Below are 68,159 nucleotides of genomic sequence, written 5' to 3' on the forward strand. Positions count from 1 at the left end.
TAGTACATAACTTAGTTAAGACATCATATATCTTTTAAGTTTGAAGCCTTGACATCTATGGAATAAGATAGTCCTTCATCGAGTCCACAATAATGTTGCTCGTGGTGATGTCATCATTTTTGTACTTCATCTTTCTAGCTTCATCTGCAAGTTCAGTCATTTTTCCTTGAAATTTTTCCAAAAGATCTTCTTTTGAAATAATTAGGTCAATTCTTATCTTCCAAGACCTAAAATCAGTAGCCCCCTCTAACTTATTCTCTAATTTCACAGTAGAGGTGATGAATGCAACTTGAATATGGATCTAGGGTTTCCTCAAAGTAATATCAAGATAGGTTTTTTCAAGGAGTGATTTCTATGCTCTTTCCTTTACTAAAACTCTAATACGATGTTGACTTTTAAATCCAATTGATACGTTGAGTATTTTATTTTTGAAATATGGTAAATACTTGTTAATATATATTATAGTTATTTTATCTTCATCAAGCAATCACTTCAGAAATTCAACTAATAACCATAAAAATAAGGTAGATATCACAATGTGTGTGAGAGAGAGAGGCAGGTGAGAGAGATAATAGACACTAGGCCAATTGATTTAATGATTGAGCCTTAAAATATTTTCCAATACTGAAGTGTTGTTTATTAAACACATAACATCATTTTGTAACTTATGACTCATTTTCAAAATAAGCATATTTATTAACAATATAATTAACATAAATTAGAACACTAGAACATTCTATCTTATGTTTATATTTTTTTTGAAATAAGGAATTTTAATATTAGCTTATATTTTGAAAGCAATCATACATAAACGACTTCTTATAGAAAGTTCCTCCAGATTTACTAAAAGACATTAAAAGATATGCATAAAATTATCCATCACTTATTCCTCTATCGTATAATGACTTACTCCAGCAACATATTATTATATGTCCTACTTCATTGCTTTTCCTTTTAAATGCCATGGAAGATTACCTATTCCAATAATTTAATTGTTCAATAAGTTAATTTAGTGAAAGCCTAAATTCCTATGGTCACTACGACTTTGGATATCGACAAAACAAAGTGTGATTGTTTGTGTGATGCAGCTTTCTTGGGAAAAAATTAAGGTCGGAAAATTGCCATTTATATCTATACCTATATAAATTAATTATATCATTTATATCTATACCTATATAAATTAATTATCTATATATATATATATAAATTGAATAAAGTGGTGAAATAGGATTAGAAATTAAAATTTTTTAATATGAAAGTTTTATTTCTGTATTTAAGCTTTTGTGATCCGTAATGAATTAAACAAAGTGTTTCGGTACAAATCACATGAGAGAATTTTTTTGGTCGACACGTTTCAAACCAATATGTTGGAAATGCTTTGGCCAAAAAAATTCTCTCTTATGATTTCTATGGAAAAACTTAGTTTAAATAAATGTTTTATTTAACAACTAAATTATAATAATAAAAAAATTACAACTATTTCTCATTGAAACATGTATTTTTCAGTTGTTAAAAAAAAATAAACAATGGAAATTGAAGGACAAATTAAATGAGTACAAATTCCCCATTTCGCAACACCTCAGAGGAGTACAAATTCCCGATTCCCCCACACATCAGACCATTAGCAAGACACATCAAGCATTTAAAAACAACTGGACATTTAATGAAGAGTTGGTGAAATAAGTATACTAAAACATTTATTCCCCCACTAAAATATGTACTCAACAACATAGAAAAGCATTATCTATAAAAACGCCCATTATGTGCCTTAATGTTTTGTTCTGTCATAAATTAATTTGTTGAAATATTTGTTTGAATATAGATGTGAAGAAGTTTTCTATAAAATCATCCATCATGTATCTTAATGTTTTGATCTGCATGAATTAATGTGTTGAAATGTATGTTTGAATATACATGTGAACAACTTTTTAGTTTAGTCGAAAGAAGAGAAAATCATGGAGCACGTGAAAAACTCCTCTCTTTTTGTCCAAATCTTCATATCATAACAAAATTTAGTAGAAATTTTTGAAAATACGTTATAATTGTAAAAGTTCAAAATCTTGAATATTATTGGTAACACTGAATCTATTTCTACTGTAAAAACAATTCAAACACTCCAACATTCTGATTTTTTAAAATTTTGTGACCTTGGTACACAACGGAAAGAAAATGAATCTTCACTCCAACATTCTGATTTTTTAAAATTTTGTGACCTTGGTACAAAACGGAAAGAAAATGAATCTTCACAACCATTTTGGTTTTAGCTTTTGAGGCACTGATTCTTTGGGTGATCGCTTTTGCGGCATCGGTTCTTTGGGTGATGGCTTTTGAGACACCGGTTCTTTCGGCGAGCGCTTTTGAGGTACAGTTTCTTTGGGCGATTGCTTTTGAGACACCGGTTATATGGGTGTTCGCTTCTCCACTTCCGCCTTTGCTGTGTTGCCTGTTGTTGTGCTGGGTGCTCTGTTTTCTATCCCAGCCTTTGGTTTTGGCTTTTCGGGCACACCATTTCCATTCTGTGGAAAGAGGGGACGCCTTGTTTTCAAATCGCGGGGCTCAACATCTTTGGATACACCATTCTTTGCGGCAGGATGCAAATTAGTCCCCAACTCCCTTATTTTTACTTGAAACCGCTCATTTTCCTCTTGTAAAGCTATTGTACATTTGTTTACATCGTTCAGTAATGACTTATTTTTATCCTCCAGCAGCTTTTTGGTCTCTGTAATCTCTGAAAGCTTATATTCTAGATCAACAATTTTTCGATCTCTCTCCATTGTTGTCGCTGTAGAGGAGTCTAGATCCTTCTGAAGAAAACCCAAGGCTGTTTCCAACTCGCCTACGTTTTTCTTGAGGATTACCACTTTTTCTTCTGAAACCAATGCTCTTCTATCCATTTCAGTCTGCAGAAAGTTGTTTTCTTCCCCAAGAAACTTTTTCGCAGCTGCAAGCGATGAAAGTTGATCTTCCAATTGAGCGACTGCAACATTACTCTCATTAAACTGAGCATTCAACGACTTTACTTCAGTTCTTAGCTCTATGTTTTCATGATGTAGCAATCCCCTTTCAGCAGCCATTGACTCAAGACTTGTTTGCAACATTGCACCATTGCTTTCCAAAGTTGCCTTTTCAGAATCCCATTGATGTTTCTCTTTTACAAATTTGTCAAGCAATTCTTGACACCTTGCCTTGGAATCATTCAACCCACATTCCAACTCAGCTTTTTCTTCTCTATATTGAACTAAAGCCCTCTCGTTTTGAATACATATCTCGTCACATTCCTTTCTTGCTGCTACAATCAGTGATAAAAGTTCGTTCTTTTCTAACTCCCAAGCTTTACTTGCTGCCTGAAATTCTGTGGATATCGCCTTAATTTCTTCATTCAATTTCGAAACTTCTGCTTGTAAACAGTTTTTATCATAAGCCAACGCTCTGCACTGCTTTTCTTTCACAGAAATCTCTTTTCTTAATGCTTCCTCAGCTTCATGTAAAGAACCTTCTCCATGTTTGCAAGCGGTGGGCTGGTACTCCCCATCTTTCTGCGCAAGTTTTTCTGCATCTTTCTCAATTGTTTCATTAAAATCGTCTTTAACTACCGCACGTAGTTCAACATCCCCCTGTACATTATCCAAGCTAGACTGGCCATGGGAAGTTGTTGTGGACTTGGAAGGAGACGATATTAATTTTTCATCTTCTTTGCTCTCACGGAAAATTCTTTTGCCGGAAATGACTTTCTTCCTGCCTCTTCCCATCTTACTATATATACTAAAAAGAGAGGAACTCGCTTAGGGTTTTGCGTTGCCTCGCTCACGGTTCTCCGTCTGAGGTGAGTATGGTTGGAGACTTTCTGTGATGTGAATAAATAATGAGTGGGGTGACGAAAGAATAGAATGCGTTCATCTTGAGCACCGCCGACTCTTAAAAAATCTAAATTCAATACTCAATTCTCTAAACTTTTGTGTCTTGCTCTAAACTTTTGTGTGTGTTTTGATGATTTTATATATCTTATTTTTGTATGATTAATGTTAAGAGTTTGTTTGTACACATTGTCACAGTACTTTACTCATATTTTAAAATAACAACATATATTAAGTTTTTGGAACTCCAGAGATAAATGCAATTTTATGGTTTTAATTATTTAAAGTTAAAAGCTAAGCTGAATCTATAAGTAGAGTGAAGCCATTAATGTAACTGGAAAGGTGGCAGAGCAATCAATATGGAATGGATTAATGAAGAGAATATATGCCATGATTTTTAAAATTAATTATTAAAATGTTAGTAAATTTAAATATAAATAATATATAAAAAAATATTTATTTTATTCAAAATAAGAATGGAAATTTTTATTGATGAGTGAAAAGAGTGGTCTGGTTTTTGATTTAAATATCATTTATTTTTAGCCATATGAATAAGAATTTATTGTTGGTTTAAATTTTGATAAATATTATTTATAAATATTTAAATAAAAATTATATATTATTAAGAAATAGTTTTTTAATGTTGAAGTTATATATATATATATGATATAAATTTAAATGTTTTAAATATTGCTATATTATATTTTAAATATATTTGTATTATAAAATAGAAATTAACATTAACAACAAGATTTGTTAACATGATTGTTATTAATTAAAGTTAGATACTTAGAGTTTGTTGTACAAGCACAAACTCAATAACATAGGAGACCATAGACATCCTAAGCTAGCTTTAAATTCCAGCCAAAATCACCTAAGGCTCAAACGAGGTTGGTATAAAGACACGAGGGCCAGGTTAAACCATTAGGAGATCTACGAGAATGTTGCATTGCAAAACATTAATAACATTAAAAATATTGTTACTTCTAAGTTCAAAGAAAAAATGTGGTGTGAGAAAGATTTAACAGCTAAAAGAAAATTAAGATATTATAAGGAAGTCATCAACCCCACCCTAGAAGATCAAAAGTATTTCTCTGTTTTAACTAGCTCAAAAAAAGAAAATTAATATAGCCAAAATTAAAATGAACTCTCATGAGCTCCATAATGAAATGGGTCATTGGGTCACTCTTTTGTGTGTGTTTTGATAATTTTATATATCTTGTTTTTTTATATATATTAATTTTTTTGTGTGTGTGGTTTGATCATTTTGATTGTTTTAATTATTTAAAGTAAACAAGCTAAGTTGAATCTCTAAATAAAGTGGAGCAATTAATGTAACTAGAAAGGTGGAAGAGGGAGTGGAATAATGAAGAAAATATTTGCAATGATTTTTTATATTAATTATCAAAATGCTAGTAAATATAATTAAAAATAATATATAAAATTATTTATTTTATCAAAAATAAAAATGGAGATTTTATTGATGAGTGAAAAGAGTGATTCGTTTTTTCATTTAAATATCATTTATTTTTACTCATATAAATAGGAATTTATTGTGGATTTAAATGTTGATAAATATTTTTTATAAATATTTAAATAAAAATTATATATTATTAAAAGTAGTCTTTTAATCTTTAATCTTGAAATAAGTTATAAAATCACATGTTAAAGATAAAAAAATGAGTATATATATATATATATATATATATATATATAATCTAAAAAATAAATATATATTAATGCTATAAATTTAATTGTTTTAAATATTGTTATATTATATTTCAAATATACTGGTTTTATAAAATAGAAACCAACATTAATAACAATATTTGTTACCATGAATGTTATATATATATAATTGGCTTGTCCAAAATATTGTGATGTCTATGGTATTTGAAATAAATTGGATTTATAGAAATACATATTAATATTAATGTTTATCTTTCTTTCTCAAGAATGAAGATTTTCAATGTACAACATTTTATAGATAAAGAATCATAGTAATTTATCAATACTTAAAAAACACATAATTTTATTGTTGTTTTTACATTGATAGAGATTTTTTATACTAAGATCATAGAATGTGATTAAATTTTAGTAAGAAAAAAAACATAGAAACTTATTGTAGAAATAAAATATAATATGATTGACCATATTCATATAATATGATTGACCATATTCAGTAATAATTGGAACAATTCTAAATATAAAGATTTCAATCGTTGATCTTCTTTCTTCTTAATAGTATTATATTTAGTTGTTCCTATTTGCACATCTTTCAAATATGAATGCTGGAAATATCCTTAAACCATCTATTAATTTCACTTTTGAAATAATTATGAATGCTAAGCCTTCTCTCTCAACAATACCAATATCAATTATTGTTCTCTCTATTCTCAAACCCCATAATTTGTTTATGGTGAGAGTCTAAGCCATGTCCAATAACATTTCTTTGCTTCTTTAGTGGTGGGTGTTATTGGTAGATCTTCCACAAACTGTTAACCCTCTTACTACCAAGACTGTAATTGACGTCGTCTCTATCATCCACAACATTAATGAGAAATCCCCTGATGTATTACATGTGAGCACCGCCCCTGTTGATATTTCCACAATGCATGTACTGCATACCTTGCCTCGGATGCCAGGCCCAAAAGTGGCATCAACTTAGCTCCTCTAACTCAGCCAAAATCTTGACAACTCTCAAAAAGCCCTAGGGACTATTACACTGACTTCTATCCTTATTCCCTCATTTTCGTTGCATATTGTTGAAGAAGGTCGAATCAAAATCCACACTAAGTAGGACCAATCATAAGAGACCTCCTCGCAGGGTCATTCTGAAAAATCTATCACTAGTGGTCAACCTCTGCAAACACATATTCTTTTACCGGGTGTCATGTCATCTAGTGATCTCCACAGTTGGTCGTCATCCCAATTGTTCAATTTTATATAGGTTTCTGCTTGACATGCAGAAGCCCCGCACAATAAGTTAATCCACGATAATGAACAACAACAACAACAAATTATTTCCCTTACAACTGAGTGAGATCAAATTCTGCATGAGAAGGAAGAATTATAGCACTAGGTCGAGGATATTAGTGCCAAGTTCTAGAAGTTATGGTCAACTATTGTTGAAGGGGTATCGAATGCACCAAAATATTTTTTTTCTTGTACTCTTTCTAAATGTTGCAATCACATCAGATCAGTGTGTATTGAACTTGCTTATGTAAAAAAACAGCTGAAGCACACCATTGTCACCACCCAGACAACGCTTCCAAACCCAGCCACCCAGTATGCCACATAAATTGAGCAGAAAATCCTTCAATCAAGCTTTACTCATGGCCAATCTCAACCAATAACATGATTTGTTTTCTCACACTGATTCGTTGGAGAAACATATCACCCAGATTGAAGAAAACTCTTCTGCCACCAAATTTGTCTTACACGACCTCAAACCACTTGCCTTGCAACACTTGAGGAGGTTAAGGCATCTCACCACCAATGTCAAGAACCAATGGCATGTTGTCTTAGGGGCATGACCGGAACACCCCAATGCTGAACTCACCACCCAATTTCTCAGTCAGGCTGCAGGTTTGACAGATTCCTAGAGGTCTGTGATAAATGAATACTATTAGTTCAGATTCGGTGTTATATAGTCAGTGCCTGAGTTGGGTCATTCATTTGAAGGTGCACCTGTGGCATAGGGAGAAGCAGCATAGGAAAGCACACAACAAGAACTAGTAACAGAAGTGCCAAAGAGGGATTGACTTGGGGATGATTCAATAGAATGTGGTTAGGACTTGTTGGGTCCTTCATTATTGGGGATCCTAATTTTGGCAAGTTTTGACCTAGTCTAATCGAAAAGCGGTTGCAGAGAAGACCGCTGAAGAAAACGAAAAGAGTAATTCAAGAACAAACAGATTCCAAAAGAAATGTGTAAGAAAGATGAAGAAAAGCATTGTCAAGCTAGAGTTCCGAGAGACTGACAATAAATATAAGTATGCAGAATGAGCAGTTGAAGTTAAGACTACATAAGTCATCGTAGAGAGTGGACATGATATTCGAGGTGAGAACAAGTATATCAAGCGAGCAAGATTATGGAAGGAAATATATAATAGGACAAAGGAAAGGTACCATAAGAAGATAGAAGGATCCATGTTGACATGTTGCCGTTGTGTTGAACGAAACCCCTTTGTTATTAAATGTTCTTTCTATGAGCTCTACTTTGTAATGTGATCTAAGGGGATTGTTGTACCAATGGTGATCTTTGTAATGTTGTATTGTTATGATGCTTTTATCTGTTAGTAAAAGGGGAAGTTGTGGGATTATTCTGTGTCTATATAATTTGATTGAATGAATGGCCCTTTTAAAAAAAAAATCCTTTTAGTAAAAGTTCGAATGCTCTTATCTCTTCTTACTCATTTTGTAAGTCTATAATTTATGTATGATGCATGTCTCTTAATGTGGACCTTTGTTACAGATGCCTTAATTGCATTGTCTATTGTGCCAATTCTTGATGCCTCTCCATGATCCATTTTCTTTCTGAGTCTCAGAATGCTTGGGGTGAGATTCCTTCCTTGTGAAGTGAGGTGAATATGTCGGTGTGGTGCTAGACTACAATGAACCTCTTTGTTTGCGCCCTGTGTCCGAACTTGGGGTCTTACTCTGTTCAGATTTCGAGCTAGTAGTTGGTTCCATCCCTAGGTAAATATGTGTACTATGTCTCATTTGAAAATGACTTCTCAAGGAATGCAATGATATATTTCCTCCAAAAGAAATATGATTTTTTTGACATATTTAAAGAATTTAAGGCTTTGGTGGCAAATCATATTGAGAAAAAAATTAAGGTATTGAGGATGAATAATGGTGGAGAGTTATTTGGGAAGAAATTTGAAGAGCTCTTTAAAAGGTGTGGTATAACATAGCATAATACTAATGCATACACACCTCAATAGAATGGAGTTGTGAAAAGGATGAATAGGATATTGATCGAAAAAGAAAGTAGCGTGTTGAGTGGTGCTAGGTTAAGACAATAATTCTGGGCAAAGGTAGTAGATATTTTGTGCTGCTTGGTAAATATATCATCCTCATTGATGTTAGTTGATAAGACTCCACATGAGGTATGGATTAGTACGAAAACATTTCTCACAAATCTCATGTTATTTAGTCATGATGCATATGTATATGTTCCAAAGGAAAAGATAACTAACTTGGATAGAAAATCACAAAGGTGTATCTTTATTGTTTACAAAGATAGTTTGAAAAGTTACAAGCTTTAGAACTCAAAAGAAAATAAGGTTTTGTACATTTGACATGTGGTATTGAGAGAAGTAGAAGATATTATCAAACAATAAGCCCTACCAATGGAGAAAGAACCAAAGAAAATAGAGTTTGAATTGAAAGGTGATGATCTAGACTCTATAGAAGAACAAGAATAAGAAGAAGAAACACATACTTTGATTTTGAGGAGATCATTTTGAGAAAGAAGGGAGACAGAAAGGTATACTACACTTGACTTCCATTCAAATTTTTCTTTGTTTATTGATGATGATGATATAACTATCATGGAGTTAGTGAATTTATAAGATGTAAAACTCTAGAAAAAGGTCGTGGTTGAAGAAATACCGGCCTTGGACATGAATGATTCTTGATATATAATGGTGTTTGTAACCGTAAGAAAACCCATTGGGAAAAAATGCGTGTTTAAGAAGAAGTTGAATGCAAAAGCCAATGTGGAGAAATATAAATCTTGGTTATTAGTAAATGGTTATTCCTAGGTGTAAGGAATTTATTTCGGTGATATTTTTTTCTCCTGTTGAAAATTTAGCTTCTTTTAGATTTATTTAATATGTTGCCATTGCTTTTGATTTTGAGGTAGAATAGATGGTTGTGAAGATGACATTTCTACACACAAATATGGAATACGAAATCTATATGAAGCAACCATAAGGATTTATTGTGAAGCGTAAGAAAGAGTTGGTATGCAGGATGAAAATGTCCTTCTATGGGTTAAAATAATCACCAACGATGTGGTATCAATATATATATATATATATATATATATATATATATATATATATATATATATATATATATATATATAGATATATATAGATAGATAGATAGATGGATAGATAGAGAGAGAGAGAGAGAGAGAGAGAGAGAGAGAGAGAGAGAGAGAGAGAGAGAGAGAGCTATAAGCCCCAAGGGTTAGCTCAGTTGGTCAAAATTAGTGCCTCACCATCGGGAGGTCACAGGCTCCATTCTCCCCGAAGCCCTTGGGGTCAAGTCTTGTAGTAGGCCAAGGGGCGTTAGTCCAGATTTTTCTATGGACATAGCACCATCCATTGACCAAGGTTTCCATGAACCACTGTATAAAATATATATATATATGTGTGTGTGTGTGTGTGTGTGTGTGTGTGTGTGTGTGTGTGTATGTGTGTACATACATACATACATATAGGGACTTGGCTTCACAAGGATAAAAGTGGACCATTATATGTAGTTTAAATTAGTTGATAATAGACTTGTTTATTTGGTCTTGAAAGAATATGATATGTTGTTGATTGGAAATGATAGACAAATCATACAGGAAGTGAAAACCTAGTTTTTTTCTAAATTTGACTTGAAGGATCTCAATGCTACAAAGTTTATCATGGACATGTAAATTAAAAGAGATTGAGAAAAGAGGAAACCCTATTAAATAAGAGAAATTAAGTGAGATAATATTGTAGATTTTTAATATGCAAGAAAGTTAACAAGTGAAGGGCTCCATTCCTATAGGTGTAAAGTTATTTGAAAATTATTGTCCCAAGACATAGGGAGAGGAAGAGGAAATGTCTTTTGTCCCATATGGAAATGTAGTTGGAAGTTTGATGTACATAATGGTCTATATAAACCATATATTTGACATGTAGTGGGAATATTAAGCAGGTATATCTCAAGACCAATGAAGGAGCATTGGCTAAAAATAAAGAGTATTTTTTAGGTATCTACGTGCTAGTATTGATTATGGATTGTGATACCATAAAGAATATAATGACTAGACATAGTGTTGGACATACATGGATTTGTTGACACAAACTAGGCTAGTGATCTAGATTGTAGAAGATATTCAAGTGTGTATGTGTTTAGCCTATTTAGAGGAGATATTGGTTGCATGAGCAAGAGACAATTTGTAGTGGCACTTTCAACCACAAAAGTTGAATGCATGGTGACCACATATGTATGAAAGGAATTTGTTTATGTTTAAGTAAGCGGTTAGTAAAACAATCCGTAAAGATAGATTGTGACATCTAAAGTGCAATTTTCTTGGTGAAGAACCCTTCTTATCATTTGAAGATAAATCATATCGGTGTTCAATATAACTTTTGTGAGGGATATGATCGAAGACATGAAGGTGTTTATCAAAATTGTGGACACTTTGGAGAATGTTGTAAATGTGCTCACAAAATATGTGAGTGTTAAAAATTTCTCTTGGTGTAGAGAAACATTGGCCATTATTGTGCTGAACTATTGACTGTGTACTCTTGTGGCCTCTTGTATGAAAAGAAAATAAAAATTGGGAGAATGTTGGGTATGTCTTATATTATTTTCAAGAATTATATACACCACAAAGAAAAGGGGGTTCGAGGGGGGTTTGTTCATCAAAAGGAACTGACACCTTGGGTATCCTTTTTCTTCTTATCCCCAAATTCCCATCCTTGATTCCTCTTCCTCTGCCCCTATTCTTGTTGCACTAGTTGGTTATGATTTGTTGCTTTCACTAACCAAGTAAGGTAGCCTCGATCCAAGCCATAAGTATAAAGGAAACATACCAATTGCATAGTCTTAGTCTCTTAATAATTTTGATGTACTATCCTTCAATTCATGAGAACTGACAGCTCATTTTCATGCAATGTGTAGTCATAATTATGACTGGAGAAAAAGAAATAGGGAAGGATGAAATCTTTATAGTTCTTACAGGTTTTTCTTCATTTTATCACTCATGTTATGCTTATTTACATAGTTATGTTAGTGTTGTGTGTATTTAAAATTACAGTGTGAAGAATTAAGTTGAGAAATTAAATTTGTTAAATTTAATCACTTAAAATAAATCTAAATGATATACTTATCTTTTTATCCTTTTATTATTTTTTAATCTATTTATATAAAATAATATGATAATATTAATTCATAACAAAATTATAAAACTATTGTTTCATAATATTTATGCATTATGATATTGTTTATATTAATAATCAATTATGTATGAAAATTGATATTTTTTATTAATTTAATATAAAATTGTAAATATTAATAAATATTCAAATTTAATATATCAATTAAATTTAAATGAAATAATAATAATAATTTTTGAAATCATTAAAATAAATTTAATTTTTTAATTTTAATTTATTTATATATTCATCATATATTGAAAATTATAAATTATTTATTTTCATATATAATAACATATTTAATAATTAATTGGATTTAAAAGTAATTTTTTGTTTTTATTAAAATTCAATTACTCATATTAATCATTCATAAATATATCACTTCAACTATTAATAACACTAGTACAACCACATTTACTAATGTGGTTGATATAAGCTAGATGTATATCAAACATATATAGAATCACATTTTCCAATGTGGTTGATAAATGCCGATAGACTTATATCAATCACATTATTAATTATTATGGGTATTTTTTAAACACCAACTATTTCTCATTATTAATAACTATATAAATAATAACAACCATATTATTTGTACAGATTATTATATGATTATTATATTATTATAATAATAATATAATACCTATTATATTTATAATAATAATAATAATAATAATAATAATTATTATTATTATTATTATTATTATTATTGTTATAACAATAATATAAAATAATAATAATAATAATAATAATCACAATTATATTGAATTATTATTATAATAATAATATTAACTCATAATAACAACCATCATCCAATAATAATTAGAATTGTGATAAACGAATTATTATGGGTAATTTTTTAAAGACCAACTATTTATGATTATTAGTAACTATATAAATAATAACAACGATATTCTTATATATTTATATATTTGTGATTATTATATTAATATTATTATAATAATAATAATAATAATAATAGTAATAATACTAATAATAATAATAATAATAATTATTATTATTATTATTAGGCTTTATTAATGCAACCATGTTTATTTTAATATTTTTAATATTTATCTTAGGGTTTGTATACATTGGGTTTATAATATTAGTCCCTTTTGTTTAATATATTCCCTCGGGTTCATAATCCCTTGGGATTTTAGTATTAATCCTGAGGTTAATAATAATAATAATAATAATAATATATTATTATTATTATTATTATTATAATAATATAATATATTTATTATATTATTATAATAATAATAATAGTATATTATTACCCTCGGGATTATGAACTCGAGGGAATAATATTAAGCAAAAGGGACTAATATTATAAACCCAAGGAATTAGTGAACTCAAGGGATAAATATTAAAACCGTAAGGGATCAAGAAGCACAAGGGATTATTACAAACACAACATATTAATAAAGCTCACCATGATTGACATTATAAACCCAAGTTAACAATAAACCCAAAGGATTAATACTAAAACCCCAAAGGGATTATGAACCCAAGGAAATAATATTAAACCCAAGGGACTAATATTATAAACCCAACATTGGTACACCCTAATATAAATATTAGAAAGACTAAGATAAATATTGTTTATTTTCATGGTTAGACAATCCTTGTCACAATGTGACATTCAACTATGGCTAATCATGGCTGGCTATGATTTTCAATGGTTGACCATGATCAATATTATAAACCTAAGGGGTTGGTATTATAAACCCAAATGAATAATAAACAGAATGGATTGATATTATAAACCCAAGGGATTAATACTAAAACCCCAAGGGATTCTAAAACCAAGGGAATAATATTAAACCAAAGGGACTAATATTATAAACCCAACATTCGTAAACCCAAATATAAATATTACAAGGACTAAAATAAACATGATTCATTTTCATGGTGAGACAATCCTTGTCATAATGTGACATTCAACCATGGTTGACCATGATTGATATTAAAAACCTAAGGGAATAATAAACCCAAGGGATTGGTATTATAAACCCAAATGAATAATAAACCCAAGGGATTAATACTAAAACCCCAAGGGACTATGAACCCAAGGGAATAATATTAAACCCAATGGACTAATATTATAAACCCAACATTTGTAAACCCAAATATAAATATTATAAAAAGTAAAATAAACATGATTTATTTTCATGGTTGACCATGATCGATATTATAAATCTAAGGGAATAATAAACCGAAGGGATTAATATTATAAACCCAAAGCAATAATAAAACTAAGCGATTAATACTAAAACCCCAAGGGATGATGAACCCAATGGAATAATATTAAACCCATGGGACTAATATTATAAACCCAACATTGGTAAACCCAAATATAAATACTAGAAACGCTAAAATAAACATGGTTTATTTTGATGGTGAGACAATCCTTGTCACAATGCGACATTCAAACATGGTTTACCATGGTTGGCTATGATTGACAATGGTTGACCATGATTGATATTATAAACCTAAAGGAATAATAAACCGAAGGGATTGATATTATAAACCCAAATGAATAATAAACCCAATGGATTAATACTAAAATCCCAAGGGATTATGAGCCCAAGGGAGTAATATTAAACCCAAGGGACTAATATTATAAACCCAAATATAAATATTATAAAGACTAAAATAAACATGATTTATTTTCTTGGTGAGACAATCCTTGTCACAATGTGACATTCAACCATGGTTGACCATGATTGACATTATAAACCTAAGGGATTGATATTATAAACCCAAATGAAGAATAAACCCAAGGGATTGATACTAAAACCCCAAGGGATTATGAACCCAAGGGAATAATATTACACCCAAGGGAGTAATATTATGAACCCAACATTCGTAAACCCAAATATAAATATTACAAAGACTAAAATAAACATGATTTATTTTCATGGTGAGACAATCCTTGTCACAATGTCACATTCAACCATGGTTGACCATGGTTGGCTATGATTGACAATGGTTGACCATGATCGATATTATAAACCTAAGGGAATAATAAACCAAAGGGATTGATATTATAAACCCAAAGGAATAATAAAACTAAGGGATTAATACTAAAACCCCAAGGGATTATGAACCCAAGGGAATAATATTAAACCCATGGGACTAATATTATAAACCCAACACCGGTAAACCCAAATATAAATACTAAAAACACTAAAATAATCATGGTTTATTTTGATGGTGAGGCAATCCTTGTCACAATGTGACATTCAAACATGGTTGACCATGGTTGGCTATGATTGAGAATGGTTGGATTTAAAAGTAATTTTTGTTTTTTATTAAAATTCAATTACTCATATTAACCATTCATAAATATATCACTTCAACTATTAATAACAAAATACAATAAAAAATAGTATACTAAATACAAAGTCATAAGTATATCATTCAATTTTCATAAATACAAAGATATTGAAAATTATGGGTGGCCAATACCGTTGCCACCGAGAATTTAATGCTTTTACAATCCAATCTTAATTGCTTTAAAATCTTACTTTCTTTCGAGCACACACCACTGCTGAGTAATAGTTTGGATATTTAGATATGACTTCGAATGACTAACTATTCAAATACATGAATTTAATGCTTTTACAATCCAATTATAATTGCTTTAAAATCTTACTTTCTATCAACCACATGCCACCACTGAGTAATAGTTTGGATATTTGGATATGACCACCCATAACTATTCAAATATGTGAATTAATTTATTATGCACAATTTAGCAGTCAACAATAATTTGAAAATCGGGTTCAATTACCAATAAAAAATAAGGTAATTTTTTTACAAGAGTTAAGACAATTCAAACTAGCAATTGCACCTAGAGGTGTAAAATAGGGCAATAGGAGTGGGGAATATGGAAGGAAATAGTTTACACATTATTATTTCTAATATTTCTAACTTGCAGAAGGATCATATGCCACTTTATCATTTCAATATAACCATTCAAAACCTGTGAGAAAATATTATGCATACTACTTTGTACCATCAAACTGACCATTCGATCAAAATGACAAGTGCATCGATATAACATAGTAGCATGATTCAATCGTATTTCCTTAACTATGCATAAATTTGATAGCAATATGAAACTCGGTGAATTTTCCATACAGTGTGTAAATGATATGGTCAACCTACTTTCCACTGCAACCCAAACACCTCAAAATTATTTTTAAAAACCACTAAAAAACATATAAACCCTCCCAACGGCATGTTCTAGTTTTGGGAGTCATGCTCTCTGTCAACACTTCAATTCTAGCAACCCCAAAATCCACAATCTTGATAGACTTGTCTGTAGCTATGAGCAGATTATCAAACTTCAGATCCCTGTGAATAAACCCAATATTCTGCAGATACTCCATGCCCCTTGCCACATCCAATGCCTGCTTCACTGCTAATTTTAAAGGCACTGGGCGGTTTTGTCTCTTTGCCAGAGACTGCCTCACAGAACCCCCCTTGGCATACTCCAATACACCAAACCATAGGTTTCTTACAACCCCCTATGAATCTCACCACATTCTCATGCCTCAGAGTGGCCATCATCCTAGACTTTTTGTGTGAATTGTTGCTCCAAGATTTGGGCTTTCTCTGTATTATCCTCCGATCTCTCAAGGATCTTCACTGCAACATCCTCACAATTGTACATACCTTTATAAATTTTACCAAATGTTCTGTGTGCAAAAAGAAGATTGGTGTTGAGTTTTCTTAAGCTAATGATCGACTCATCATATTCCTCAAGGCCATCATCATCCATAAGTGCCTGTGCAAGGTCATCTTCTCTAGGGATCTGAGCGGTTATGTTGTTATGGGCCACACTGTGGGCTATGGATCCTTAATCTAAAAAATAGATAGAATTATTACAACATTTAAAATGAAAATGGGCATGCCCTGGTGCAGTTCGGGTTTGAATCCATGAAGCTTAACTAATTCTTTAAAATAACTTGAAGTAGGCCCTATCAATAATTTAAAATATGGTATGAACACCTACATTTAAGAGAGAGCGAGAAATTTTGAGCAGTTTAGTTCTTCTACATAATATCAGTATGCATGTATCCAAACCCTCGTGGAGGCATACCTACACCAAGGAAACAATACAGGATTAGTTTCATTATAAACCCCCATAAGAACTAGAGTGAGGAATGGAAAATATGCCATAAGGAAGTTTCTTTTAGCGTAAAGGAGGACACCATACTTACGGGTGAAATCCAACCATTAACCCACAATTAGAATCCTTAAGGAAAGTGGCAAGTGCTAAATATAAAAAAAGGTGATCAGAACACTACTGTTGAGTTAGAAGATCGAAGACTAGGCCTAGTGAAGCGATATGTCTCCACGTCTACCCTGGATAATGAAATTGCCATGAAATAAAATGTGTTTGATGATGAGCTAAGCGTTGAAATTTTTTTTTCCAACAAGCAGGTAAAACAAGAAAAGAGTACAATTCTTTTCTTCTACAAAATTTTTGGCCATGGTTTACAGTGATCAGAATGGTATAGTTGAGTTGGAAGATGTAAGTCCAGGCCTAGTGAAGCGAAATGTCTCCAACTCTAGCCTGGATAATGAAATTGTCGTGAAAGAAAATTCACTTGGTGATGAGGTGATCACTAAACAAATTTTTTTCGACAAGAAGGTAAAACAAGAAAAGAGTACAATTTTTTTCTTCAACAAAATCTATGGCCATGGCTTACAATGATCAGAACAGTACTATTGAGTTGGAAGATGGAAGACCAGGCTTGGTGAAGTGAAATCTCTTGAAGTCTAGCCTGGATAATGAAATTGTTGTGCAAGAAAATGTGCTTGGTGATGAGCTGGTGTGCTTAGTGAAATTGTCGTCCAAGTTAATAATTGTTCTAAAGGGTTAATTGTAGTAAGGTTTTGAAAAATTACCCTACTAGGAGTCACGATGGCCATATTTTGAATGATTGAAAATATAACTTTTCTTTCTATGCAATCTAGAGAAAGATTAAAGTTGTAATGGTAAAACTCTTCAGGGAAAATTTACAATACCTGCAAGCCAAATGACAAGGCTTATAAATTTTTGTGTAAATGACCTTAGAACAAAAAGTAAAACCCTCACAAGGCACAAGTTGAATAACACAAAATCTTAGTGAATCTTACAAAAAAAGTGCACAGGTATATTGTCTTTTGAACGTGGAAGGAAATCCTTGGATGTCAAAGGTTATATTACACAGAGCTCTCAAGAAGTGTAGCAAGAAACTACAATGATCCAAAAGACGATGACCAACCGAAACCACCCCTCCTCCTGATGTTGCTCTGACATTGTGGAATGTCATCGGCTTGAGGTCTTCAAAGGGCAGAGAGAAGATTTTATGCAAGAGGGAGTTGGGAGGTTGTGGGGGGAGAGGCGTCAGGAAGAGGCGACGATGCTACAAAGGCACCAGACAAAGGCCATGACTAAATGGGAGGCATGTACGCAAAGCGGCCTCAAATCAACCTATGACACGTGTCATATTTTCATTTTCCAGAAGGACAAAAATGAAATATTTTAATTGATTAGGGTGAATAGTGTTTTCCCACCCCAATCCGGCAAAAAAAATTCCGATCGGAGTAAAAGTACTTTCAATTATATTCTTTTTTTATGTATTAAACATTAAACACTATGTAAAAAGCCAAGTATTGTTTTACTGTTTTACATTTTATTTATTTCATAAAAATAAACTAATCATTGTTTTACTATTTTACATTTTGTTCATTTAATGAGAATAAGCTAATATAGATAAAATGAAAATGCAGAGAATATCTAATAGATAAAATGAAAACCCAACAAACCAATCAATGATTTTATATATTATGTCTATTATTTACTGATGCAAGATCATATAACCTAGGGTATCATGTTTACTAAATGAGTTAGTTCCCTAAGTTAGGATTTAATTATTTAATGTATTTTTCCTATAGTTTTAAAAGAAAATGAGAATAATTGTAATTAGGAGAAAGTTCAAGAGTAGTTTGGAAGAGTAGAGAGATTTGAGAATTAGTTAGATCTCATCTAGAGATAAGGGATTAGGTGAGTTTTATGGATCATGGGAGGATCTAAAGAGACAATGTAGGAGTTTGTTTAGGATCTAGAACCTACTTTCCGTTTAGATCCATTTGTATAAATCAAAGAGTCATGTAAAGGGGTGTGTGTGAAAGAGAAGAGGAATGAGAGGACAATTATCATGCCAATAGTTCTTTTGTGAATATCTTATTTCTTTAATGAATTATTTCTGATATTTTGTATTCATTGATTGTGTGTTCATTTTAGTTTATGTGTGTGCGGGTTTTTAGTTGTAGTCTCTATGGTCTGTGCCATCATTTTTGTCTGAGAGAAGAGTTCATATATTGATTTTCATGCTTTCTGGAAGAAAAGGAGTTGCATAGTGTGTCAGTCGTTAGAGTTGTGTTAATTGTCTACAAGAGTTTTGCAACACTGGTTGATTTTTTATTACATTGAGAGTCATGTGGTATGCTCACTTGGGAGCTATGTGAATTGATGTTTAGGTTGTACAAAGGTCAAAATTATTGTTGTTGGATCGTAGCACCCACAAAAACTAAATAGTCTCTCCCATGAATGAAAGCTTGTTGATTGTGCTAGAAATCCATCAACCAAGGAGATCTCCCCAATATAATGTCTCAAACATACCTCACACTGTTTCATGTAGGAGTACCATCCAATATAAAAGCATGGTTGCCAAATCCTTAAAGATTTTCCTTAGCTCTAGCTGTCAGCATAGGAGAGTGATGCAATGGTGTCTTTGAAAAGCAAGGGAGGTGTTCTTGGTGAGTGTCCAGTTGCAACCAATTGCAAAGGGGGGAGAAAAGTGAGTCTCTAAGTGAGAAGCAATAGTACCACCCAGGAAGAGACACACATGAACCAGAAGCCTTCATCTAACATCCAACTGAATAGTCCACAACAGATGCGACAGTCGTTACAACCAACAAACAAGGAAATATTTGTCTAGTATCCCAGGGAATAGTCCACAAGGATGGGACAAGAATAACAACCATTACAAAACATTCTCAATAATATAAGCACTAAAATAACCAATTTAGTTCAACTATCTTATTACATGTGAAAGAAAACATGAAATACAAACAGTCTTACAAACATTCATAGTCCATGCATGAAGAACATGCTAGCCTTAAAAGGATTATGTTATTAAGCAAAAGTTTGAAGACGCATGTTTACAATGTAAATCACTAGCCCCAATAGTGGGACATTGGAGCCACTCCTTTCTCCCTAAAGAACTAGTTGATCTCTCTAATGCCTTACAGGAGGAGCCAAGGTCAAAATTCCAATGCTCATACATTGATGGGGTATATATAACCAAGGGGTAATGCTTCCCCTTTGTGACTCTATGACTACCCTCATGATTGTTCAACTTCCCATGACTTTTCAAATTATGTGACTTTCCATATTACATATGTGTCCTTTGGACTTCTACTTTATAATGAATACAATATACATGGATCACAATGATGATGTGGTATATGAAAACTCATGATGAGAGATCACATGGCACTACTGATATGAACTGCTTGGATGTTGTGGTAGTGTCAGGCCACTTTTATTGCTATGATTGATGTCCTCCTGAGAATGATTTTGTCTTCTACCCCCCCATGGCTTGGTAATATGAATAGTCAATGATATCAAGTCTTGAGTGGTGGTCACGAATTGGTGTCCCTTTGTCCCGCCTTGGAAGATCAACTTGCTTTCTCGATTGAAAGAGTTTCTTTTACATGTCTTCCTCCTTCATCTCTTTCCTCATCATGACATCGCGACAAAGTACCTATATCTGGAATTTACTCATGATGAGACGACATCAGCCTGAAAACTTCCTAGCCTAATATGGTGCACCCAACTTGAAAGACTAAGGTGGAATTCAATTGCAGGTAAGAGAGAGAGGCTCAGTGACTACGCTATGCAATCCTAGCAACCAGGGCTAAGGCTTGAGGCCTGGAACTGTGCAATGTGCAGTTCAAACTGGGCTCAGAGGTTGTATTTTGCATAGTTTTGGAGGTGATGGATTCCAAGTGGAGGGGCCACTGTGGAATATTTATGCATAGTTTTAGGAGACAGTGGGTCCGGATGAGGGGAGGACAACTGAAGATAGCTTCTGCGCAGTTTTGGAGGGGAAGGCTGACTAATTTCTACGCAGTTTTGGGAGATAGTGGATGAGGTTGAGAGAGTCACCACTATAAGAAGCCTTTGCGTAGTTATAATACTGAAGGGAGACTAGTCCCCTATAGGATTGCATAGCTCAGATACACAAGGAGGCATCTTGTTTCTTGTGCTTGCACAATGTGCATTTTGGTTCAGGCTGATTGAAAATATTTCACAATTATGGAAGGGAAGGTTGGGTCTTGGGCTCAAGAATTGTGCAATGTAGCAGTCTTGGGGGACAGTAACTGCACATTGCATAGATTCAGGGTTAATGTCACAACCTGTTGACCAGAACTACGCAATGCGCATTTGAGGCAAGCTGGGTGAAGCCAAGTTGAAGGGTCGTGGGGCTTCTTCAGAAAAGGCTAAGTGGCTGACCAGTGAGATTAACAAGTGAAGTGATCAAGATTTTTCTATGTCCTAACACTTAGAATACTTAATGAATCAACAACATTGTTTAACCATGACACATGAACAATGCTTCCACTTGTGTGTGCACGCTTCATGACGAGTTACAACAAGTGTGACACCTAAGATATACTTTATGACAATTGTGATGACACTTGTGTGAAAACACTCAAAACTTTTTGAATGAGTGCAACAAATGTTTATATGGTTAGGAAAACTCATAAACACAAAGATTTTACCTTGAAACCACCAAAATGAGCTTATGCATATAGTGTGATAGCCAACATGCAGAAAGACAACATTTGTCCTATCTTGCGAAAGGGAGAAAAACGCTTAGAGAAAACACATGGAATGACATTTAGTGTTTGTGACCATACATGTCATTGAATACAAAATGATATGACAATGATAATTTGTTCTTCAAACTACACTAAGAGGTGCATTTCAAATTCATGAAAGATGTGCTTTGTTCTTAGTACCTACCCTCCAAAGCGATGCGAATTAGGTGGAGTATTCATGCATTCCTAATCTCGTATATTCTATCATACCCCAGGGATAATTGGTCTTCTTATCTGATGATTATATTTTATCCTTAGATCATCCAGTGTCATCTAGCATAACATCATTATTCATATCCTTCTTTATCATATTTCCATAGCATAGTATACTTCCTGTATCTGTAATCCTCTCATGACAATACGACATCAATCTGATAAACCCCTAGTCTAAGATTATGTGTGGTAATCCATTGATTGAGCCAGAACCAGTAATAGGTAAAGGGGGAAGGATTAGTGACTGGGCTGGATTGACGGATAAGATTACACAATGCTCACTGAGGGAAAAAATTCCATAGTTCAAGCAGGTAGTGGAAGCTACGGGATGGGGCCCTCGAAGCAAAAACTCCATAGTTTCAAGAGGTAGTGAGGTTTGGCTGAGGGAAAAGACATTGTGAGAAGCATTTGCACATTTTTGGTTACCAAGGGAGGTTTGACTTTTGTGAATTGTGCAATTCCACTAGCCAAGGGAAAAGCTTTGGGGTTGAATATTTGAAGTGCATAGTTTAGGAGGGTTTGATGAGGCTAGGTTGCTAGGAATCCTCCAGAATTTCGCTAAGTGTGGGTTCAGTGGAACCAATGTGAATAGTGACAAAACTTGATTGTGACCTCACACATGGACACTTTGTGACACAACGTAGATCTTCCAGAACATATGAAAACATACGTCCCTTGGTGCAACAATCTTTGTGGCAACTTACAACAAGTACAACACCGAAGATAGACTTTGTGATGATAATGTTGACACTTGTGTAATAGTGCATGAAAATTTGGAAGTGAGTGAGAAACATGTCTATATGATGAGAACAACTCATTTTAACCAAGATTCCCCCTTGAAGAAAACCAAAACTCCCTTTTGCATGATAAACGATAATTCTCGTGCCCGAAGATGACACTTGCTATATAAAGTTAAAAGTGTCAACAACACTTGAGATCAAGGAAGGGATCTTGAAATCATGAGTTGACCAATAAATGACTCAGGAACGACCAATAACAAGATCCATAGTAGGCTCCAAAATTTTAGTGTAGGCCAAAATTTGGAGGGTGTTGCAGCTGCTACAACACTTGGAGACACACTGATAAAATCTAGCTTCTCTGTTTTGGTTAACTCTTTCATGCGGGGCCTTGGTTCTTCGGGGAGCATTGATTCATTGTGTAGATAAATTTGGCCTTTTCCACTAACCCCATGACTAGACATGGTATCCTTTGTACTTTATTGGTTGAACAGAACATGTAGTTTGGAAATATCATAGTGTTTCATCTCTGGTGTTTCTCCTCTTCCAGCAAGCCTATACAGTACCCTAGCGGAGTCATGCAGGAACAAAAACATGTCTCCGCTACCATAGAGCTTGGATAGTACCCCAACGGAGTTGCTTGCTTCACCTCTCTATGCAGGAAGCCTTTCTCTTCTTTCACCTTTATTTATTTATTTTTAAAAGAGGAATGTGCATTGGCATTTATTCATTCTGTGAAAAAGAGGGATCCTGACTTATTGAGAGTAGAAGAGGTTGTTCCTTCAGAGAAGTGTATAAAGACCTCTCATTTAGTTTTTCTCATTTAGATTTTCCCTTTCTCCTTCTATACTAGTTGGATAAGCATGAAGAACATATATAAGAATTGACTATAGGTATAAGGTTTCATAGATAGACACAGGTTCATGGTTGGACCAAAACTCTCCTTACAAACGAATCACATTTTCTGTCAGAACTTCATCGACCAAAAGACAAAGCCAACACAAAGAAGTATGGTTGGAGGTTTAACCAAATGTTCCAATGTCAGAAGACTCTTTATAATTCGGCCACACAGATACAAAGAAGCCAAAATAGGTCCAAGAACAACACTTATTTGCATGATGAAAAAGAAAGGATAAACTCAACAAAAAAAAAACAAGGTGAGAAAAATAAAATGCACAAAAAAGGGAACAAAAATAGGAGAAAATAAAACAAAATGGATCAAGAAAAAAAAAAAGGAAAAACTACAAGGAATGAGTGCAAGAAAGGGAAAATCGGGATGCAGCTAATCCTACTCCTAACCTAATAGCTAGAAGGTCGAGGTCACATGTATTGAAATTTCAAGTGAAGACAACATAATTGTTCCTGACTTGCATCCACAAATATATGAACAATTGGAACAGATACAAAGTAATTTGCCACAAAAAATATGAGATCTGGAATAACTTGCTCAAAATTTCGAAGTTCTTTCTTATGGGCAAAAAGATGTGTCACAACCACAACTTTCATCCAATTCACATTCTTATGTTTCCAATGAATATTGTCTTTCAAAAAACCTTGGAAGCTTATTTTTTATGTGTCCCCATCTACACTAAAATATTTAGTAAGCGCGAGGGAAGATCAAAACTTTTTGTTCATGACAGAATCTGCCAAGCAAGATTGCTCTAACCATTCAGCAATTGGATCATACAATTTGTGGCAACCCTCTTCAAATCTTTAAAAAGATGCATTTTCAATTAGAAGCATGGGATTTTGATGAGAATCTTGTAGGGGAAAAGATATCTTATCATTTTTAACAGTCACGTCGAGATAGTGAGGACTCGACATAACTATCAATGAAGGTTGAAGTGTTTCAACTATTTGACACAAATTTGAACAGTGAGATATTAAACGATTAAGGTCAAGAGATGTAAAACCACTCTCCTTAGATGTTCTTATGGGAGAATGATAAGTTGAATGACAGTCATCAAGGATAGAGGAGTGATCAGATGATCTCATTGAAGCATCAGATTCCTATTTTGCCATCAACAAAGATAAATCAATTTGAACAGTTTTGTGAATGTTTCGAAAGATAGAATCATCTTCTTTTTGTGATGAATATGGCAGTGCATTTGTTCATAACTGGTAGCACATTGCAATAGCATTGTAATCATCGAGAGAAGTGGGAAGGGATGTTAGTACAACAGGCACATGAAACTAGTTAGGATGGAATGAACATAAAGGAGATTGATTTGCACAATAACTCGTGCATACATTCACACTCAAGAGGGTTTCACATGCAATGAAGGATAAGATTCGAGATATGATATTCACATGGAAAGCTAGGATATTCTCATCACAAAATACATATGATAGATATGATCCCTTCAATCAGGAATGATCAACTTCCATGAGAGTTACACATTCCAAACCCGATTTTGCTGCAAGATACTTTCATGAAGATTAATGAACTATATAATATTCTTGAGTCCGATCAGAAGTAAAATCTCGATATTTTGAAATATTACATCTGAAATACCAAACATATTCGAGAAACATATTTTCACTAAATGAAACCATGTAAAAAGAAGGATTGTGTGAGAGAAATTAGATTTGACATAGTTCAGGGGGTTTACCAGAGTCGTGAGATCCTGACATAACCATCGATAGAAGTTGAAGTGCCTCGATTCCCTAGTGCATCCCAGAACTTCCAAAGATTGTAGAATCACATTTTAAAGCTTGAATAAGTTCATGCATGGTTTGAGGATAGTTGATGTTACTTGTTTCAATAAAGCCATTTCTCATCAGGTAAAAGCCATCTCTGTTAGTAATTTTACCATATTTTTCAACTTCAACAACCAAATTTTCTCAAGTCGTAAGATTATTCTGAATGAAAATTCAGAGATAAATGAATCAGTGATATCTCATGAGAAAGATGATTCATGCAGGAGAAGAGATGGTGAGGGCTGGGAAGGGTACTCTATGATTTGACTATTTTCAATTTCATCATGGACAACCTGACTACCTTGTGTCAACCGAGGGGATAACTCATCAGATGAATAAATTGAATAGCATGGAGTATCTCTGCCATAAGTAGATGCATTGTAAGAGACAGGGCACATAAGATAGTGAGGCAAAGAGGAAGCTTCGATATGAACATCTTCTTTGACCAAACTAGATTAAAATCTTCATGAGAAACCGAAATATCATATGATGTGCTTGGGCATTCACCACGATATATGGCAATAGAATCATCATCATTGGAATGATTGTTTCCAAAGTCTTGGGGTTGATTGAAAGAATTGATTGCATTTGATTTACTACCGAGATTGGCAGATTGATAATCATCCAACAATGGAAGTGCATCATCTTGACATTGAGAATCTTGAAAAATGTAAGAAAGATTCAAAGCAACTTCACCTTCCTGCACCTCTAACTGTGTAGAGTGACTTCCTTTTACTTGATCACAGTTTGAACTAGTAACACAAAAATCAAGAGGGTGTGAAAGAATAGATGGTGGAACATATTTCCCAAGTGGATCATGGTACAAAGAGTCATGACCTATAGATGGAAGAGGATAGAAGAAATAAATATCACATTCGAGATTATAGTTACGAATAGTGACATCATCTTACAGAACATAGGAGTTAATATTCGACATAGGCCTCACAGCCATTTGGGAATTTCCTCCATTGAGTCTAGGTCATGAGAAATGGAAGAAGAATGAGAATATGGATTGCGAATTTGATTTTCATATTTATCATAGGGAGGAACCGCTATCAAAACTAGAAAAGGAGGAGGAAAAAGAACAAAAGGGGCAGTAAGCTCCTCCTCTGAAATTTGAGGCGTCTCATGATTTGCTAGAGTTGGGGGAATAAAAAAATTAGGGGCTTCGGGTTCACCGTGTAACGAGATAAGAACCAAACACTCAAACTCTTGTAGTAGGAAATCCTAATTCATATGTTTTTTCAGGAATTTCATAAAAAAGGTGAATGAATCGATCGCAAACATTTCAATAGTCATACTTATCGAAGGCTTTATGAAACTCCTTGGCAAGCTGGTCGAATGGATGGATAGAAGAAATGGGTAGTGTATGAAACCATTTATTAACACAACCTTTGAATGTGAGGGTGAGTAATTTAGCCATGACATGCTTGAAATGTATTCTGTTGGAAATGCAAAGAGGGACAACTTGAAACATATGTATAATAAAAGTTGGTTCACCCTCACCATCAAACTTAAATTCAGACAAGTTATGAATAACTTTCGCAGGGATGGTACAATTAAGCTCTTTATCAAAACATCTCGGGATTATGATTTTGGGAAGAGCTATTTTAAATAAGAGATTCAAACTAGACCCAATTGGAAAAACCTATTGTTTAGCCCTCCTCCTCGGGCCATTTTGTGGATGGTGCTGGAAATTTTTCAACTAAGGGGATCTCCCCAATATGAAGTCCCAATTAGACCTCACAAAATTTGGTGTTGGTGTCCCATTTGGTATAAAGGTGCAATTTTCAAATCCTTAAATATTTCCCTTGGCTCTAGTTGTCATCACGGGAGAGTGATGCAATGGTGCCTTTGAAAAGAAAGGGAGGTGTGCCTAGTGATTGTGAATTTGCAACTGTGTCAAGGTTCTTCTATTGCAAAGGGGGAAGAAAAGTGTGCCTCTAAGTGGGAGGTAATAGTACCATCCAAGAAGAGACACACATAAACCAAAAGGATCCGTCTAACATCTAGTAGAATAGAGCATAATGGGTGAGATGGTCATTACAAGCAAAAAATAAGGAAAGATTTGTCTAGTATCCCGTAGAATAGACCACAAGGATAGGACAACAATAAAAACCATTGTACCACATTCTCAATAAGTTAAGCACTACAATAATCGAAATAGTTCAACTATCTTAGTACATGTGAAACCAAACATGAAATACAAATTTCCACATAATAGTCTTACAAACATTCATAGTCCATGCATGAAGAATGTGTTGGCCTTAAAAGAATTATTTTATTATGAAAAAGTTCCAAGACACATTCTTACAATGTACATCGCTAGCCCCAATAGTGGGACATTGGAGCCACTCCTTGCTCCTCAAAGAACTAGTTGATCTCTCTAATGCCTTGCAGCAGGAGCCAAGGTCAAAAGTCCATTTCTTATACAATGAGGGGGTATATATAACCAAGGGGTAATTATTTCCCTTTGTGACTCTTTGACTACCCTAATTACTATTCAACTTCCCATGAATTTTCAGCTTACATGACTCTCCATATTACATATGTGTCCTTTGGACTTCCATTTTACAATGAGTACAATATACATGGTCCACAATGATGATGTGGCATATGAAAACTCATGAATAGATATGACATGGAACTGTTAATATGAATTGCTTGGATGATGTGGCCATGTCAGGCCACTACTGTTGTTGTGAGTGATGTCTTCTTGAGAGTGCTTTTGTCTTCCAGCCCCCATCGCTTGGTAACATGAATCCCCAATGATCTCAAGCCTTCAGTGGTGGTCACAATTTGGTGTCCCTTTGTCTTGCCTTGGAAGATCATCTTGCTTGCTCGCATGAAAAAGTGTCTTTTGCATGTTTTCCTCCTTCATCTCCTTCCCCATCACCCCATCGTGACAAAATACATGTATCTGCAATTTACTCATGATGAGTTGAAGGTAAAAAATCAATGCAAAATTAGATATGTTATCACAAAAAATAGATCATAGATATGATCCCTTCAATAAGGAATGATCAACGTCCATGAGAGGTACACATGCCAAACCTAATTTTGCTACAAGAGACTTGCATGAAGATGAATGAACTGTAAAATATTCTTGAGTCTGATCAGAAGTAAAATCTCTAGAGTTTGAAATATTACATCTAAAATACTAAACATATTCGAGAAACATATTTTCACTGAATGAAACCATGTGTAAAAAGAAGGATTGTGTGAGAGAAATCATGTTTGACTTAGTTCGGGGGGTTTACCAGAGTCACACTATCCTGACATAACCATTGATAGAAGTTGAAGTGCCTTGACTCCCTAGTGGGTCTCGAAACTTCCAAAGATTGTAGAATCACATTTTGAAGCTTGAATAAGTTCATGCATGGTTTGAGGATAGTTGATGTTACTGGTTTCAATAAAGCCATTTCTCATTAGGTAACAACCATCTCTGTTAGTAATTTTACTATATTTTTCAACTTCAACAACCAAATTTTCTCAAGTCGTAATATTATTATGATCGCAAATTTAGAGATAAATGAATCACTAAGATCTCATGAGAAATATGATTTGAAATGTTTTCTTCATGCAGAAGAAGAGATGGTGAGGCTGGGAAGGGTACTCTATGATTTGAATATTTTCAATTTCATCATGGACAACCTGACTACCTTGTGTCAGCCGAGGGGATAACTCACTAGATGAATAAACTGAATAGCATGGAGTATCTATGCCACAAGTAGATGCGTTATAAGAGATGGGGCACATGAGATAGTGAGGCAAAGAGGAAGCTTCAATATGAACATCTTCTTTGATGGAACCAGATTCTAGATCTGAATTAAAATCTTCGTGAGAAACCGAAAGATCATATGATGTGCTTAGGCATTCACCACGACATATGGCAATAGAGTCATCATCATTGGAATGATTGTTTCCCAAGGCTTGGGGTTGATTGAAAGAATTGATTGCATTTGATTTACTACCGAGATTGGTAGATTGATAATCATCTAATAATGGAAGTGCATCATCTTGACATTGAGTATCTTGAAAAATGTAAGAAAGATTCAAAGCACCTTCACCTTCCTGCACCTCTACCTGTGTACAGTGACTTCCTTATACTTGATCACAATTTGAACTAGTAACACGAAAATCAGTAGGGTGTGAAAGAATAGATGGTGGAACATATTTCCCAAGTGGATCATGGTACAAAGACTCATGACCTATAGATGGTAGAGGATAGCAGAAATCCATATCACATTCGAGATTGCAATTACAAACAGTGACATCATCTTACAGAACATAGGAGTTAATATTCGACATAGGCCTCACAAGCCATTTCGGAATTTCCTCCATTGAATCTGGGTCATGAGAAATGGAATAAGAATGAGAATATGGATTGGGACTTTGATTTTCATATTTATCACAGAGAGGAACCCCTATCAAAACTGGAAAGGGAGGAGGAAAAAGATCAAAAGGGGTAGTAAGCTCCTCCTCTGAAATTGGAGGTGTCTCATGATTCGCAAGAGTTGGGGGAATAAAAAATTCAGGTGGTTCGGGTTCACCGTGTAACGAGATAAGAATTAAACACTCAAACTCTTGTAGTAGGAAATCCTAATTCATACATTTTTTCAGGAATTTCATAACAAAGGTGAATGAATCAATCTCAAACATTTCAATAGTCATACTTATCGAAGGCTTTATGAAACTCCTTGGCAAGCTGGTCGAATGAATGGATAGAAGAAATGGGTAGTGTATGAAACCATTTATTAACACAACCTTTGAATGTGATGGTGAGTAATCTAGCCATGACATGTTTGCAATGTATTCTATTGGAAATGCAAAGAGGGACAACTTGAAATAGATGTTTAAGAAAAGTTGGTTCACCCTCACCATCAAACTTAAATTTAGACAAGCTCTGAATAACTTTCGCAAGGATGGTACAATTAAGCTCTTTATAAAAACATCTCGGGATTATGATTTGGGGAAGAGCCATTTTAAATAAGAGATTCAAACCAGACTCAATGGGAACAACGTGTCGTTTAGCCCTCCTCCTAGCACCATTTTGTGGATGGTGCTGGAAATTTTTCAACCAAGGGGATCTCCCCAATATGAAGTCCCAATCAGACCTCACACCATTTAGTGTTGGTGTCCCATTTGGTATAAAGGCATATTTTTCAAATCCTTAAATATTTCCCTTGGCTCTAGTTGTCAACATGAGAGAGTTATGCAATGGTGTCTTTGAAAAGAAAGGGAGGTGTGCCTGGTGATTGTGAATTTGCAACTGTGTCAAGGTTCTTCTACTGCAAAGTGGGGAGAAAAGTGAGCCTCTATGTGAGAGGTAATAGTACCACCGAGGAAGAGACACACATAAACCAAAAGGATCTGTCTAACATATAACAGAATAGAGCACAATGGATGTGACGGTCATTAAAACCAAAAAATAAGGAAAGATTTGTCTAATATCTCGTAGAATAGACCACAAGGATAGGACAACAATAAAAACCATTGTACCACATTCTCAATAAGATAAGAACTAAAATAATCGAAACTGTCTTAGTACATGTGAAACCAAACATCAAATACAAATGTCCACATAATACTCTTACAAACATTCATAGTCCATGCATGAAGAATGTGTTGGCCTTAAAAAACTTATTTTATTAAGAAAAAATTCCAGGACACATGTTTACAATGTACATCACTAGCCCCAATAGTGGGACATTAGAGCCACTCCTTGCTCCTCAAAGAACTAGTTGATCTCTCTAATGCCTTGCGGCAAGAGCCAAGGTCAAAAGTCCATTTCTTATACAATGAGGGGGTATATATAACCAAGGGGTAATGCTTCCCCTTTGTGACTCTTTGAGCACCCTCATGACTATTCAACTTCCCATGACTTTTTAGCTTACATGACTCTCCATATTACATATGTGTCCTTTGGACTTCCATTTTACAATGAATACAATATACATGGTCCACAATGATGATGTGGCATATGAAAACTCATGAATAGATATGACATGGAACTGTTGATATGAACTGCTTGGATGACGTGGCCATCTCAGGCCACTATTGTTGTTGCGAGTGATGTCTTCTTGAGAGTGATTTTGTTTTCCAGCCCCCATGGCTTGGTAACATGAATCCCTAATGATCTCAAGTCTTTAGTGGTGGTCATAAATTGGTGTCCCTTTGTCTTGCCTTGGAAGAGCATCTTGCTTGGTCGTGTGAAAAAGTGTCTTTTGCATGTTTTCCTCATACATCTCCTTCCCCATCACCCCATCATGACCAAGTACATGTATCTACAATTTACTCATGATGAGTTGAAGGTAAAAAATAATGCAAAATTAGATATGCTATCACAAAATACATATGATAGATATGATCCCTTCAATCAGGAATGATCAAATTCCATGAGAGGTACACATTCCAAACTCGATTTTGCTGCAAGAGACTTTCATGAAGATGAATGAACTGTAAAATATTCTTGAGTCCGATCAGAAGTAAAATCTCGAGAGTTTGAAAGATTTCATCTGAAATACCAAAAATATTTGAGAAACATATTTTCACTTAATGAAACCATGTAAAAATAAGGATTGTGTGAGAGAAATCAGATTTGACTTAGTTTGGGGGGTTTACCAAAGTCACGAGATCCTGACATAACCATCAATAGAAGTTGAAGTGCCTCGACTCCCTAGTGGGTCCCGGAACTTCCAAAGATTGTAGAATCATATTTTGAAGCTTGAATAAGATCATGCATGGTTTGAGGATAGTTGATGTTACTGGTTTCAATAAAGCCATTTCTCATCAGGTAACAACCACCTCTGTTAGTAATTTTTCCTTATTTTTCAAGTTCAACAACCAAATTTGCTCAAGTGGTAAGATTATTCTGATCACAAATATTCAGAGATAAATTAATTAGTGAGGTCTCATGAGAAAGATGATTTGAAGTGTTTTCTTCATGCAGGAGAAGAGATGGTGAGGGTTGGGAAGGGTACTCTATGATTTGACTATTTTCAATTTCATCGTGGAAAACCTCACTACCTTGTGTCACCCGAGGGGATAACTCATCAGATGAATAAATTGAATAGCATGGAGTATCTCTGCCACAAGTAGATGCATTGTAAGAGATAGAGCACATGAGATAGTGAGGCAAAGAGGAAGCTTCGATATGAACATCTTCTTTGACCGAACCAGATTCTAGATCTGAATTAAAATATTCATGAGAAACCAAAAGATCATATGATGTGCTTGGGCATTCACCACGACATTTGGCAATAGAGTCATCGTCATTGGAATGATTGTTTCCAAAGTCTTGGGGTTGATTGAAAGAATTGAGCATTTGATTTACTACTGAGATTGGTAGATTGATAATCATCTAAGAATGGAAGTGCATCATCTTGACATTGAGGATCTTGAAAAATGTAAGAAAGATTCAAAGCAACTTCACCTTCCTGCACCTCTACCTGTGTAGAGTGACTTCCTTGTACTTGATCACAATTTGAACTAGTAACACAAAAATCAATAGGGTGTGAAAGAATAGATGGTGGAACATATTTGCAAAGTGGATCATGGTACAAAGAGTCATGACCCATATATGGTAGAGGATAGAATAAATCCATATCACATTCGAGATTGCAATTACGAACAGTGACATCATCTTATAGAACATAGGAATTAATATTCGACATAGGCCTCACAAGCGATTTGGGAATTTCCTCCATTGAATCTCGGTCATGATAAATGGAAGAAGAATGAGAATATGGATTGGGAATTTGATTTTCATGTTTATCGCAGAGAGGAACCCCTATCAAAACTGGAAAAGGAGGAGTAAAAAGTACAAAAGAGGCGATAAGCTCCTCCTTTGAAATTTGAGGTGTCTCATGATTCACAAGAGTTGGGGGAATAAAAAAATTAGGGGGTTCGGGTTCACCGTGTAACGAGATAAGAACCAAACACTCAAAGTCTTGTAGTAAGCGATCTTAATTCATACATTTTTTCAGGAATTTCATAACAAAGTTGAATGAATCTCACAAACATTTCAATAGTCATACTTATCAAAGGCTTTATGAAACTCCTTGGCAAGTTGGTCAAATGGATGGATAGAAGAAATTGGTAGTGTATGAAACCATTTATTAACACAACCTTTGAATGTGAGGGTGAGTAATCTAGCCATGACATGTTTGCAATGTACTCTATTGGAAATGCAAAGAGGGACAACTTGAAACAGATGTTTAAGAAAAGTTGGTTCACCCTCACCATCAAACTTAAATTCAGACAAGTTATTCAACTTTCGAAAGGATGGTACAATTAAGCTCTTTATAAAAACATCTCAGGATTATGATTTGGGGAACAACCATTTTAAATAAGAGATTCATATCAAACTCAATGGGAACAACCTGTTGTTTAGCCCTCCTCCTAGCGCCATTTTGTGGATGGTGCTGGAAATTTTTCAAGCAAGGGGATCTCCCCAATATGAAGTCCCAATCAGACCTCACACCGTTTGGTGTTGGTGTCCCATTTCGTATAAAGGCGCAATTTTCAAATCCTTAAATATTTCCCTTGGCTCTAGTTGTAGGCACGGGAGAGTGATGCAATGTTGTCTTTGAAAAGAAAGGGAGGTGTTCTTGGTGATTGTGAATTTTCAACTGTGTCAAGGTTCTTCTACTGCAAAGGGAGGAGAAAAGTGAGCCTCTAAGTGAGAGGTAATAGTACCACCCAGGAAGAGACACACATAAACCAAAAGGATCCATCTAACTTCTAGCAGAATAGAGCACAATGGATGCGACGATCATTACAACCAAAAAATAAGGACGATTTGTCTAGTATCCCGTAGAATAAACCACAAGGATAGGAAAACAATAAAAACCATTGTAGCACATTCTCAATAAGATAAGCACTAAAATAATCGAAATAGTTCAACTATCTTAGTACATGTGAAACCAAACATGAAATACAATTGCCCACATAATAGTCTTACAAACATTCATAGTCCATGCATGAAGAATGTGTTGGCCTTAAAAGAATTATTTTATTAAGAAAAAGTTCCAAGACACATATTTACAATGTACATCGCTAGCCCCAATAGTGGGACATTGGAGCCACTCCTTGCTCCTTAAAGAACTAGTTAATCTCTCTAATGCCTTGTGGCAGGAGCCAAGGTCAAAAGTCCATTTCTTATACAATGAGGGGGTATATATAACCAAGGGGTAATGCTTCCCCTTTGTGACTCTTTGACTACCCTCATGACTATTCAACTTCCCATGACTTTTTAGCTTACATGACTCTCCATATTACATATGTGTCCTTTGGACTTCCATTTTACAATGAATACAATATACATGGTCCACAATGATGATGTGGCATATGAAAACTCATGAATAGATATGGCATGGAACTGTTGATATGAACTACTTGGATGATGTGGTCGTGTCAGGCCACTACTATTGTTGTGAGTGATGTCTTCTTGAGAGTGCTTTTGTCTTCCAGCCCCCATGGCTTGGTAACATGAATCCCCAATGATCTCAAGTCTTGAGTGGTGATCACAAATTGGTGTCCCTTTGCCTTTCCTTCGAAGATCATCTTGCTTGCTCACATGAAAAAGTGTCTTTTGCATGCCTTCCTCCTTCATCTCCTTCCCCATCACCCCATCGTGACAAAGTACATGTATCTACAATTTACTCATTATGAGATGACATCAACTCAAAAAATTCCTAGCCAAAGATGGTGCATCCAGCTTCAAATACTGAGCCGAAATTGAGTTGCAGGTTAGAAAGAGAGGCTCAACGACTATGCATTGCACAGCCCCAACAGCCAGGGCTAGGGCTTGAGGCCTAGAAATATGCATTGCACAGTCTAGGCTGGGCTCAAAGGCTATCTTCTACATACTTTTGGAGATGAGTGTCTGACTAAAGGAGGAGTCACTATGGAAGATTTTTATGCAATTCTAGGAAATAGTGGGTCGGGATGAGGGGAGGACCACTGAAGACAACTTCTTCATAGTTCTGGAAGGGAAGGCTGACTAATTTTTGCATAGTTTTCGGAGACACTGGGTGAGGTTGAGGGAGTGACCACTGTAAGAAGCCTCTACTTAGATCTAAGACTGAAGGGAGACTACTACCCTAGGGGATTTTGCAGTTTAGAGGCTCAGGGAAGCAACTCGTTTCTTGTGTTTGCGCAATGTGTAGTTTGGCCTAGGTTGACTAAAAATATTACACAATTCTGGAAGGGAATGATGGGAATTAGGTTGAATAATTGCACAATGCACCGGTCCTGGGGAACAAGAAATGTGCATTTCGCATATCCAGGGGTCAAGATCATAGCCTGTTGACTAGAACTACACAATGTGCAGTCTAGGTAGACTCGATGAAGCCAAGCTCAAGGGTCGGGGGGCTTCTTCAAAAAAGGCTAAGTGTTGGACTAGTGAGACTCATAGGTGAAGTAATGAAGGTTTGACTGTGTCCTAATAGTTATAATACTTGATGCCTCAGAAGCATGGATCACCCATGAGACATGAACAACACTTTCAGTTACGGCAAGTGCGACACCTAATACAGACTTTATGACGACCATGATGAAACTTGCACTACAACGTTCAAAACTTTTTGAATGAGTGTGACAAATGTTTATATGGTTTGGAAAACTCATAAACACAAATATAGGCCCTTAAAACCACTATAATGATCATATGAATAAAGTGCGACAACCAGCATGTGGAAAGACAACATCTTGCCTATGTTGTGAAAGGCAGCAAAACACTTAGAGAAAACACATGGAATGACTTTTAGTGTTTTTAACCATACATGTCATTGAAGACATAATGATATGAGAGTGATAAGATTTCCTTCATACTACACTAAGAGGTGCATTTCAACTTGATAGAGTATGTTGGTCAAGTGAACATTTTCATGTATTCCCATCTCAATGGATGTTTTCCCAATTCCTTTGACTGCATAGTCGTTGTTGTCTCCAAGCGTTACCTATTATGCTAATGTTCTTTCCATCAAACTTGTATTAAGTTCATGCTCCCTTGTCATATGTCTTAAAGATCCACTGCCAATGAACCATATATTACTATCATTTATAAGAGATATTATCATATGTCTTAAAGTTGTTTTCTTCCTCAAGAAACTTTTTTGCAGCTGCAAGCGATGAAAGTTGATCTTCCAATTGAGCGGCTGCAAAATTACTTTCATTAAACTGAGCCTTCAACGACTCTACTTCAGTTATTAGCTCTCTGTTTTCATGATGTTTTCATCTTACTATATATACTAACAAAAATGCAATGGGCAGAAGGTCGTGCTTAGGGTTGTCTCGTTCACGTTTCTCCATTCTCTAAACTCGCTTAGGGTTTTGCGTTGCCTCGCTCACGATTCTCCGTTTGAGGTGAGTATGGTTGAAGACTTTATGTGATGTGAATAAATAATGAGTGGTGTGACAAAACAATAGAGTGCGTTGATGTTGAGCACCGCCGACTCTTCAAAAATCTAAATTTAAGTCTCAATTCTACAATTGCTCTAAACTTTTGTGTGTGTGTGTTTTGATCCTTTTATATAAAGAGTTTGTTTGTACACATTGTCACAATACTTCTTCTCATACTTTAAAATAATAACATATATCAGAAATCTAGATTTAAGTTTTTGGAAGTCCAGAGATAAATGCAATTTTATGGTTTTAATTATTTAAAGTAAAAAGCTAACTTGAATCTATAAGTAGAGTGAAGCCATTAATGTAACTAGAAAGGTGGCATAGCAATCCAGAATATCTGCCATGATTTTTAAAAATAATTATTAAAATTTTAGTAAATTCAAATATAAATAATATATAAAAATTATTTATTTTATTGATGAGTGAAAAGAGTGATTTGTTTTTTTATTTAAATATCATTTATTTTTACCCATATGAATAGGAATTTATTATTATTTTTTAAATTTTGATAAATATTTAAATAAAAATGATATATTATTAAGAAATAGTTTTTTAATTTTTAATGTTGAAATAAATTATAAAACCACATGTTAAGTCTATATATAATTATATAAATATTATTTAAAAAATAAATATAAGTTAATGATATAAATTTAATTGATTTATAAATATAAATTAAATTATTTTAGATATTGATTTAATGAACATGGGTGAATCAGATCAGAGAGATGAGGGCGCGTGCAGCTACGGTTTGCAGACGGCGCAGCAGACAGGGTTGACAGGCGAGAAACACGGGACAGAGGGCGAAGGAAGGAGAAGAGGGCAGATTGAGAGAGGCAATTTCGCAATACCCGCATCTCAGGCAACCAGTTCTCAGCAGCGAAGTGAGGGTGAATAATTAGAGACAAGAGCTGAGGGGAAAATGGAAAACCCACAAGGGAGGGGAGAGATCCCCTCCTTTAAAAATGTGGTAGCAGGGGAGACCAGTGCAAGCGGAATGCAGCATAACCAGAAGGAAAACTATGCCCCAGTGATGGGTAACCTATGGCAGAAAAGGATGGGAGGAAAATGCCTACCAAGGGCACAAAAACAACCTAGATATGTCATTCCCTGCAACAAACTTGAGGAATACAACTGCTACATGAGGGACCATGCCCTGATATGTAAATTCATAGGCTACTGGCCAACTGAGAAGGAGTTATACAGATGGATCGACCAAAGGTGGAGACCAAAAGGCCATATAGATCTGAAATTGGGAGCAAAAGGGTTTTTTACAGCCATCTTCACGAATCTGGAAGACAAGGATAGGGTTTTCGAAGAAGGACCGTACTTCATGAACAATGCAGGCCTGTTCATGAAATACTGGGAAGAAAGATATAACCCAGAAAAGGAAAAAATGTTGGACGCCCCAATCTGGGTCAGACTGTTCGGGCTCCCAGATGAATTCTGGGACCCTGAAATTCTAGAGGGAATTGGGAACACAATCGGGGGTTTTGTTAAAATTGCAGAAGCTACAAAACGAGGCAAATATACTTCATATGCAAGGATCTGTGTCTACATGAATTTAGCAGAACCCCTCCCGGAGAATATCGAGCTGGAATATCATGACGAAATCTGGCAACAGCCAATAGATTATGAACATATTCCGTTCAGGTGCCGCAAATTCCATGAATATGGTCATCTATATCGGCAATGCCCTCTGAATAAGGAGGAAGAGTCAAAAAGAAGTCAAGAGGAATATCAGAGAAATTCAGGAAAAATGGAGGAGGCAGACAGGGGTTTTCAACAGGTCACAAGAAGAAAGAAACAGAGCAAGGAGGGACCCAAATCCCAGTCACAAGAAAAACCCATCCATACAACAAGTCAAAACAAGTTTCAAATTCTACAGAATGAGAACGAGGATTATGAAGTAAATCTGGAGGACGATGAAGACCCTGGAAATACACCAATGGAAATTGTAAATGAAAATAAAGGAAAAGATGCAAATTTAGGGAAAACAATTGAAGAACGGGCGGAAGGAAAGGCAGAAAATGCAACAATGCAATCCCAGATGGACGTGGAAAACCAGGTAGAAAGTGAGGTGGAGGAGGAGAGAATCATGAAACGGTTAATTCAGGAATGGAAATATCTAGATAGTAGATTCATACCTGAGAAGCAGAAACAACTGTATAAAGAAGCATTTCAGAAGTACAAGGAAAAAAAGGGGAGAACATGGATAAGCAGATAATCATAGGAAATGAACAGGGGAATGGACAGGTGGGAATGGACGGCTCTGGCAAAAACAGTAGGAAAAGAGGTCGGAAAACGATGAGCGAAACCATTCAGACTGTGGGAGAAACGTTGATAAACTCAGGTAAAGTGATACCTCTGTCAGAGGTATTCTTCCCCTCCTACCAAAAGTTTTAAATGATTGTTATCAGTTGGAATATTAGGGGTTTGAATAGTAAAGGTAAACAGAGATATATGAAAGAGAAATTGAAAAAAGAGAAGCCCAGTATTATGATTTTACAGGAGACAAAAATTACAGTACAACAGCTGGAAGGAATAATTGACAAAAATAAACTGCAATACGAAGTTATGGGGCAAGATGCTATCGGCTCTGCGGGAGGTATTGCAATTTTGTGGAATCCAAATGATATCATTCTAGAAAGCTAGACCAGCATGAATAGAATCCTCACTGGCATCGGTAGGATAGTAGGAACAAAGGAAATGGTTGTTATTTCAGGGGTTTATGGCCCTCCTTCCCCAGGGGAAAAAGAGAGTTTTATAAATAACATGAAAATAATCCGCAGAATATATCCAGAGGCTGCTTGGATCATAGGAGGCAATTTTAATTTAATCAGATCCCTAGAGGAGAAAAAAGGAGGAATAAGGAAGTTAGACCACTTCATGGATATGTTCAATGAAATGATAGAAGATTTAAGATTAGTAGACATCCAGACTATTAATGGGATATGCACCTGGAACAACAGAAGGGGAGGCAAGAACCAAATAGCATCAAGACTTGATCGCTTCCTAGTATCAGAAGCTATTATGAATAAGGATGTTTTCGTCGAAGCAAAGATCATACCATCCCTTGGATCTGATCATTGGCCTATTAGACTAGAGGTGGATATTAAGAGAAATCGTGGAAAAAGACCATTCAGATTTGAAGCCTTCTGGTTAAGGGACCCAGGATTCATAAAGAAAGTGGAAGAATGGTGGACGCAGAGTACAGTGCAGGGAAAAGGAAAAATGCATACGTTCCAATTGAAACTGAAGGAGCTGAAAGGGAGAATTAAGAAATGGAACAAGGAATAATTTGGTAACATTATGGAAGACAAACAAAAACTAGAGGGGGAAATGGAATCACTTCAACAAAAGATGATAATGGAAGGCTGAACAGAGGAGAGCATTAGAGAAGAAGGGGTAATTCTTGGAAAACTAGAAGAAAGACGAAAGTAGGAAGAAGTTCTATGGCGGCAAAAATCAAGAATAAAGTGGTTAAGGGAGGGGGAAAGGAATACAAAATTCTTTCATCAGACTATGATCAAACACAGACAAAGAAATAGGATTCTATCCATCAAAGATAAGAATGGGGATAGAGTGGTAGAGCAATCTGAGATTGAGCAAGTGTTGGTGGATCATCATAAAGGAATCCTAACAGAACCACAAATTGATAGAACGGGAGAAATAAAGGAAATATGTTCGGCCATTCCTCGTTTAGTTACAAAAGACCAAAATAAGGCGCTGATGAGAGCTGTTAACTTGGAAGAGATAGAGGAAACTGTAAAATCAATGAAGAAAGGTACTGCTCCAGGTCCGGATGGCTTCACAGTTTATTTCTACCAGGCGGGATGGCACTTTCTGGGAAAAGAGATCCTTGATCTGATAGAAGAATCTCGGATGAACCAAAAGGTATGGCCTGCCATTAACTCTACTTTCTATGCTCTGATTCCTAAGGGTGATAATTTAGAAGATGCCAATGGTTTTAGACCCATAGCTTTGTGTAATGTTATTTACAAGATCATAACATCCTTGATCGCCAAGAGATTAAAACCCCTCCTGGATAAGTTAATATCTGCTGAACAAACGGGTTTTGTTGAAGGTAGACAAATCCTAGATGGCCTGGTTGTAACTCAAGAAGTTATTCACTCTCTAAAAATAAAAAAGCAAAAGGGCATGATGATCAAATTAGACTTGTCGAAGGCTTATGACAGACTTAACTGGAACTACTTGGAAGAAGTCCTGGAAAGTTTTGGCTTTAATAGGAGGTGGATTAAGTGGATTCATAGCTTGATTTCTTCACCGAATTTCTCCATTCTTGTTAATGGAACTCCCTCGAAAACCTTTAATGCGTCTAGAGGAATTAGACAGGGAGATCCATTATCTCCGTTTCTTTTCATTCTAGCAGCCGAAGGTTTGGGCCGATTTATTAAAAAAGAACGAGCAGCGAATAGAATCAAAGGTTTACAGCTCTGGGGAAATAATTTGCCCTTAACTCATCAGCAATTTGTTGATGATATCATGTTATTCGGGGAACCAACTGTTAAGGAAGTAAGACATCTTAAAAGAATACTGGATTTATTTGCTGAAGCTTCTGGTCTGGAAATTAATAGAGATAAGTCATGTATCTTCATATTTAATACAGTGGAACAGGTCAAAACTCACCTTATAAGATTGTTGGGCTTTAAGAGAGGAGAGTTGCCTACGAAATACTTGGGAAATTTATTGGACTTTACTTCCAAAAAGATGAAAAACTGGCAAGGAGTCCTAGATAAGCTGAGAAACAAAGTAGCAAACTGGGCCTTTCGAGTATTAAACATAGCCGGAAGGGTGGTTCTGGCAAAATCAGTCCTCCAAGCTATCCCCATTTACCCCTTGTCGATAATGGCGGCCCCTTTAGGAGTCTGTGCAAAGATTAGAGAGATCATAAGAAAGTTTATCTGGGGAGGGACAAACCAGCAGAAAAAATGGGCCCTAGTTTCTTGGAATCATTTAACAGAGAGAAAAGAAAAAGGGGGATTGGGTTTAAGGGACCCTGAAAAACTCAACAAAGTGTTAGGAGAAAAGCTCTGGTGGCACTGGCTAAGGAAGGGCAACGATCTGTGGAAAGCCATATGGAAAACCAAGTACAATATGCCTAACTCAACAGTTGAGATTTTAAGACAGAGAGAAACCCCCAAAGGGTCAGCAATTTGGGACCTAGCTCGTCAAAACAGAGATTTGGTTGAGAATCATACTTTCTGGGAGATTCGAGGTGGAGAGGAAGCCAATTTCTGGGATGATAAGTGGCAGCAGAAAGAAAGAATGAGTAGAATTCAGAGGCTTCAACAGATTCAGGATAGAATAGAAGGAGATCGAAAATGTGTCAGAGACTATTGGAAAGCAAATGACCTGGATGGAATCTGGCGAAAATGGACTGATCCGACCGAGTGGGACAGGGAGCTTAGCCAAGACCAACAAAAAGCTTACATGAAAGAGGTAGAGTCCAGGAAAATTAGAGCCCGCACTGGAAAGGATCTCCTTAGGTGGGGGAATTCCATGAAAGGTTCTTTCACCACCAAAGAGGCTTATTACTTAACAGATACGCAAACCATAGCTGAGGAGAATTTAGACTGGAAAATTATATGGGGAAGCAACTGGTGGCCGAAAGTATCCATATTCATATGGCTTGCAACTAAGAATAAGATTTTAACCTGGGACAGAATTCAAAAAAAAGGCTTCAGTGGCCCGTCGAGATGTTGTCTCTGTAACACTGAAGTGGAGACCAGAAATCACCTACTGATTAATTGCTCATTCGCAAAGAAACTTTGGATGAATACTAAAATAATATTCGGCAAATCTGAGATAGCCCCCAGAGATTTCAATGAAATTGTTTTCCAGTGGAATAAAGAGAAATTTCAATGTAAAGTTGTCAGCAGAGCGTGGAATCTCATCTCAGGGTTCGTGCTATGGATGATATGGAAAGAGAGGAATCGCAGAGTGTTCCAGAATAAATTAAAGGAGCCGGAAATAATTTGGGGACGAGCAGTCAAATTAATGAGGGAAACAATCCTAGTTGAGAAGTGGGATGGGGAGGATTGGAAGGCAAACCAGTTTGAGGAGGCAATCCTGAACAATTTAAATCTACAGTTTGAGATGGTCCATCATAAGCAGAACTCCCAACAGAATGCGCGGATCCAAAGTCCCGATAAATTTAGCTATCCCAGAGAAAACTTCATCAAATTAAACTTCGACGGAGCCTCGAAAGGGAACCCGGGCGAAGCTGGTTTTGGAGGCATTTTCTGGGACAGTCACAAGCAGGTAAGATGGATTTACGCAGATTGGGGTGGGGTAATGACGAACAATGAGGCTGAGTTTTGGGCAATTCACCAGGGATTGCGAATTGCTGTAAGAAATGGATACACCAATTTAGAAATTGTTTGGGACTCACATATTGCGGTTGAAATGCTGAAGAAACTCAGCAATGGACTAGACTGGGAGAAGATCACAAGCAGCTGGCGAACGGCTGGAATTGTCCAGGAAATCGCGGAACTTTTAAAAATAATTGAATACAAAATAATAAATCACGTCAGAAGGAAGGGGAATCGCGTGGCCGATTTCATGGCGAATTGGGGATGTAAAGGTCGTGGCAGCACGGTAGACAATCAATGGAGAGCGGTGTGCGGGTGCAGGGAGTGGGAGGACCTGGAAAAAATCATTAATGAAGACCATGATCAAGCTACGAGCGAGAATGTGAGGATCAATGAGCTAGATAAATAAGATGGCATGGAGGTCCCGCGCAATGAACACAGGTCAGTCTGGACAGAGAAGCGTTATGATCACAGGGTACAGGGCAGTACATTGGCGGCGTGTGTGGAGAACGGCACAGGATCACCCCCAATGTGAAGCAATAAATGCTCGCGATCGGAGAGGAGGGTGGAGCGGCATGTCAGATCTCCCGATAGCTGATATTAACCAAAGAATGATGGCTAAAGGAGACGTCACCCCAGAAAGCAATCAGCAGCAAGATAAATTTGATTCAAAGGCGTACAATGAGGGTAGAGATCCGGTATATATCCAAACGGGAAGGACGAGCAGTCATTTAGATGTTTCCCAATTTGGCGAGGAGCAGAAAACACCGCTGAGAGACAGCAGTATACGATAGAGTTTAACTGGCACCAGAGTATTCCCTGCGACAGAACTGTTGGTAACATGGAAACCCGGCTGAGAACCAGGACGACAGAGGAGCAGCATAATGCAACTGTCAGGAATAAGAGTCGGAAAGGCAAGGAAATTATGAATGAAGATCAACCAACTGAGATTTGGGAGATTGAGGACGAGTCCGAGGAGGAGACGCCCCGAGGCGAGGGGAACAAGAGGTCTTATTCTCAGGACGGATTAGCAGGCGAGGAGTATCAGCAGATGAAGGATGACCACCCTGCTCCGCAGGAGGCGAAGGTTAGGCGTTACGGCATGAGAAGACGAGACAGGGGTCCTGGTAGCGGTGTGGATTCGGGCAGGAAAAGGGGTAGGGGACAGAGCAGGGAGACGCATGAGGAAGGTGAGAAATCCAGGCAGGACGCGGGACCTGCTAAAAAGACAAGAAGGACGGTGAATCAGAGAGTTCGTCGGGCAGAAAGGGCCTATCAACAGAACACCAATCCAGAAGTTAGAAGAATCATGCAACACCTGGAGGAGGAGTCTCTCCAAGGCCAATCTGATGAAGAAATGGAGGATTGGGAGTTCCTGCTGCATGATCCAGGCCACACCAGGGGAAGAATGTCCTTGTTCAAACAATCTCTGCACATTTACTGGGTGATGAAGAGGCTGCTGGCAAAGGCTCTAGAGCAAGTTGCTACGGAGATGGTCGAGATTGCGCAGGGTGGCCCTGATATGCGCAGAGAATTGAGTTTCATCCGCATTGCTCTGGAGAGGCAAGAGGAGAAATTGGACGAAATTCAACAGCTGCTGAAGGGAGACCACCAAGGTGCAGAGAAAGGAGCAAATCAGCAACCAGCAATGGACGATGTTTGACAAAAGATATGTTCAGGAAAGCTCATAGTCTTACCAATTTCCGTTTTTTGCATGTTTTAGATAGAGAAGTATATCTCTTGCAGACTAGTAGAATTAGAAGATCTCAAGACTGCCTTGTTTATTTGGCTAGATTTATCAGACTTTGGGCCTTTTATTTTTGGTCGGCCATTAAAAACTATAGATGGCTTAAATACTCGGTTTCCCCATGTGGGCGAGTTTACTATGTTTTTGATACTATGTAATGTTTTATTTTCTATCCAGTAATAGAAAGAGTACCACCTCAGCTTACAAAAAAAAATTATTTTAGATATTGTTATGTTATTATATTATATTGGTTTTATAAAATAGATATCAACATTAACAAAAATATGGTTGTTATTAATATATATATATATATATGAAAAATAAATTTCAATTTATTTATAAATATAAATACAAAATTGATTTCTGCAAAATATTGGGATATTTGTCATATTTGAAATAAATTGGATTTATAGAAATAAATATTAATATTAATGTCCACCTTTTTCTTAAGAATGAGATTTTCAATGCACAACATCTTATAGATGAAGAATCATAGTAATTCATCAATATTAAAAAATATAAAACTTTATTGTTGTTTTTATATTGATAGAGGTTACTTATACAAAGATCATCGAACGTGGTTAAATTTTAGTAAGAAAAAAACATAGAAACTTATTTGTAGAAATAAAATATAATATGATTGACCATATTCAGTAATAAGTGGAACAATTCTAAATATAAAGATTTCAATTGTTGCTCTTCTTTCTTCTTAATAGTAATATATTTAGTTGTTCCTATATTTGCACATCTTTCAAATATGAATGCTAGAAATATCCTTAAACCATATATTAACTTCACTTTTGAAATAATTATGAATGCTAAGCCTTCTCTCTCAACAATACCAATATCAATTGTTACTCTCTCTATTCTTAAACCCCATAATTTGTTTATGGTGAGAGTCTAAGCCATATCCAATAACCTTTTTTTGCTTCTTTAGTAGTAGGCGTTATTGGTAGATCTTCCACAAACTATTAACCCTCTTACTACCGAGACCGTAATGGACATCATCTATATCATCTAGGACATTAATGAGAAATCCCTTAACATATTACATTTGAGCATCACCCCTATTGATACTGTTGCAATGCATGTACTGCATACCTTGCCTCCGATGCAAGGGCTGGAAGTGGCATCAACTTAGCTCCTCTAACTCAACCAAAATGTTGACAACTACTGAAAAGCCCTAGGGACTGTTGCATTGACTTCTATCCTTATTCCCTCGTTGTCGTTGCACACTATTGAAGAAGGTCGAATCAAACTCCACACTAAGCAGAACCTAGAGCAACAAACCTCCTCACAGGGTCATTTTGAAAAATCTATCACTAATGGTCAACCTCTGCAAGCACACATTCCTTTACAGGGTAACATGTCATCTGGTGATCTCCACAGTTGGTCATCATCCCAATTTTTTAATTTTATACAGGTTTCTACTCGACAAGCAGAAGCCCTGCACAATAACTTAGTCCACGATAATGAACAAAAACAACAACATATTCTTTCCCTTACAGCTCAGTGAGATCAAATTATGCATGAGAAGGAAGAATTATAACATCGGGTTGAGGATATTAGTGCCAAGTTCCAGAAGTTATGGCCAACTATTGTTGAATTGGTATCAAACACACCAAAATATTTTTTTTCTTGTACTCTTCCTGAATGTTGTGATCACATCAAAGCAGCGTGTATCGAACTTGTTTATGTAAAAAAAGAGCTGAAGCACACCATTGTCGCCACCCAAACAATGCTTCCAGACCCAACCACCTAGTATGCCATATAAATTGAGCAGGAAATCCTAGATGCACCTTCACTTAAAGACTCTCTTTTCCAAATTACTGCGGATGGGCAGGAAATCTTTCGGTAGGTTCATGAATGGTTTGGGTTCCTTGCTAAAAAGAATCAACCTTTATATGAGTTTCATCAACAAGCCCAATAACTCTTCAATCAAGCTTTACTCATGGACAATCTCAACCAATAACATGATTTGTTTGCTCGCATTGGTTCGTTGGAGAAACATATCATCCAAATTGAAGAAGACTCTTCTGCTACCAAATTTGTCTTACGCGACCTCAAACTGCCTACCCTGCAATACTTGAGGAGGTTGAGGCAGCTCACCACCAATGTTGAGAACAATGGCACGTTGTCTTAGGGGAGCAACTAGAACACCCCAATGCTAAACTCACCGCCCAATTTCTCAGTCAGGCTGCAAGTTTGATGGATTCCTAGAGGTCTGTGATAAATGACTACTCTTAGTTCAGAGTCGGTGTCATATAGTCAGTGCCTGAGTTGGGTCCTTCATTTGAAGGTGCACCTGTGGCATAGGGAGAAGCAACATAGGAAAGGACACAACAACAAGAACCAATAGAAGAAGTGCCAAAGAGGGATTGACTTGGGGACAAGTCAATAGATTGTGGTTAGGACTTGTTGGGTCCTTCATTTTTGGGGAACCCAATTTTGGCATGTTTTGACCAGGTCTGATCGAAAAGCGGTTGTAGAGAAGACCACTGAAGAAAACGAAAAGAGTAATTCAAGAACAAACAGATGCCAAAAGAAATGTGTAAGAAAGATGAAGAAAAGCATAGTCAAGGTAGAGTTCGCAGAGACTAACAATAAATATAAGTATGCAGAATGAGCCATTGAAGTTAAGTCTACATAAGTCATCGTAGAAGAGTGGACGTGATATTCAAGGTAAGAATGGGTATATCAAGCAAGCAAGATTATGGAATGCAATCTATAATAGGACAAAGTCAAGATACCATAAGGAGATAGAAGGATCCATGTCGACATGTTGTCGTTGTGTTGAACGAAACCCCTTTTCTATTAAATGTTCTTTCTGTGAGCTCTACTTTGTAATGTGGTCTAAGGGCATTGTTGTACCAATGGTGATGTTTGTAATGTTGTACTGTTATGATGCTTTTATCTGTTAGTAAAAGGAGAAGTTGTGGGATTATACTGTGTCTATATAATGTGAATGAATGAATGACCCTTTTAAAAAAAAATCATTTTAGTAAAAGTTTGAATGCTCTTATCTCTTCTTACTCATGTTGTAAGTCTATAATTTGCGTATGATGCATGTCTCTTAATGTGGACCTTTGTTACAGATGCCTAAATTGCATTATCCATTATGCTGATTCTTGATGCGTCTCCATGATCCATTATTTTTCTGAGTCTCGGCATGCTTGGGGTGAGATTCCTTACTTCCTTGTGAAGTGAGGTGAAGATGTCAATGTGGTGCTACACTAAAATGAACCTCTTTATTGGCACCCTATGTCTGAACCTAGGGTCTTCCTCCATTCAGATTTCGAGCCAACAATTGGTTCCATCCTTAGGTAAATATGTGTACTATGTCTCATTTGTAAATTACTTCTCAAGGAATGCAAGGATATATTTCCTCAAAACAAGATATGAATTTTTTGGCATATTTAAAGAATTTAAGGTTTTGGTGGAAAATCAGACTGAGAAAAAAATGAAGGTGTTGAGGATGAATAATGGTGTAGAGTTATCTGGGAAGCAATTCTGAGAGATCTTTAAAAAGTGTGGTATAACATAGCATAATACTACCACATACACACCTCAATAGAATGGAGTTGTGAAAAGGATGAATAGGATGTTGATGGAAAAAGAAAGGAGCATGTTGAGTGGTGCTAGGTTAAGACAATAATAGTGGGCAGAGGTAGTAGATATTTTGTGTTGCTGGTAAATAGATCATCCTCATTGATGTTAGATGATAAGACTTCACATGAGGTATGGATTAGTAAGAAACAATTTCTCACATATCTCATGTTAGTTAGCCATGATGCATAAGTATATGTTCCAAAGGAAAACATAACTAACTTGGATAGAAAATCAGAAAGGTGTATCTTTATTCTTTACAAAGATAGTTTGAAAAGTTACAAGCTTTAGAACTCAAAATAAAATAAGGTTGTGTACATTTTACATGTGGTATTGAGAGAAGTAGAAGATATTATCAAACAAGAAATCCTACCAATGGATAAAGAACCAAAGAAAATAGAGTTTGAATTGAAGGATGATGATCTAGACTCTATAGAAGAACAAGAATAAGAACAAGAAACACATACTTTGATATCGAGGAGATCAATTTGAGAAAGAAGGCAGACAGAAAGGTATACTGCACTTGATTTCGATTCAAATTTTTGTTTGTTTATTGATGATGATCCTAGAACTATTAGGAAGTTAGTGAATTTAGAGGATGTCAAACTCTAGAAAAAGGCCATGGTTGAAGAAATACTAGCCTTGGACATGAATGATTCTTGATATATAATGGTGTTATAACTGGAAGAAAACCCGTTGCGAACAAATTGGTGTTTAAGAAGAAGTTTAATACAAAAGACAATGTGGAGAAATATAAATCTCATTTATTAGTAAATGGTTATTCCTAGGTGTAAGAAATTTATTTCGGTGATATTTTTTCTCCTCTTGAAAAGTTAGCTTCTTTTAGATTTATTTAATATGTTGCCACTGCTTTTGATTTTGAGGTAGAATAGATGGTTGTGAAGATGACATTCCTACACACAAATATGGAAGAAGACATCTATATGAAGCAACCATAAGGATTTATTGTGAAGCATAAGAAAGAGTTGGTATGCAGGATGAAAAAGTCCTTCTATGGGTTAAAACAATCACCAAGGATGTGGTATCAAATATATATATATATATATATATATATATATACATACATGGACTTGGCTTCACAAGGATAAAAGTGGAGCATTATATGTAGTTTAAATTAGTTGGTAATAGTCCTGTTTATTTAGTCTTGAATGCATATGATATGTTGTTGATTGGAAATGACAGATAAATCATACAAGAAGTGAAAACCTAGTTTTTTTCTAAATTTTACATGAAGGATCTCAATGCTACAAATTTTATCATGGACATGTAAATTAAAAGAGATCAAGAAAAGAGGAAACCCTGTTAAATAAGAGAAATGATGTGAGATAATATTGTGGATTTTTAATACGTGGGAAAGTAAACAAGTGAAGGGCTCCATTCCTATAGGTGTAAAGTTATTTGCAAATTATTGTCCCAAGACATAGGGAGAGGAAGAGGAAATGTATTTTGTCCCATATGGAAATGTAGGTGGAAGTTTGATGTACATGATGGTCTATATAAACCATATATTACAGATGTAGTGGGAAATTAAGCAGGTATATCTCAAGACGAATAAAGGAGCATTGGATAAAAATAAAGAGTGGTTTTTAGGTATCTATGTGCTAGTATTGATTATGGATTATGATACCATAAAGAATATCATGACTGGACATAGTGTTGGACATATGTGGATTTGTTGACACAAACTAGGTTGGTGATCTAGATTGTAGAAGAAATTTAAGCGTTTATGTGTTTAACCTATTTAGAGGAGATATCAGTTGGATGAGCAAGAGACAATTTGTAGTGGCACTTTCAAGTACAAAAGTTGAACGCATGGTGACTGCTTCTGTTTGAAAGGAAGTTGTTTGGTTACAAATATTATGTTTAAGTAAGGGGTTAGTAAAAAAATATGTAAAGATAGATTGTGACATCTAAAGTGCAATTTTCTTGCTGAAGAACCCTTCTTATCATTTGAAGATAAATCATATCGGTGTTCAATATAACTTTTGTGAGGGATATGATCAAATACATGAAGGTGTTTATCAAAAGGGTGGACACTTTAGAGAATGTTGTAAATGCGTTCAAAAAATATGTGAGCACTAAAAATTTCTCTTGGTGTAGAGAAACATTGGGCATTATTGTGTTGAACTATTGACTGTGTACTCTTGTGGCCTCTTGTATGAAAAGAAAACAACAATTGGGAGAATGTTGGGTATGTCTTATATTATTTGCATGAATTATATGTACCACAAAGAAAGGGGGGTTCGAGGGGACTTGTTCATCAAAAGGAACTAACACCTTAGGTATCCTTTCTCTTCTTATCCCCAAATTCCATCCCTAATTCCTCTTCCCCTGCCCCTGTTCTTGTTGAAAAAACTAATTCTAGAAAGAAAGAAGTATGCAATATATGCCAAATAATACCTCAGTGTTAAAAAACCTACTATCGCATTGGTTTTTATTAAAAAACAATTGGGACAAAAAGAATTTAGGAAAATGACAATTACTTAAAGCATCAACAAAAAAAATTGTTTGTAGTAAAAAAAAAAAATTGTGTAATATTTCAAAGTAAGAGCACATATGTATATCATATTTTGGGTTCTTATTCTATTTTTTATTTTCTTACAGGGATCAAGATATCAAAGAAGTAACAATTTGATAATTGTAAATAGGAAAAACTATTGGTTATGAAAAAATAGTCTTTAATTTTGTGTGATATATATAAGTTGGGTATAGCAAGAAACATAAATGGGAATGCTTGCATGGGTGAAAAAATTATCCACATTGTTAACGAAATGAGGGTTACAAAATTTTGAAACAATGTCAAACTTTTTAGTATGTAAGAAATTGAAATCACTGAGTGAAGGGGTCGAAGAGAAAACTTAATATACACTGGTTTTGGTACAACAAAACCATAAATACATGGGTATCATAACCAATTTTCCCATGGTATGACAGGGTATATATATTAGCACCATAATAGTTTTCAAAGTGCTTTTTGGGCTCGAGATTAAGTCTCGAAGGTTCCCACTTGAATCATTATAATTGTTTAGTGAGAGATAACACATGCTTGAAATGACACACAAGGTAGGAAAAATGTTGTCTTTGAAAACAAAATGAGGAGACCCTTGTAAAGAAAAATTGAAACAAAAAGAAAGAAAAGAGGCCAATAATCATGTATGTCTAAAAAAAAAAATAATCAACCAAACATATTGTCGATAATCATTCAAGAAAGATTAGTAGTGAATATGGTCGTGAATATGGTCATAATTGGTTATAGGGATAAAACATTTGCAAGTATAAAGAAAACCTTCAACACTCTAAAGATAGCTTGGTAACTTGGGTTTTAACCCATGTTACCAACTTATAAAATAGGCATAAGGTGGAGTTATAATCTTTCACTTTGCGAAAATATATGAAAACGTTTAAATTTTGAAGCAAGAAGAGTGCTTTTATGCTTGAAATGTAAGCCTCAAAGACTCACACCTATGTGGTGCAAACACTAAGTAAATAGATACCTATACACATGAATTGATTATATAAATGGTTTTGCACCCAACATATAAGCATGAAAATGCTATGGACATATATGAATCCCATGTGCAAATAGACAGGAAAAATAAAATAAAAAAATCTAGGAGGTCCCTATATCAAAATTTCATGACTATAGGAAATTTCTAAGACTTCATTAGGTAATCGTTGAAAAACCAAATGTAAAAATAAGGAGCAGGAAATAAAAACCACATGCAAGTTCAACTCACCAATAATTAAATAAAAACCATATTACTTTCAAGCATTCCTAACAGATACGCTCAAAGAGATGGTGGTCTAGTATCACAACAATTGTCCCTAGTGCAAGAAGTATCCTTTTTCTCTTCGGCCCCGATATATAATTCTCAAAGAACAAATGAAACTATAGGACAAAACCTGAATACTTTGAAAAAAGTCAGCAGGAAAGTGTAGATTTGGCATACAAAAACTAATGCTTTCAACGTGGTGGTAGAGTAAATGGTGGAGTAAATGCCACAGTGAGGATTTCCATGTTAGAGATGTGAATCACAAGAGGGTTAGAACACATATAATACTTGAGTTTCCATCTCAGAGCCTATCGCTAACATTCTTAAATGAAGCAATGCCATCTTGATAGAGTTGAAACAACAAGATGGGTGACTCAACATAGCCATTGAATGACATTCATAAACTGAGGCATATTGCATTTTCGTAAGGAAGAAGTCGTACATGACATTAAATGACAGCCTTTGGTGCCAGTTATGTCATTATAAATGGGTAGTAACTGAATGAAAAGGTGTTATCCTAGTGTTCCTAGTTGGAAAGTGACGAGGAAAGAAGGATCAACATGTTGAAACACTAATATAACCACTAATTTCCACGTTCAGAAATTGTTCTCATATTACAAACTTGTTTCACATTACATATTGATGGTCAACGTTATCACTAAAATATATCACATGATATCAAGGTTCTAAGTACAAAAACTTCATTTAATATCTCTAGTTGGGGCTCCAAAGCATAAAAATGGTGTTTTAAGATTTAAAGACTTCATTTAAACATATACCCTGCCATATATCATATAATATGATATAAATTTTATCAAAATTATTTCATAGCGAAGGAAATAACCTAACTTTGTAGCTAAAGGAATTTCATATTTCGATCCAACTTTGACGTATAATAAACATACCACCCATCATGCCAACCTTATCCACTAGCCTAAAACTATAAATAATAGTTTTGATCACCAAGCACATATATCACGTAAAATATTGCCATATCATTTATAGACTTGTTGATGATGTTGGACCCGCCAACATTCAGGGATCTCTCAAGTATGAAGTCCCAACTAGACCTCACACCATTTGGTGTAGGAGTCCCATCCAGTATGATGGCTTAGTTGCCATTATCTTAAAGATATGCCTTAGCTCTTGCTTGTTAGCATGTGAGAGTGGTTTTCTTTGTCTTTGAACAATGAGGTTCGTGTGCCTGGTGAGTTCTTAGTGTCACTTGTGTCAAATTTCTTTCACTGCAGAGGGAGAGGGTGGAAGTGAGTCTCAGGTTGAAAGGGAACAGTCCCAACTTCTCTAGAGACACACAACACATCAGGACATACACGCTTTCGGCGGAGTAGTTCACAAGGATGCGAAAGTCACAAACACAAGGTGAATAGAAAGCACATACAACACCCAGCGATTATTCCACACAAGTGTGACAGGTGTTATAACAAGTTTACAAGAATGAATTTGTCGAGTGTCTAGCAAGATAGCCCACACAGGTGAGACAACATTAACAACTGATACAACACATTTACAATAGCATATGTACTAAAACAACAGAAATAGTTCAACTATCTTAATACAGTTTTAAAGCAACATGCATTACAAGTGTCCAAAGAATAGTCTTACAAATGAATACAATACATGTGTGAAAACGTGTTGGCCTGTTAACAGGCTTCTGAATTAAGTGAAAGTTCCAAGACACATCCGTACACCATTACATCACTAACCCTGATAGTGGGGCATTGGAGCCACTACTCGCTCCTCAAATAAAATATTATAGACTCTCAAGACTATGTGGGAGGAGCCAAGGTGAAAATTCCTTTGCATGTACAAATGAGGGGTATTTATAGCCAAGGGTAAAACTGGCCCTTGTGACTGTTCGACTTCCCTCATGACTGTTTGAATTACATGAATGTTCAACTTTAAATGACTCTACAGATTACATGTGGGTCTCTTGGACTTCCACATTACATTACATTGATTACAACAGTATGTCCCACAATAGTGATGTGGCCAATATGACTCATGGCATGACTCGACACAACAGACATGTTATGTTCATGCTACTGGTGGTGTGCATGTAAAGCTGCAGTGCTGCTCAGGGATGGATCTGTTCTTCGTGTATCATAGCTCCACCTCTATATGGCAATGTGTGTGGAGTCTTCGATGGTCTTGGTGTTCACTTGATGTTGCATGTGCATGTCTCTCCTTCGCTTCAACTTTGGCATGCTCCATGTGTTCGTTTGTTCATGAACAAGTCTCCTAGCATGCGCTCCTTGTTCATCATGTTTTTCATCGTGCCATTTCTCATCCATGTACTTGTATCTACAATCACTCATGATGAGATGACATCAAATCCAGAAATCTCCTAATCTACCATGATGCATTGTTTTTCGCTTTCAGATGCAGGTGACTGGGAGAGAGGACAAGGCTCTGAAACTAAGTAGAGTAGATTGATGGATGCCGACTTTGGGGACTGCTCATGAAAATTGCGCAGAGGTCACTAGGAGGATAAGATGGGAAATTTGGATCATCAGTGACTTTTTGTAGGATCTCACTCGGCTGGAGGGAGAATTTGCACAATTTTTCAAGGAGACTGGCAGTGAAAACTGTGCAATTTCTCTGGGGAGTTAGCAGCGGGCTACAGTAGGCTACTGCAAAAAATTGTACAGAGCTAGGAGACTAGCCTTCTGGACATCCCTGGCAGTTTCTAGGCTGAGTGGGATGTTGGGCAACTAGGAGACTTCTCATGAAAATTGTGCAGCTTTCAGGAGGAGCAACAGGCCCGCTGACAAGGTGACTGGCTGGAAAAACTGCGCAATTTTTTAGGGCAATGCAATGATAGGTAAAGGGTGCCTGTCTGACATGTCTACACAATTTCATCAGTCAACGGAAGTGGGAATGCTTGGCATCTTCTGCATAATTTTTTGGAGGAGTGAGGCCCGAGGTTACTACTCGTTCAAACTCTCCAATTGACCAGTTGGAGGCTTGACGACTCTACTTGCGAGCAACATAGATTGGGATGGCTTGCTAAGAAACTTCTGCATTGTTCTGGGTGAAAGTTAGTCGGGTTGACTCCAGGATTTCATAGTGCAGACTGCCTAGGAGGCAACCTCAATCTCTATGCAATTTTGGGTAGTAGTACATGTTCACTGAGGGTTGAGGCTATGCGATGCAACTCAACAGATGTCTGACTGTTGGAGAGAGGTTCGGTCATCAGAATTTCAATAAAATGACTAAGTGTGTGAGCGAGTGAACTTGTGCATACATGACCTTGCGAGCACACACTCAACATGACTCGACAACAAGACACCTCAAACCATCAAAACAACATGCACTTAGTGTGACTAACTAACAGGTGCGAGCGACAAGCACGGTACTTGCGCGATAGTGCATACGACTTGTGTGAGTTTGACAAATGATTACATAGAGACCACAACTCAAACACAACCTTCACAATCACTAGAACAAGGTCGCAAGCATGACTTAACAATCAACATGTCGAAGACGGCAATTGGTCAAACAAGTGGAAAGGAAGCAAGACATGTAGAAGAAACACATAAAAATGACTTTTAATTTTTGCTCACATGCATGTTACAGGGGATAGGATGATATGAAAATGACAAGTTGTCCTACAAACTCAACTAAGAGGTGTACTTCGAAAGGTGTCATTTACTTACCATAGTTACCCTCAAGATGATCATGCATCCAACAGAGTTTGAATGTGGCCTTGATCTTTTCCATTACTTGTTTCCTGGTCCTTCCCCTCAAATCCTTGGAAGCTATTTTAGGTTGTCAGCTTTTCCTATAGTCACTAAGAGGTAGATCTGTGCAATTTTAGTGGACAGTGACTGCTTCCGAAATGAGGTCGGGAGGCTCATCTGTGCAGTTTCTACATGCAAGACTGAAAAGACAACTTGGACAACACTGCGCAATTTTGAGGCTCAGGGCACTGCTATGGGATAGGGGTCCTAGAAGGACAACTCTGCACAAAATCTAAGTTCATTGCAGCTGGAATGATCTGTGCATTTTTAGAGAGTAGTGTTGGCTGGGGTCTCTGTGCACTGTGGGGTTTCAGCAGGCAAGGGAGGTTAGTGTTTCTACACATTGTGGGGTTTCAGCAGGCAAGGGAGGAAGCTTGATGGTTGCAGAAGAAAAGTGCACAATTCCGGGAAGCTGGATGAGGCTAGGTTGCTTGGGAAAATGGCTAAGTGTGAGATCAATGAAACATATGTGAACATGATAGGATTTGACTGTGATCACACACAAAAACTTAATGGCACAACATAGATAATCCAGAATGCATAAGACATGCTTTGCTTGATGAAACAACCTTCATGAAAAAGTGCATGAATTGAGTGTGAAACATGTCTATGTGATGAAAACCACTCATATGCACACAATTCCCTTGAAGCAAGACAACATTCCCTTTGCATGACAAATAACAACCCCTATGCCCAAAAATGACACATGCTGCATAAAGATGAGAACGCGAACAACTCTTAGGATCAAGGAGGGGAGCTTGAAATCATCAGCTTACCAATAAGTGACCAAGGATGATCGATCGCAGGATCCAAGGTAGGCTCTGAAATTTGCATGCGAGCCAAAATTTTGGAGGGTGGTTGTAGTCACTACAACAAGACTGTAAATTGTATTCCATAGTATATGCATAAATCTGACCATACAACAAGTCACAAACACCACATGTATATATATATATATATATATATATATATATATAATATATATATATATATATAATAGATCACACACGTTATATATATCTTGAATGCCACGAAATAGATAGGGTTTATACAGCGTAAAGCCCCAACCAATATAATTCATACATATGCCATAACTCGTTTTCTTTTTTCAAATTTAGACCTTTCCATTATAAAGTATATCAAATGTAAAATAAAAGCACAACCCTTTGCATGATATATATGTGTGTGTGAACACATTTGTAACCTTTCTCCATATAAATATAGGCTCAATTATTTTCACTTATTAGTATGCTTTAGCAGTAATTTTACTTTTGTAATGAAAATATTTGAATGTCATAGACTGTTGTAGGTGGAAAACAATTTTCTTAAGGTAGGGTCCCACCTACTAGTTTTATTTTGTTATGTATATTTCTTTTAACTGTTCTTTCTAAGGAAATGGGAAAATACTTACTATGGTTACCGAAATGTTTTAAGCATTAATGTGCATCAACATTGGCGACTCCATGAGGTGGTTTGCATAATGAAAACCATAACTCAAAATTCTCTAGTCATAGAAATAAGTAGTTTCACCTATGAATGAGTAGGATGTAAGCTACCATTGGGGGTAAGGAAGGAAGGGATATGAGAAGTGGGACGAAGCAGATAGCACCCAAGGTGATCTATCGCAGGTAATGATAATGTTGGACAATGCTTCCACATAGTCTAACTCTTGGATAAAAGAGAAGGTTCCTTGTCTTTGAATTAAATTTTTTGTTGATGACAGGTTAAAATATGTTAGCATATTTCCCGGATGCAGGTGTTTACAAAGGCTAATGTGATGGTAGAGATAAGGGATGGAAAGTGGCATAGCCACATGGCCACCTATAAGCCCACACAAAGAGCAATAAAAATGGTTTACAACATTCATAAATGCGATTCAATGAGGCACACACACCAACCTACCAATGCCATTCCACCTCGGCTCTTCATTATGGAAACCTCAAGCGCTCTTTGGCCCGCATCCTTGTCTGTTTATGCTCCTCTACCTCTGAAATGTAAGTGCCCTTGGCCGTCGTGGAGCCAAGCACTCACATGAAAATAGGAAGGAGATGCAATATTCTTTATTGTCTAGATTTTGGGAAGGGCAACCACTATTCACAGAGCCTATTATGTAACCTGACCCTCGCTTCTAAGCCTTCTACCTCTCATAACACCTCCCAAAGTGACCATTTCTACTCTGTGCCTACTCCTCACAGTCATTTCCTTTCTCCCTATGAAATTATGCCTCGGCTACACCAGCGAAATGCGTTGCAGGAGGGGTAGTATCAGAGGCAAAATGCTCCATTCTTTGCCCTCAACGGTCTCTAACTCCTCCTCCCCCTGTCAAATCACTTCTCAGCTCGTTATCCTGATACATGCAGTGGCAGAGGTAGCACTCACATTGTTCGCTCCCAGCCTTCACAAACCTATCCATCAGCTACTACTCTCCTTCCAGCTCTCAGCACTCCAATTATACAGCTCAATTCACATACCAATGCTCTCTGGATCGACCTCTTATCAAGGCCACCATAACAGTCACGTTTCAGGAGGAGCCTTCCATCGCTGAAGGACGTCCCACTCGCGCAACGGAGAAGAATGATATTGCTCAGGGCGAGCCTTCTGCAGCAGAGCAGAATCGAGAAAATCTGGAGAAGGAAGACACGGGTGAACTGCCAAAAGACGAGGATGACCTCGATGCCTACAGGTGTCTAATTCTTGAAGAACACCCGTCGACACCAAATGACAACTAAACCAACACGTGTCTTCAGGTTTCAGGTTCCCAGCACCCAGTCCTATGGGTTTATTTCTGCATTTTTGAGCAAAATAGTTAGTTTTGAAGCTGTTTTCAAAAGAATATCACTCTATGTTCACATGCTGGTTTCCCCTGCGAGGGCAGCAAATCTATTTTGGACTGGACTGGTTTCCCTCTTCTGGGCAGTCTTCATTTTGTTTTAGTTGCAATATGCCATGAACCTTGGCTACGAACTGCAGAGGCCAGTGCCTCCATGTATCATTTTGTTACAGTAATATATTTTAGACATATTTAGAAAATATATATATATATATATATATATATATATATATATCTATATATATATATATATCTATATATATATATATATATATATATATATATATAGAAATATATATATAGATATATAGATATATATATATATCATATATATATATATATATATATATAATAATATATATATATATATATATATATATATATAAATATATATATATTATAAATATATATATATATTATATATATATAATATATATTTTAGCATATTAATCTTCTAGAGAACTATAGCTTAAAACACATTATATCATAGAAGGTATTCCTATCTCATCAGAAATGGAAAATAAAATTATGTAGAAACATAAAGAAATAAGCATGATTAAAGGATAGAAATCAAAAGTAAAAACATGATAGAAACGACTAAATGAAATTTAAAGAAAATGTGATAAGAAGCACAAAAAAATTCCTAAATAAAGAAAAGGAAATTAAAGAAACATTTACAAATAAGAGCAATGATTTTGAAGACTTTTATTGTGTTACATCTATGCATGGCTTGAGATGAGATCCATTCATAGTGTAGGAATTATGTGGTCATGTAATCTTTCAAAAGGTAAGAATGGGTCCAACAAATGTAGCGATCTTAAAAGACCTATCCATAATTTCTAAAATTTGTGATGCTTACCCATGTTTGTGTGTGTAGAGTCCCATAATAGTACTCTCCTGTTGACAGTGAATTTACAATTTATATTTCTTCACTATTTGCATTGTGTCTTCAATATCAAGAGAATGAATGCATTGTTCTTCAAGGGCTAACATAGCTAACAAACCTTGAGGAATGTCAATAGAGTAAAGTTGTTATGAAACCAGCTCACAAAAATAGAAAAGAAGATCCACGCCTTAGAATTCAGCCTCTTCGAGGGGGCAACCTCCTTTACATTACATAAATGAACAATTCTTGGATGATACAAATGACAAAACCTCCTTTCTATATATAGGAGTCTAAGGAGTCACAATATAATCCAGCCGACCTAACAATAATAATATAAAGCCACAAAAATAACAATAGAGGGATTCTATGGGGCACAGAAATAACAATATGGGGGTAATAGGGGCACAACAATATAAATAGGGGTATAACTACAATAGTAATGGGTAATCACTAGTATTATAGGGACCCAACATGCCCCTCTCCTTCAAAAAAGTGTTGTCCTCAACGCTTGAGTAGTTCTGGATACTTCTGCATAAAATTCTCATCCTCCCATGTGGAATCTTCAGCGGATAAGTTCTTCCACTTGATAAGATACTCTGAAATTGATCGATTTCGTAGCTGTCGAGTTCTTGTTTCTGTGACTGCTTCCGGTTCCAATATAATTTTTCCTTCCTCGTCAAGTTCTGGCAATATTGTTTGAATGGGAGCTTGTCACCTATAACCTTCTTTAAACATGAAACATGGAAAACTGGGTGCAATCGAGAAGCTGCAGGAAGCTCCAATTTGTATGCCATAGTACCAATCTTTTGCAACACCTTGTACGGACCATAATACTTTGGTGATAATTTATTATCCTTCTTAGCTTGCTTTAGGGACATTTGCTTATATGGTTGTAGCCGTAGGAATACCCAATCACCTACATCAAAACTTCTTTCACTGCGATGTTGATCTGCCTGTTGTTTCATTCTATTTTGTGCCAACACGAGGTTATCCTTTAAGAGTTGGAGGACTTGTTGTTGATGTTCGATGTGATGTTCCACTGCCTGAACCTTAGAATTTTCTCTTAAATATGATGTGATGGATGGTGGTTGATACCCATAAAGTGCCATAAATGGGGTCATTTTTGTTGCTGTATGGAAGGAAGTGTTATACCACCATTCAGCCAGAGGCAACCATTTGACCCATTGTGTCTGTTTATCAGATACAAAGCAACGAAGATATCCTTCCAAACATTTGTTTACTATCTCAGTTTGCCCATCAGATTGAGGATGATAAGATGAGCTATGAGCTAACTGAGTACCAAGACAAGAAAATAATTCTGTCCAAAAATTTCCAGTGAAAATGGGATCTCTGTCACTTACAATAATCTTTGGGTTTCCATGTAGCTTTTGAACTGTTTCCATAAATGCAGTAGAAACTGTACTGGCTTTAAATGGATGTGATAATGCACAAAAGTGTGCATACTTGGTAAGTCTGTCAACTACCACCATGATGACACTCTTTCCCTCAGACTTGGGTAAACCTGTGATAAAATCCATTGAAACCTCCTCCCAACGTTGGCTTGGAATGGATAAAGGTTGTAATAGACCCGGTGTCTTAATTGTTTCAACTTTATTTTGTTGCAAACCAAACATTCCGCCACAAACTTTTGAATATCTGATTTAAGGCCATCCCAAAAAAATTCCTTCTTAACCCTGTGGTAAGTTTTTAAAAATCCTGAGTGCCCTCCTAAGGGAGAAGTGTGCAATTCCATAAGAATCTTTTGTTTTAGCTGGGAATTCTTACAGAGGTATAAGCGATCTTTGTACCATAACGAATCATTTTGCCAGCTAAATGTATCAGAAGTACTGGAATCTTGTTGTAGCTTTCGAATAAGTGCCCACACTTCTTCGTCATTCTTCCATTCCTCCCTTGCTTCGTTTATCCAATCTGGTTGGATAATAGAAATGGCACACAACAATGCTTCCACATCCTCATCCTTTCTTGAGAGTGCATCTGCCACCACATTTTGCTTCCCTTTTTTGTAGATGATTTCAAAGTCATAACCCAACATCTTTGTGACCCACTTTTGTTGCTCTTCAGAGGATAATCTTTGTTCTAAAAAGTATTTAAGGCTATCATGATCCGTTTTTACCTTGAAGTGTCTTCCCATTAGGTAGGGTCGCCATTTCTTAAGTGCATGGAGTATTGCCAACATTTCCTTCTCATAAATAGCTTTGCTTAAAAACTTTCCCTTGATTGGACGACTTTCAAAAGCAATGGGTCTTTCATCTTGCATTAGAACAGCACCAATTCCATTTCCTGAAGCATCACATTCCACAATAAAGGTTTTTGTGAAGTCCGGTGTAGCTAAGACCGGTGCTTGGCACATTGCCTCTTTAAGATGTTCAAAGGCCTTTGTTGCTTCCGAAGTCCATGAAAATGATCTTTCTTCAATAATGTTGTTAGAGGTGCTGCTATTCTCCCATAATTCTTAACAAACTTGCGATAATACCCTGTCAACCCAGAAATCCTCGCAGATGCTTTATGGATGTGGGGATTTTCCATTCCTTAATGGCTTTAATTTTGCTAGGGTCTACCTTAACTCCTTCATGAGATACAATATGACCCAAATATTCCACCTCCTGGACTCCAAAGAAACATTTGGATCTTTTTGCATATAATTGTTTCTCCTCCAATAGTTGTAGCACCCTGTCAACATGTTCAACATGATCCTTCCAAGACTTGCTGTAGATTAGTATATCATCAAAAAATACTAACACAAATTTTCTAAGGAATGGTTTGAAAATTGAATTCATCAAACCTTGAAATGTTGAAGGTGCATTGGTAAGGCCAAAAGGCATGACCAAAAATTCATAATGACCCTCATGAGTTCTAAATGCCGTTTTCGGAATGTCTTCAATCTTCATTCTGATTTGATGATATCCCGAACGAAGATCCAACTTGGTGAAGTAAATTGATCCATGCAATTCATCCAGTAATTCATCAATGACAGGAATGGGGAACTTATCTTTAATAGTGAGCTTGTTGAGCTCCCTATAATCTGGACACATGCGCCATGATCCATCCTTCTTGTGCACCAATACTACTGGAGCTGAGAAAGAACTTTGACTCGGTTGAATTATACCAGCCTCTAGCATTTCTGCAACCATACGTTCAATTCAATCACTTTTTTGACATAGGGATATCTGTACGGCCTGATGTTTGGAGGAACACTTCCTGGAATCAGATGAATAGCATGATCATGATCACGCATAGGTGGGAGACCTTTGGGAGTCTCAAATACCTTGGAATGATTGTCCAGGACTTTTTGGAGATCTGGAGAAATAGATGATTCCAATGTGGAAACATCTAGCGAACATAATTGTGCAATTACACCTCTTTGCTCCTTTTTTAGAAGCTTTGTCATACCATTAGAGCTGATTATCTTTCCTGGTTTCCCTGCAATACCCCTTAATTCAACTTCCTTTCCTTCCACAGAAAATTTCATGAAAAGTTCTTGAAAATTAAAAGCTATTGTACCCAAGGATTGTAGCCATTGGACTCCTAGTACAACATCAGCACCTCCCATTGGAATGGAAAGCATTGGGCTAGTCAATACATATTCTCCCATGGATAGCTTGATATTATGGCACTTTCCAGAACAATTTATTGTTCCTCCATTTGCAATCATCACTTGACACTCTGGTGCTGGATATAGAAGCAATTCAATTCTTTTGCTACCCTACAATGAATAAAATTGTGGGTGCTTCCTGAATCAATCAACACTATTACCTTTTTCTTCTTGATTTGTCCTTCTATCTTGATGGTTTGAGGAGTGGTAATTCCCGCCAATGCATTACAAGATATGGTCGGATTTATTTGTTCTTCATCTAGGCTTTGTTCCTGGAATATATCCTCTTCTTTTGACCTTTCTTGCTCCTTTTCTTCTTCCTCTTCACAATCTATGTAGAATAATTTCTTCTCAGCACACTTATGACCTTTTGTGTATTTGCTATCACAATGTAACAAAGCCCTTTTGCTCTTTTTTCTTCCAATTGTTGTGGTGTCAACCTTGTAGGTTGTGGAAGACTATGGGCAACAACACTTCCGTCTTTATAGTTGTGAATGGTATGCTTCCTAGTTGCCATAATTTTGCTTTCCATTTTTCTTGCTAACCTGAATGCCTTCTCTAATGAATCAGGTTCCCAAAGGCGAACATCATGTTGGATATTATCCTTTAAAGACCCTATGAACACATCAATCCTATGCTCCTCTGGAATATCTTTTACCCTTATGTTCAATTTTTGGAACTCCTCAATGTGCTCCATTATTGAACCCTTTTGTTTGAGACTTATCAATTGGCTAAAAAAAGTGTTGCTTTTTGTATCCTCATAATGTGCTATCAATTCTTCCGTAAAAATTGCCCAAGTGATAAATTGTTTACGAGACAAAGCCATTGATACCATACAAACTGATTTGGTTCCAAATATAAAGTTGCCATACGTACCTTTTGTGTGTTTTGCACATTATTGAGATCGAAGAATTGCTCCATCTGTAATATCCATGTGGCGGGATCCTTGCCATCAAACTTCCTCATATCGATTTTTGGAACATGGTGAGTCTTCGATCCAACATTAGAGTCTATGGAATCATGATTAACATTTCTTTTGTTCTCATCATGAGTTTCCTTTACTACCTTTTCACCATTAGTGACCCTTTCTTGTAGTAACTTCTTCTTCTTCCATGTTGTCTTCAAATCTATCTTCAAATCATCCATCTTAGCTTCCACGCCAAGCATCTTAGCTTCTACGCCTTTCTTTAAACATCCATCTTAGCTTCTACACCTTTCTTAAACCATCCATCTTATATTCTGTTCCTTTTTGTGTAAGGGACATTTGTTGCACTTGGTCTTGTAATTTTGATATATCATGTGCATTTCTTCCTCTTCTTCATGAGTCATGCTAGAGCTTTCAGGTTCCTTACTAGGTGTTTGCATTTTCTTTCCTCGGGGCATCAGTTACCGATAATAATGCTCTACTATGCCCTTTGAATTCCTTCAAAATAATTTTCAAACCAAGCTTAAGCAAAAATTAAAAAAATCTACACACCTTTTTTCACTTTGTAGGAGCTCGATATTGCCTCTGATGTATCTCTGTAATTTCTGATCATCTAGTTCTGAAATTGTGACCTGTAGTAGCCCTCTGTGTCCTCTTTCCAATGCCACAAGTCTGACCCAAATTGGATTCTCCAAGGAAGAGTTATGCGAAATCTCCCACAGTGACTTGATTATAGACTAGTTCAGTAGAGCGAACTTGTACGACGTGCCACGAGTCACTGTTTCGACCTTTGGATCTGAAAAACACCCACAAGAAACTACAGTCCGTCCTCTTTCTGTACCTTCTTACGAAATTTCAATCCGATCCCCAGAGAGAAAGTTATGACGATTTTCCCCAGGTCACCTGTTTTGAATGTAATTCAGGAGTCTGCAAAAAGACCAACTTCCTCAGATCATATCTCCGCAAATATCGCGCGAAAAGCTCTGAAATTCGGACCCAAGGTTCAGCGCGATTTCTTCTCAAATGGGTTTTTTTTTGCGACTTCTGAAACGTCACAGAAAAAAAGTTATAGCGAAAATGCCACGATGACCTGTTTGGAGCAGCGAAACCCTAGAATCCAAAGCTCTGATACCAAATGTTATGAAACCAGCTCACAAAAGATAGAAAAGAGAGATCCACGCCTTAGAATTCAGCCTCTTCGAGGGGGCAACCTCCTTTACATTACATAAATGAACAATTCTTGGATGATACAAATGACAAAACCTCCTTTCTATATATAGGAGTCTAAGGAGTCACAATATAATCCAGCCGACCTAACAATAATAATATAAAGCCACAAAAATAACAATAGAGGGATTCTATGGGGCACAGAAATAACAATATGGGGGTAATAGGGGCACAACAATATAAATAGGGGGTATAACTACAATAGTAATGGGGTAATCACTAGTATTATAGGGACCCAACAAATTTCTTCACCTGCAAGGCAAGACATAATGAGGTCAATCAAGTTCAACATGCATGAATGCCTCATTAGTCCATATTAAGCTAGAAAGGAGATTGTGTTATGCTTAATTTTACAATCTTGCGATAAATCCTATAAGGAATATTTCAATAGATTGTGCCTTACACCAATTATCATTTATTTATTCTTAGAATTCGAATCAGATTTTTATTCGTATATTGATCTAACCCATTACCTTGGGGGTAATAGGTAGAAAGGTGGAGTGTTTAATCCTATATTTTCACAAAATTTAGTAAACTTTGCAAAATAAATGGTAGTTCATTGTCTATGATCAAATCAAGTGGAATTATCAAAAGGAGACAGAATAGTATTTTCAAGAATTAAATAACTTGCTCATCCCAAGAATTATTTAAAGGAACAACATATGCCCACTTTGTGAAATAAAATTTGGAGTGAGAATAAAGATGTGCCTTATGGAAGAGGGAGGATTGATTTGCCCAATGGAATCAAGAAACCATTTTGAGAAAGGGAAGTCATCCATAACATGTTGCAAAGGCATAACATGAAATATTTCTTTCCCAATGCTTGTTGACACTCTTTGCAAATCTTCACGAATTTATATGATTATGAAAATATGTTAGTCCAATAATAACCATATCTCAAAATTTATGCATTGTGGATTTAGCCCCAAAGTGACCACCTATGCGTATCCCTCCACAGGTGGAATCATGAGACAAAACCAAATTAAATCAACATATTCATCATTGACACAACACAATGATAGATTATTGAAATTATTCTAAAAGGAATATTATTCAAGATTAAATATTTGGAATATTCTAAGTTTAATCTCCTTCGTTGAGATCTATCCAGATGATTACGACATTTTTTATTTTGTAAAAATAAATTATTTCCTTATACTAGGGGTGGTTTGCGACATCAATTTTTTGTTCATTGATTAAAAAACATAACAGATAGGGATTCATCATCATTTTTTTATCTCACAACGTTTGAGGTATTGAGCCAAGTGAAGTTCCAAATCTTATCCCTTTATTGCTTTGGTAATGATGATTGATGGATCTTGTTCTTGGATTTCAGCAAGCCAATGAGCAAGTTTTCTTGAAAGATAAGTTTAAGAACGCATAAATTTAATAGCAAGTAATAGGACTCTTACCTCTATATGCTTGCCTAAAAGATAGTGTCAAAACATCTCATTATCTTTAATAAGAGAAAAACCATGTTTATCAATGAAAGAGTACTTGAATTCATCATCTAAAAGACTTTGAATCATAAAGAAAAATTGGCTTTTCTATACCTTCATCATTTTTCTATGTAAGGATGCCAAAATTGCTTCCTCGGTAACATTGATGTAGATTGAGAATTCTTTAGAGAAGTTTGGCTTTTCCAGTACAAGTGTGAAGGCAATGTCTTATTTTATGGTAATAAAATCTCTTTGTGTGGAATAATTGCACTTAAAAGCACGATCTTGTTTTAATATATTATGAATAGGTTTAGTTATTTTAGCAAAATCATTAATGAATATGTAGAGAAAATTACCTTTCCCATGAAATACTGAATTTTTTTTTTCAAATTAGGGGGAGGAAAGTTCTTTATTGTTTCAAGTATTTTTATTTAATTCTAATTCCATCCTCAGACAAAAATGTGCCAAGAACTTACCAATGGTGACTGCAAATACAATCTTCTTCAGATTAAGAGATATACCAAATCTTCTACGATGAATGAATACTCTTATTAAATTTTCAAAATGATATATTATGACATTTTGAATATATAATCATATTATCGGGATAGATCTGGATGTTCTTCCTGAATAGGTCATCGAAGGGTAACTACATACCCTATAGAAAGTGGCACCTACATTTATTAAGCCAAAAGGCATTTGTTCATAACAAAGCATTCCCTAGTGAGTGGTAAAAGTATTTTTATATTATTTTCTACCTTCTTCATGCGAATTTAGTTATAATAAAAAAATCCATCTAAAAGGGACATCATTTGGGATTTTGCCACTTGTTGCAAAATATGATCCATGTTAGGAAAAAGGAAATTATATTTTACACTTTCCTCATTTAAATAATAATATACAAATAAGCATATATCACAATTATTTTTCCTAATAGGTACTGTGTTGGCTATCCACTCTGAATACT

The 68,159-nt window shown here is 35.9% G+C and overlaps 1 pseudogene; it reads right to left on the reverse strand.

Moving 5' to 3' along the window:
* Positions 1-16,236: 16,236 nt before the first annotated feature.
* On the reverse strand, positions 16,237-36,174 carry LOC149247613 (serine/threonine-protein kinase STY13 pseudogene; annotated as a pseudogene).
* Between the last annotated feature and the right edge of the window lie 31,985 nt (positions 36,175-68,159).

Source organism: Pinus tabuliformis, chromosome 7 (genome assembly GCF_031772625.1).
Source record: "Pinus tabuliformis cultivar Carrire ecotype Pingquan chromosome 7, CPIR1, whole genome shotgun sequence".
NCBI classification, from domain to species: Eukaryota; Viridiplantae; Streptophyta; class Pinopsida; order Pinales; family Pinaceae; genus Pinus; species Pinus tabuliformis.